At 36.2% G+C, this 72,089-nt stretch overlaps 3 protein-coding genes across 5 annotated transcripts; 1 reads left to right on the forward strand and 2 right to left on the reverse strand.

Moving 5' to 3' along the window:
* Nucleotides 1-13,179: 13,179 nt before the first annotated feature.
* rcan1b (regulator of calcineurin 1b) lies at nt 13,180-31,555 on the reverse strand. Of its 2 annotated transcripts, none has more exons than XM_084106753.1 (4): nt 31,158-31,555; nt 19,771-19,944; nt 16,082-16,241; nt 13,180-14,922 (listed from the first exon to the last, which is right to left on the reverse strand). In XM_084106753.1, the coding sequence occupies exons 1-4, from the start codon at nt 31,275-31,277 to the stop codon at nt 14,750-14,752; spliced, it is 627 nt and encodes a 208-aa protein (XP_083962879.1). In that variant the 5' UTR covers nt 31,278-31,555; the 3' UTR covers nt 13,180-14,749. The 2 variants fall into 2 exon arrangements, with proteins under 2 accessions (XP_083962879.1, XP_083962880.1); XM_084106754.1 differs by lacking the exon at nt 31,158-31,555 and adding an exon at nt 21,654-22,253.
* A 1,676-nt stretch (nt 31,556-33,231) lies between these two features.
* Nucleotides 33,232-45,281, forward strand: LOC311078325 (chloride intracellular channel protein 4). Of its 2 annotated transcripts, none has more exons than XM_084107077.1 (6): nt 33,232-35,587; nt 40,496-40,605; nt 42,093-42,218; nt 42,300-42,406; nt 42,497-42,678; nt 44,138-45,281. In XM_084107077.1, exons 1-6 carry the CDS (start codon nt 33,344-33,346, stop codon nt 44,297-44,299), a joined length of 2,931 nt encoding a protein of 976 aa, XP_083963203.1. In that variant the 5' UTR covers nt 33,232-33,343; the 3' UTR covers nt 44,300-45,281. The 2 variants fall into 2 exon arrangements, with proteins under 2 accessions (XP_083963203.1, XP_083963204.1); XM_084107078.1 differs by lacking the exon at nt 33,232-35,587 and adding an exon at nt 39,032-39,183.
* A 143-nt stretch (nt 45,282-45,424) lies between these two features.
* urp2 (urotensin II-related peptide) lies at nt 45,425-50,607 on the reverse strand. Its single transcript, XM_084107079.1, has 5 exons — nt 50,335-50,607; nt 46,999-47,457; nt 46,151-46,191; nt 45,909-46,065; nt 45,425-45,823 (listed from the first exon to the last, which is right to left on the reverse strand). Exons 1-5 carry the CDS (start codon nt 50,456-50,458, stop codon nt 45,792-45,794), a joined length of 813 nt encoding a protein of 270 aa, XP_083963205.1. The 5' UTR covers nt 50,459-50,607; the 3' UTR covers nt 45,425-45,791.
* Between the last annotated feature and the right edge of the window lie 21,482 nt (nt 50,608-72,089).

The following is a 72,089-nucleotide window of genomic DNA, read 5'->3' on the forward strand; positions in this document are numbered from 1 at the left end:
CACACAAGTGCCCCGCTCCCTCCAAAGTGCCCAATTCAAGGGCTCTGCCGTCTGCCCTTTTAAGAGAGTAGGGCATAGGTAAAGCTCACGAGCAATAAGCACGTCCCAGCCGTCCGTCCGTCACTTATTGGGTTCCCCGGAAACATTTCCGTTGTGTTCTGTCCTATTTGCAGCGCGTTTCTGTATTTGTTTGTGTTGTGAACTTTTGCAGCGCGTTTCTGTATTTGGTTGTGTTGTGAGTATTTGGAGCACACATGTGTTGTGAAACTGATGAAGATGTTTTCTTAATTTGCGGGTGTTTTTTCTATTTGCATGTGTTTTCTTCAGTTGCAGCGCGTTGAGCTCTCTCGGCCACCGTAGAAACGTCCATGAGCATCTAAAAGTGAAACTCTTCCTGAGTCTCTCCGTAAGGCTGCACTCGCTACTACAGTTATTTCTGAGATTTGGATGAGTGAGATTCGCTTGTTTTGTATCTGAAGCTCGTGTAAAGGATCAGCCTCTTCTGAACGGAGGCGGGGAAAAGCAGCTCATTTGCATTTAAAGGGACACACACAAAAACGGCGCGTTTTTACTCACGCCAAAAAAGTGGCAAATTTGACAAGCTATAATAAAATATCTGGGTGGTATTTTGAGCTGAAAAAATAAAAAAACTGGATGCTTTGAACGTTCAGAGAACATTCAGACATAACTTCATATCTTAACTTGAACATGCTTGGAACTTTTTTTTTTTTTTTTTAGCTGGGTTAGTTGGATTATTTCAAAACCTTTGACTTATTTCAACAAGCAAGCATCCAGAATCCAGCGATGCCCTAGAAAGCATCCAGAACACACTAGCTTGGTTTCAGCTTTACCACAACAGACCTGTGACCCGCTTTCAAGTTTGTGACCTGCTTGAAAGCCACTGTAATAGATCACCTGTATTTGTGTTTGCACCTGCATCTCTCTCTCTCTCTCTCTCTCTCTCTCTCTCTCTCTCTGAATGAGAGTATAGATTGGTGCTGGATGTGTCTGCGAGCTCAAGGGTGATCATTAAAAGCACACACCTCTTCAATCTAGAGGTGTGTGGAGTGTGAATGATAGATCCGACTATAATGTCCTGTGTGGCAGGAGCTGGTGTGTGTTGAACAGCAGGAGGGTTTTATAGAGTGGATCTATGAGCATGAGAGGGTAGAAACGTGACGAGAAACATATGACAAATGATATTCACAACACTGTTCTGCTTCATAACATGATGTATTTTGAGTGCAACTGGATATTTAAGACACACACACACACACACACACACACACACACACAAAGTAGGTTGGGACTTTTATTCAAGAGGAACTGACAGGATCATGCAAAGACTCTCTAATTGACCAGTGGTTGAATATTATAATAGTTTATATAACATTATACAATATTATACAAATTAACATTAACATAAATTAATAAAAGATGTAAAAATGCATTGGCTTATTTTGCTTAGTTCCTGATATCCGATGCACATAGTTAACGTTTCATTTTGATATATTTATTGTAATTACATTTAAAATGAATTGTCCGAATTTGTATTTTTTTAACATTAAATTTAACATACTAAAATTGAATTTAACATATTTAATTTTAATATCTAAACACTGCTTGTATATTAAATTAAATTTAAAATATTTAATTTTAACTTGACTATCTGAATGTGCACCTGCTCTGTTCAAAGCACTTATTTTGGGCTCTGTTTGTCGTGCGCACACAGGCCAACGTCTGCGTCTCTATGACCCATTTTGGTTCAGTGGAATTCCGAGACTCATTGCCCTTCCCAATCCCAACAGAGCACAGGTGCGGATCAGAACACGCTCCACAAACACTGATCATCAGGGGGGAATCACAGTCCCTCGGTGCGCTCGATGTGTTCATGACACACGTGCAACACAGAAACATCACAGAAAACAACGTGTGGAAGTCTTGAAAGATGTTCTATAATCAGAGCATTATCATGCAAGAAGACTGACATGAGTGAATGTTGATTATTCTAAACTTTATATATAAGAAAAAAAAATTATTTTCTTACTCAGTATTTTTTCTAGTACAAATATCGTAAACATTCTTAAATCAAGATACACTGTAGACAATATCTACATTTAAAAATGTTAATAGAATTATAAATTATATTAAACTGACTTAAAATGAGTTGAATCACTGTAAACAATATCTAAATTTAAAAAATGTTAATAGAATTATAAATTATATTAAACTGACTTATAACGAGTTGAATCACTGTAAACAATATCTAAATTTAAAAAATGTTAATAGAATTATAAATTATATTAAACTGACTTATAACGAGTTGAATCACTGTAGACAATATCTAAATTTAAAAATGCTAATAGAATTATAAATTATATTAAACTGACTTATAACGAGTTGAATCACTGTAGACAATATCTAAATTTAAAAATGCTAATAGAATTATAAATTATATTAAACTGACTTATAACGAGTTGAATCACTGTAGACAATATCTAAATTTAAAAATGTTAATAGAATTATAAATTATATTAAACTGACTTGTTGAATCACTGTAAACAATATCTAAATTTAAAAATGTTAATAGAATTATAAATTATATTAAACTGACTTATAACGAGTTGAATCACTGTAAACATTATCTAAATTTAAAAATGTTAATAGAATTATAAATTATAATAAACTGACTTAAAACGAGTTGAATCTTGTAAAACAATTGCTTAACTTGTTTTGATGAGTTAAAGTAAAAACATGTTGTCATGACTTATTGATCATATCAGATAAGATATGAGATACGTAAGATATTCTGGAGATAAGTCTTGTTTTCTGAAAAATGAATCAAAATTGAGTTTTTGCTGAAACTCCCCTGTTTTCCCTTTTATTATTATATCTTCACCGTTTATTATTATTTTATTTCAAGCATGAACTCAATTTACTTCACTTAAAAAATCAAGACTTAATATTTTAAGTAATTTTGCTTCTCAAGAAAATATATCTTGACGTAAGAACGTTTGGATATTTGTATTGGGAAAACTAAACAGAAATACCAAGTAAGAAAATAATATTTTTGCAGTGCATAATCGAGGCACGGAATTTCAAAAGTGTGATATAATTCCGTATTACCAGTTTTCTTGTAATGTGGTTTCCTGAAATTTCAGATCATTTCCATATTGTCTACACAAAAAGGGCCTATTTTTGCACCAATACAACTGAGAAACAAATACATCCCATGGGCAAAATAAATGTATATCAAAAGCATCATTCAGGGACAGAAGGATCTGCCATGGACCTGTGAGTGTTTTATTTAGGGTACATCAGTTTTTGACTACATTATCAAGCTCACTTCAAAGGCTTCAGGTGAAATGTTGGAGCCCCTTCCGGTTTCAGTACACAGCTGAAAGCTCTGTAAAATCACATTATGCAAAGTATAAAGAGGCCTTTTCTCATTATAAAGCATAAAACAGCACACATATATGTATACTGAGTCTGGCTTTGATCATGGTGATCCGATCGATTGCAAAAATCACACAAATACACACATTTACATTTTTGTTTTTGCATTATGGTCCATCAAACTCCCTGTAGCTTCAAAAACTAGTGAACTGCATAAGCAGTGAATTTCATCCATCACACACACATTACATCACTTCTGACTTATCCAAATAATAGTCAGTAAAATATTTCACTTCTGGTATTGAACAACATATTGACAATCAACATTTATCAATGTGATGACAAGCCGTCAATGCATGTGGTGCGCCTAAAAACAAGGGTTCTTACAAGGCAGCATATGGTTCCAGCCTGCCTTCACTGGTGCTCTTCGGTCACTTTTGACCGAAACATTTTCATCCAAAATGGTATGAAACTTGCAAGGTTTTGGCACTTGTAAACACACACACACACACACAAAAATCATGGACATGATTTGGACAGGTTAAATGGTCCTGAAAAAAAAAAAAAAAAAGTCACTCTTGTGCTCCTTGCGGTCAAAAATGAGCGCATTGGAAATGAATGGGAAACGATTTTCTTCTAGTGGAAGCGTTTGGTACTGCGGCCAAACTAAATAATTTTTTGAGATATCCAGCTCAAATTTTGCAAAACATGTTTTTGAAAATTTAGATTTCATATAAAAATTGAAAATAGTATTTTTGCACATTTTTCATAACAATAAATGTAAAATTCTGTAACTTTTTTTAAGTTCACTTTTTAAAATATTTAAAACTTTTTTTTCCCATCAGCAATAATCTGCCAAGTGTTATCTTTAAAAAGAGATCAAACTTCAGTCTGTTGCTTTAAAGCATTCAAGATTTACCACAGTTTAAGATGGAAATTTAATGTTCAGGTCTATGCTCAAAAAGTGAATAAATGGATTATAAATACAGCGTAAATATAATTTAGTACCATAAAATCCCCTTAAAAATAGAAAATATTAAATAAAAAACATTATCGAACTAAAATATAAGTTAATTTCATTGAATTAAAAAATTTCGGTCATTTTTTTCAGACCGACATGCGAAGAGCACCAGAGGGTTTACTTAAAGGAACACACCGACTTTTTGGGACTTTATCTTATTCACCGTATCCCCCCGAGTTAGATAAGTCCATACACACCCTTCTCATCTCCATGCGTGCCGTAACTCTGTCTGACGCACACACCGCTAGCCTAGCTTAGCACAAAGACTGGAGGTAAACGGCTCCAGCTAGCATACTAATCCCAATAAGTGACAAAATAACACCAACATTTTCCTATTTACATGTTATGATTTGTAAAGTCACAGCGTGTACAAATAACAAGGTCACATGAGACACAGCCATCTTCTAACATACTGGGAACTATATTCTCAAAAGGCGAAGCACTGCTACTTCTGCGGAGTGATTTACTCCAACTCTGACCGAACTCTCTGCTCGCTGTGACTATACAAATCACAACATGTAAATAGGAAAATTTTGGCGTTATTTTGTCACTTATTGGAAGCAGTATGCTAGCTGGAGCTGTTTACCTCCAGTCTTTGTGCTAAGCTAGGCTAGCGGTGGGTGCGTCAGACAGAGTTACGGCACGCACGGAGATGAGAAGGGTGTGTATGGACTTACCTAACTCTGGGGGATACGGTGAATAAGATAAAGTCCCAAAAAGTCGGCGTGTTCCTTTAAGAACAACCCTAAAATGCCGTCTAGATAATGGAAAAGAGCTTGAAAGTGAATGTCCGGTTTGCTATGAGAACTTTATTGGGTTTGAACCTGTCAAAACGAAGACCTCCAATCTCCCATTGCTCACCCTGACAAAACAAAAACAGCTCAGCTGCGCAAACTGGCAGATGTTGTTTTGCAAAGACTCCAAAACGGCCCCGGTTTCCCGGAATCCAGTGTTATTTTACCCAGCATGCCGAGCGCTCGCAGGTGCCTGTGGAGTGAAGGAGGAGAGGAAGGTCACAAACGGAGACATTCTGAATCTGCACACACCTTATCTTATCTGCTGTATGTTTGTTCAGATGGACTGATAAACACTTCCTCCCACACACACACACACACACACTCCTACTGATATTCATTAGCGCTTCACTTTATGAGTCCAGCTGCTGAGCGCTCGAGGCCATCGATCATCATCTCAATGCGTTTTAAACTTCCTCAACTAGGCCTATTTCGAAAACACCAAATGCAGATTGATCGATCTCTAAACTAAGCTTTCATTATAAAGAAACTGGGTTTTTGAATGCTGGTTGCTACTGAGTTGCATAGCAAATGTGCTTCAGTTTTCAAAAGGATGCAAGTGTGTTTTTGGGTCAGGAAGCGAACAGGGAATGTTCTGGCAAGGTTATGAGCAAACGTTCTTCCACATTAAACGAAAGTTATTTGGTCATTAATAATGTTCTCAAAATGCAGTTCTCAAACATTTAAACATCATTCATGGAATGTTTTTTAGACTGTAATTATACATTTAAGTACTGAGTAATATTAATTAACTACATGAACTAGGGTTTGGATTAGGGTTAGTTGAATGTAGTTATTCATTAAAGTAACTACGGTTACACGTTATGCATTAAAGTAACTACGGTTACACTTTATTTTAAGGTGTCATTGTTACAGTGTAATTATGCATTTAAATACAGAGTAAAAATAATCAACAAAATGTACTTACTATAGGGTTAGAGTTAGGATTGGGGATTGGTTGAGGGTTAGTTGCATGTAATTATGCATAATTAGCAAAACGTTCAAGTTTTCTTAGGCAGGATTGTGCAGCTTGAGAAGTTATTTTTGCAGATCTCTGGCTGACTGAACTGGTTCTTCCCGTTGCATTCAGGTGAAAAGAAACTTCTGAACATAAGTTGCCATTACCACACTAGACCACGCTTTTACCTGGTTATTGCATTATAACAATTTGCTTTCAGGACAACTTTACTCTCATTTTCTCCCAAATGGATTGAGGATTTGTCACATGGCTTCCAGCACACTCTCTGTGCGACTTCATGTTGGTTTTTCTCAGAAGTGACGTCCTTCATCCCCATCTGTTGATGTCTGGACAGTTTTGGCCACTTACACGTCAAGCTTAGCTTTAGCGTTAGCTTTTTGCTTCTCTGAGCAGACACAAAACAAGGAAGGACTTTCAGTTGAGTTAATAGACATTATTTTCCTGTTTATCACTGTAAAGCTGCTTTGACACTAAAGTGCTTTATAAAGGTGATGTGACTTTAAGATCTTTTTACAGCTCAGATCACTGATCTTCGTAACAGACTGATCTGCGGTTTTAGGCCTAAAACATACTTTGCGCAAGTATGTGAACTCAAACAACAAGTCTGTGCAACTCAACTGGAGTTTTAATGATTTTAACCTATTTAAAGGAAACTTATTCACAATACACATTGTTTCAAAGAATCTTTACAGGAAATCATGATGCTAATGTTTATAATATCTCACTATCTTCATGCGTTGGTCGCGTAGAGCCGGTTTACATTTTGCGACAATACAAGTGATCAGTTGAGATTTGCTATTTCATATATATAGCTTTACGTGTATGCAGATAAAGTCGGAGCAACTTTATATAAGAGCTGGGCGATTATATAATTATTTTGTGACAAAATAAAAAATCAGGTGGCAAGCGGCATGGAATTAAAATTAATCCTATTTTCTAAATGCATCACTGAGAACAATTCATCTGAACTGTAAAAAAAATGATCAATGACAACATATGTTTTTACATTTCTTTAACATTGTTCAGCGATTTTTTTACAGGTTATACAAGATTGAACTCATTTTTAAGTCAGTTAAATGTAATTTAAGTTGAAATAACATCCAAGTTGATTGTAGCCTACTTAAAATTTAAGGCAGCATTTATTTATTTTTTTACAGTGTGTGCATACGTTTAATTTTTTTAAGATCAAAATGTAATATCCAGACCATCTTGTGAAAAAGCACACCACAATATGCAAGACAAGATATGTTGCTACTTCCGTTTCAATGAGGTTTACAACCGCTTTACATGAATGCAGTTTGTACAGCAGGAGGACAGCATGCATGCAATGCATCGGCCATGCATTAAAGTCTTCTTAGTATGTTTTTGGTCTGAAACCTCACAAAGTTTTATTTTATTTAATGCACAAGTCAGAAACAACTAAACATTATATATTGGGAAGAAATCCAATTAGATATGCTTTAATTTACACTGTGCAATTCAACAGAATGAGAAATATTTGTTTTGCCTGTACATCTGTATCCATTGGGTAAAGGAATTTACATTTTTGAAACATTGGAGTCCCCAGGGTCTGTCGCAGGGGTTAAAGTGGCCAGTGTTTCCAGCTGAGCGTCTACGTGTGCAAATACATTCACCATCTAAACAACTGACGTCAAATTCACATGCAAATGACAGCCTATATATTTATGTGTGTAAACATACAGGCCTACTCACAACCTCAAGCCCATAAACGTTTCACAACTAACTATAATGCTGTAGTGCCACCTATAGGGCTTCACTCTGCTCTACGCTTTCCTCATAACACTGCAGACAAAAGCAGATTATCATCATTCACACATTAAGCACCAACGAGACGCCATTAAACACTGCTGGAATTCATTTGCAAGTAAAACCCTGAATAAATGTAGTAAGGCCTGTTCCTCTCTGCCACATGCACTCGCTCCACCTCACAGAAGATCTATTGTGTTGAGACACAAGCACTGGAGGAGGACTGAATTAAACCAGAGTAGGTGGACGGTCTTCATCATGACACAGCTTAAGGGGGTGGATGTTTCACAGTTTATGCATTTGTGTTCACATGTGAACGTGACATTTTAGACCCGTGCAGGTTTGTGGGTGTTTCTGGCTTCAGTCGACACAAAGACAATAACTGATGATATCGTTTATAACACATGGCCGGACTAAATCCAAACCAGTGAAGAATCAAGGGCCTGATGTTGGTAAATGGAAACCAACATTTGCATGTCCAAAATCTTTTTTCCAAGCACTGACATCATGGAAATTCAGAAACGTGAAAGGTCACATTAACCGTCTAATTAATACAACGCATATTTCTGTGTGCAAACACATGACAGATAGAGAGAGAGAGAGATATGTAAGCTCCACAGCTATTATCTATATATTTACATAAATACTCACAAAAAGCCCTTTCACAGTCAACTGTAATGTTGTTGCGCCCTCTAAAGGGTACTTTGCATTTGCTATAAAAATGACATTAATACTGACATTTGAATGTTTTCCAAAAATGCATTGTGCATAAACCATTACACCAATATAATATAATATAATATAATATAATATAATATAATATAATATAATATAATATAATATAATTTTATTTTATATTATTGCACATAAAGATCAAGTAAATATACTTATTGATATATAGGCTAATCATTATATTTAATTATATATTTATTAATATATATAAGTTTAATGAAACATAATCCTTCTATAATATTCATCAGATTTCTAGAACAGTTCTGTCTGTGCCTTTAAAGGAGAGTTGTTGCGTGACCTGGATGCGTTGCGGGATTGGTCATGTGGGGAAATGCGACCATTGAGGGGAAAAATGTTGTTGGCTAATATTATTCAGTATGAAACAAAGTTTATTCTTCTAGGGGGCGCTATATGGCACAAAACCACTGAACTGCATTGAAATCTCAGGACGCATTTTTGATAATTTGAGCCTAGAAAGAACAGTATTACAAACATATACTAATTCCAAAATATAAAATATATAACAATATAAAAAATCGCAATTTTAAATTAAAATGATTAAGGCAAATTAGGTAAATTCTCACAGCGCTGAGAAAAGTACCATATATCACGTGACAAATATTTCTTCAGCAATTTGACCATCAACTTAAAAATAGCCTATTAAGTGAGTAACTGAACATCATTACATTATTTTTTTATATATTTGGACATTTAGCACTTAAATTAACACGTAATTACATTAAAGATGATTGTGAATACATGTAGGTAAGTTCAAACGCGTGTATGCTAAGCTATCAGGCTAATCGGGTATCTGTATGTTATGCTAGCACTTAGCTGCTAAGCTAACAGACTCCGCCTCCTTCAGAAACCGGTTTCATGCTAGTTTCCGTTCCACGCATTATTTCGGGTTGAGTGATTCTCGACACGCCTCCAGAGGTCATTTTACTGTCCCATGTGAAGATTACAAGCAGCAGCTCGAGATCTGTTCAGTGTTTACCTTCATTCTACAAAATAAGTCATCATGATCAACTGGCGGGTAAGACGCATGCAGTTATTATGATATAGCCTAACTTATATAAAACCAATATCATGCCAACGTTTTCTAGTTGACAATACCTCGTTACTAATACAGTATTTACACTAACAATAGTAGCATGGTGTACCATAATATCTAATTATATAACATGAGAATGATACACATACGTGTTTGTGTGTGTATATATATATATATGTGTGTGTGTGTGTGTGTGTATAGTGTGTGTGTGTGTGTGTGTGTATATATAGAATATATAGTACTATGGTCCATGTGTAAAGGAATGTTATTGCCACATTAAGCATTCAGAAAGCTGATATTGTGTTCCAGTATGATGGTGCATGTCTTCAAGCTCCAGTGCTTTTGCTCCGGGCACTAAATGATCCTCCAGTGTTAATGTGTGTAAGCAGCTGCTCTTGTCATGCAGAAACTCCAGACACTTCTATAACCTTCTGTGACTGAACGGGACTGGACGTCTCATCTGGGAAGTCACACAATGCTTTATATAGGCCTGTTAAAATAGTTCCAGTAGTCCAAGAATTACCATGGTAATCAGAGTATTGCAAAACCTTTGTCTTTAAAAAGGACGAATGGGATGGAATTTTTTTATTAAGGATCATTGAAGAAATTGATCAACAATATTTAATAATACTTGTGAACAAACTACAAAATTAAAATGATTTTTATTTCACCTCTGTTCACTTCATAGTAATTTTGTCATGAAAGTAAACAAAGGAATATGATTTACAACTAAAAAAAAAAATTTTTGTCCAAAAAAAACAAAAAAACATTGATCACTTATATTTTGTTTGTTTTTTAGTTAAAGTTTGAGCAATGTTATGTGCTTCTGCATCAAACAAAGTATTTTCTTACACAATTTATTTTTCAATGAAATTGTATTATTGACTTAATATGATTTTATAGTCATAATAACAATAACTTCTAGTAACTATACGATGTGTAAATTTAAATTCAAGTCATTCCGTTTTATTTATCTGTCTATCTATCTATCTATCTATCTATCTATCTATATATCTATCTGTCTGTCTGTCTGTCTAATGAATGTTAAAGTGGTTTCTTGTACGTTCTCATCCTGATGTGTGTGTAACTGTGTGTTCTCAGGCTCTGGACAATGTTCCTCTACTCCTCTACATCCTGGCGGCGAAGACTCTGCTGTTGTGTTTGCTGTTTGCTGGAGCGAAGATCTATCAGAGTAAGAAAGCAGACGCTGCTCTGAAACAGCAGATGGAGATGAAGAGGAAACTCGCACAGCAAACACAGGAGCTCATCGAAAACAAGAAGGACGACTGACGTGTGGAGAAAAGCAGGTGAATAAACGACAGTGATCGTCAAGCGTGAGCGCAGTGAATCAGTGTGTGTTTAACGCTGTCTCTGTCGCAGGAGTGACGTCTTCTGTCGTGTGGATCCAGATGTTCCTCGACTCCACAACATGGACCGCTGCAAAAATCTTGTTTTTTTATACAAAGTTTTTATTTATTACCTCTGACGTTTGTAAATAAAGTTTTTGTATGTATATCCGTCTTTGCTGTGTGTTGTTTAAATAGCTCAGAATATGAGAATACAATAAAAAGCTGTAAATGCAAACAGCTCATAATGAGTGAACATGTAATAAACCAGGTGAAGGACTTCATGATGGTTTTCCTGTACGCACTTGATAAACATGTTTCTCAGTGTCACCAGCAGGTGGCGCTCTTCAGATCCTGCAGTGAAATGAGTGTGAGCTGCAACAGAAATATGAGCAGGACAAGGTTACATCGACCTGTTCACTAATACACTCACTGCTTTCTGGAAAACACCCGCTATAAACACACTTAATGAAGAACAAACGGAGTTAAACATGCTTGAGGTCCGAAACATCTCTGTTTATAGAACATAATATGTCAATTTAAAATGTAGAAATCTGGATATTTTGCCCCAAAGTATAATTAGAAAATAAAAAATATATATCTGTCTATAGATCTATCTATCCATCCATCTTTCTTTCTATCGTTCTGTCTATCTATCTGTCCGTCCGTCTATCTATCTTTCTATCTATCGTTCTATGTCTATCCGTCCGTCCGTCCGTCCATCCATCCATCCATCCATCCATCCATCCATCCATCCATCCATCCATCCATCCATCCATCCATCTATCTATCTATCTATCTATCTATCTATCTATCGTTATATGTCTATCTATCCATCCATCCATCCATCCATCGTTCTATGTCTATCCGTCCGTCCATCCATCCATCCATCTTTCTATCTATCGTTCTGTCTATCTGTCCGTCTATCTATCTATCCATCCATCCATCCATCCATCCATCCATCGTTCTATGTCTATCCATCCATCTATCTATCCATCTATCTATCCATCCATCCATCCATCCATCCATCGTTCTATGTCTATCTATCCGTCCGTCCATCCATCCATCCATCCATCCATCCGTCCATCCATCCATCCATCCATCCATCCATCCATCTATCCATCTATATATTTATCTATCTATCTATCGTTCTATGTCTATCCATCCATCCATCCATCCATCCGTCTATGAATATGAAACATATTAACATAATTACCATATAATGACTATATTTGCTGTACAGAGCAAAATTCTTGAGACTTATATTTATCTTTACACATGATCAAATATCTTTGGTTGTGGGTGAAATAACAGGCAGACACAGTATCTGCTCTTGAATTATAAGATAATTAAACTTAGTAACTCCAGAAAGTTTACAGAATCCCTGCCTGGTGTGTTTTTCTGTCCTGACGTCATTCAAAAGCCATTTTAATTATGAATCAGATCATTCTTAAGCTGCTGATCCTGCATTATCATGCAGAAAACAAGCGACAGGAGATTCGCTTGGTTCATGTCAACATTATGCTTAAAGAAATGAGAAATCCCATTCAGAAGACTCTTCAATCAGCAGTTATGTTGTATTTGCATACTATATTTGATTAGTCTTTAGACTTTGACAAATGCAAGACTGTACACACATCTAAATATCTATCAGCTTCTGTATGAGTGTCAAAGATTGGTTCGTATGACAGAAATAAACATCAGATTCCGTTCTTTGGTCAAGATAGTTTTATTAAAGGTTAATGCCTCCTCCCTTCATTTTCTTTCTACCTAATGAATACGATTTTGATGTTGTTGTTGTTGATAGAAATCCTGAAGCTTTTTATTTTATTTTATTTTTTTAAGATATTGGCTACATTCAAACACATCAAATATACACAGTATGTTATAGTTGCTTAAAATCACTGGATGACAGAACGTCTCCTACAGTAATGGAAAAGAGGACAACATCTCCAAAGACAGTAGAGCACAACAGAGCGGTTCAGAGAGCGCAACAGAAAGATCACATTCATTTTCTCCATTGGGGCTTTTATGAAAATGTTTCTATAAAACCACAAAGCAGTGGATATAATGTTTTTTTTTTTTTTTTTATCATTCAATTTATAAGCTAAATTCTGCACTAGATGAACAGAGATTCACCAATCAGAGAAGTCGCTGTTATTATTGAAATGGGAATCATAACAAAACTGGTTCAAATCAACTGCTCACTCCCATGATGCACTGCAAATGACTTACTAGACTCAAAACAACTTATAAAATGATCATCTAATAAATGATTTATACTTGCAGCCAATTTAATATTTTATTTTACTTTATTTTTATAGTCAATATTCTATTTTATTTATGCATGCAGGTAATGATCTATATTTAATATTTTATTTTACTTTTTTATAGTCAGTATTGTATTTTATTATTATTTTATTTATGCATGCAGCCAATGATTTATAGTCAATATTGTATTTTATTTTTATTTTATTTATGCATGCAGCCAATGATTTATAGTCAATATTTTATTTTATTATTATTTTATTTATGCATGAAGCCAATGATTTATAGTCAATATTTTATTTCATTATTATTTTATTTATGCATGCAGCCAATTATTTATAGTCAATATTTTATTTTACTTTAAATAATTGGCTGCATGTATGAATAAAGTACAAATAATATAATGATGACTATAAACCATTGGAAGCATGTACAAATAGATAATTTTTTTAATTAATAATGACTCTGGATTCTTTTTTATTTTTATTCATTTTGATGCATTTGTGTCATTCATACAGAGCTCCTAAAGGAACATAATATGATATATATTTATTTATTTGTTTTGTGTTATTTGCGAGTGAACACAAAGTTTGTGAGATAACGCAAAAGCATTGACATAAAGTCTCATATTTTCTTCCTCCTCCGTACATTCACACTGATTCATGGGTTGAGTAGTTCATTCCCTCGTAACAGAATTTAAGTGCACAGATTAATACAAGAGTTTTGTTTTTTTTTAACCAATGTTCAAATACCTTTTGGCTTCAGATCAGATTGTGTGATTGATGGAGAAAATGAATGAGAAAAAATACTCACTTTACCAAGGCGGAAAAAAGTATGCGTTCACAGTTGCGCTCTATATACAAAGACAAGTACTTCATGTTGTTGTCGGTTTACCACATTATAAGGCTCTATTTTTAAAGTGCATAATACTTGGAGGAGCTCGCGAAGAACTTCAGCAACAATAATAATGACTTTTCAAAGACTGTACGAGTGCTTAACTGACTAAACGCAGAGATGATACATGATAATGGCGACGAGTACATGTTAGTGGCCCCCGGATGATACACACACCTCACACACGTTTGTTTGTGCTACACGTCTCGCATTTCTCCGTCGCTTTTCTCTCGGTTTATTAAAATACACACAAATACACATTGTGACGTCAAGCAAATAATGACATTCATAAGACGAGAGAAACTCTCCCAGGTCCCTGACTCCATCAGAGATGGATGTTAAGAAATGAAACGCGAGATTATGAGGATGGTCGACTTCCTCGCTAACTAGGAAGAGGATTTGACGCTCGCCACCGTCCCCGGTGGTAAGGATGACAAACTGCATGACTGCATGTTTCCTAGTTATTCCTGTGTTGGTCGTGAAGATGAAGCGGGACGCTCACTGGTTAACGGACGGGACATAGTCTGGGCGACGGGTCTGGATGATCTTGGGTCGATCGCGTTTGCCGGTCTCTGCCGTTTCCTCCTCGTCCTCGGAGCTGTCGTCCTCACACACGTGTACGATGACGCTGGGCGTGTTGGTGGTTCCAGTGTGAAGCTCGTACTGCTCACCTGCAAATACATGTAAGCGTCATGTTATAAAAGTGTCCTGTTTTGCACATGTTCATCCTTCTTTAGTGTTTGAGCATGAAAAAGCTCCAGTTCTTCTCTATATGAGTGTCAGTGTTTCTGAACTCCTGAAACGCCTCCATTGTAGTCTTGAGTTTCTTCCGGGAACGAACACGTCACAATATTCCTCATTTAAATAATTAATGCGCAGAATAAAGGGGCGGGGCCTGGTTGAGTTAGTTAGTAGTGTGTTAAACTGGCGGTTATGGAAAGGGGCGGGGCATTTCCCAAACACACTCGAAGCGCTCGACCAATCACAACACACTGATCCAGCCGACCAATCAGAGCACAGTGTGCTTTTCAGAAGGAGGGGCTTCATAGAGACAGGAAGTAAACAGAGCGTTACTGACAGACTGGGAAGAGAGGAGCCGCAACAATGGAGAATATGAGGAAGATAATCAACATTCAAGCAGGAAAACCTGTTCTAGTAGAGACTGAAACAACACCAAGAGTTTGTAAAAGGGCAGAATAGGTCGTATTTAAGAAAATACAGTAAAAATAATTTCTTCCATTAAGTATTATTGTGGATTAGCAAAATTGTAGCAACTTAATATAGATTATTTAATATTTTTGAAAGAAGTGTCTTCTGTTCAACAAGGCTGCATTTATTTGATCGAAAATACAGTAAAAATAGTGTAATATTATTCCAATGTAAAACAGCTGTTGTCTATGTGAATATATAGTTAAGTGTAATTTATTCCTGTGATCAAAGCTGAATTTTCAGCATCATTACTCCAGTCTTCAGTGTCACATGATCCTTCAGAAATCACTCTAATATGATGATTTGCTTCTCAGGAAATATTTATGATTATTATCAATGTTGAAATCAGTTGCACTGCTTTTGTGAAAACTGTGACATATTGTATTTTTCAGGATTCTTTGATGAATAGAACCACATTTATTTGTCATTTTAAATGTTTATAAATGTTACATTATAAATGTCTTTACTGTCACTTTTGATCACTTCAATGCATCCTTGCTGAATAAAAGTATTAATTTATTGAATGGAAGTGCATATGCCGCATATGTTGTTGATAAATATAGTGCAGCGCTCATATACAGTATACAAGTATAGCGTGTAAAAGAGGTAACTGGGTTATACCTGGTCCTAGTTTAGACACAGCACACAGCAGGTCGTAGTTGAGGACGGGCATGGCGTCCTGCGATTGAGCCCAGCCTACAGGGGGCGACGCTGGCGGGGAGATCAGGAACTGCTTCTCGGGTTTCGGAGGCTCCAGGCGAGGGCTGCCGATGTGCACCGACTGGAAGAAGAAGAAGCTTTATTGTTCTTCAATTTTTAAATCAAATATTTTCTTTGTGTGTGTATATAAATATACAAGCCTGCTGTTTTCTTCTTTTTCTTAACCTGAATTAATGTATGGTTGTATATGAATATATGTATCTATATTATTTATACTATATTACTATATTTACGTTATTGTTACTTTCTGTCAGACCTAAGATGAACCAAATAAAAGCAAAAAAATAAATAAAAAATAAATCTTTATTGTCATTGTATGCATACAGTAGTACACATCAACAAAATGGACTTAGCAGCTCTAAAAAAAGATGCATGAAACAATAAGTAATGCTAAATAACTAGTAGAATAAAGTAAACAATATAAATATAATTTAAACAATACACAGTATAAACAGTAGCCTAGTGCAAGAGTACTTTAAAAACAACATCAGTATTATAGATACATGCATGATTGTAAACACTGTTCATAGTAAAACAGATAAAACCGTGTATTCTGATGGTAACAAACATTAATGCAGCAGCACTATAATAAATAATAATGTTCACTGTTATGTGTCGTAATATGTATGTAAAAGGATGCATTAGCAGATATGCGGATGATTAGTTGCATTGTGAGTTACGTGACTGATTTAGAGCGTTCACAGCTCTAGGGAAAAAAGCTGTTCTTAAATCTGGTTGTGCGAGATTGAATGGCTCTCTAACATCTACCTGATGGTAGCAGTTAAAGAAAAACAAGAGAACGAGAGAAAGAAAAGGAGAAAGCTAAAAAATATTTGCATTTACATGTATGCATTTATCCATAGCGAATTACATTGCATTTTATCAGATCATGCATTTCGTGAGAATTGTGTTACTGTTTGAGCTACAGGAATCCGCAACGCTAAACCAGGTTAGCAGGGCGTCTCTATGCATTCTGTCCTATTTGCATAAGGTGATCAGATTTTTTAAATGGAAAACAGTGGGCAAAATACAATTGAAGTCTCAATTTTTATTGAATGGAAGCAATACATTTTTTACCCATTATTATTCATTATTATTATAATATTATTAAAACTAATAATTAGCATGATGTCTGTGTTTTAAAAAAAATCACACTATGAAAACTATAAAAATCACACTATAGTAAATAGTAACCAACATTTATAAAAAAAAAAATATAATAATAATAATAATAATAATAATAATAATAATAATAATTATTATTATTATTATTATTATTATTATTTTTATATATATATATATATATATATATATATATATATATATATATATATATATATATATATATATATATATATAGCTAAATAGGCTTTTATTTTGTATTTTAGGGTAATTTTAGGTAATAAAGTTAATGCTTTCTGCAAATGCAATTGTGCAATTATTCATACATATTTAGTTGTACTTTCACCCATGTGGTAATAGTTAAGATAATCTTTGTTCATAAGACTTTATAATTAATAAAAACCTCACTAAACAAAAAATACCATGCTATTCTTTGGAGTACCATGCTAATACGATAGAGTGGCACGATTCTGAATAAATAGAAAATCATGTTTTTTTGGGGTTTCAAATAGAGATCACGATTCTGAACAGACAACTAAACAACATAATGTAATTTACTAGATGTTCAGGCAAAATGTTAAATGCTGCCATCTGATTAAAAATGTAATTATTTGAAATAGTTATTTTAAAAAAATCTTTGAGTGAATGATTCAATGACTCACTCAAAGTAATAAAAAATAAAAAATCCACTTGTTTCATTACTGAATGAATCAGCATTTCTAAATGAATCTCTTGAATGAATGATTCAATGACTGGTAACACTTTATTTTACAGTGTCCTTGTAACATATGTTACATGTACTTACCATAGTAATAACAGTAAATTATGCATAATTGCATGTAACTAACCCTCAACCAAATCCTAATCCTACCCTAACCCTACAGTAAGTACATGTTGTTAATTAATATTACTCAGTATTTAAATATATAATTACACTGTAACAATGACACCTTAAAATAAAGTGTAACCTAAATTTTTAACAGTAACTTGTCGCCACCTACTGGTGTAATGATGTAATCGATACAATCTTCATTTGAAGCATCAAGCTACTTTTAAAAGGTGATTCGCTAACGTAGACATCAGTGTTAATATGTGAACTTCTGTGATAATATGAAAATCTGTAAAACAGAAATAACGATACTGTGTGGTTTGTGAAGTAAGGAATAATTGACGACAGGCCGTTGAATTATTAGAAAAATAATGCACACCCGAGGTGGTAATGCGGTCACGACGCGAAGCGGAGTGGCCGTTCACCTCGGGTGTGCATTATTTTTCTAATAATTCAATGGCCTGAAGTCAATTATTCCGCTTATACTACAGTTACCACACCTCGAAACATTGTTCAGATTATGTATTTCAAGACGTTTGTAAAGTTTTTGTCATTAAAATGCTCTTGTATGTAGGACTAATTTCTTACGCATCTAATCCCATGCCTCTGTTGCTAATTACAAAACGTCATATTAGAGTTAGTAACGGAGGTTTGAGCCACTGATAGCAGACTAATGCTGGACACACGACTAGCTGACACATTCTCTGACTGTTTTCTTCGACGGCAGCAGATTTTAAACACCGACTTTGAACACAGACTGAATGCGCTGAACACGCGGTTGGACATGATCAGTCATACGTATCAAATTGCATTCATAACCGGCCTTAAAGTGTGTCCCCGGCTTTATGCAGTTATTAATGCAGTTATTAGAGAGAGATGTTGCAATAATGAGACAGAAAAGCATGTGCGTCAATATTATTATTTATTTATTAATTCAATTTGTTTTAATTAATTCGTTCATTCTTTTTTTTTTCTTCTATTATTGACAGATGACAGTAGACTAGCCAAATAAATGAAACACAAAGCCCTTTTAACAAGTAGGCCAATCAATAATTATTTATTTGTTATATTATCTGCAATAAAAATCCGTGCTGCAGGACTATCAATTTATCCATTGATTATAGATAGGACAGTATACTTTATTTATTAAAATTAAACTGCATGTTTCCATTGATTGTGAAGCTAGACATTGAAAATTGCAGATCAAGCGCATGGGGCTAAATGCTTTTTCTTGTTGTGAATTGTATCCTATTTTCCGTTATTACAGTTGACTACGCGAAGTGATATGGAACTGTAATGCGGTCAAGACCTGCCTGGAACTACTTTAGCCGTGCGTTTCCCTGAAAATAATGCACACCTTAGAACGTTTGTCAACCAATCAGATTCAAGCATTCAACAGCCCTGTAGTATAAGCTGTTTTAAACCTTTACATGACGACTGCTCTCTCTGGATCAGCGCCAACGCAGACCTTAATATTCTGGTGTGATTTTGTCAAAGGTTTAATAGACACACGTGGGTGTTTGAATCCAGATAGAGTTCAGAATCCAGATACAGTACTATGGTATAAAAATAAGGCACCATGGAAATACTCTGTCACAATCTCCATACCACCGTATAACTTCTTTGTAATGGTTATTACCTGAGCGAAATACAGACGCATCTCCTTTCCGTTGAAGTCACTCTTATGGAGTTTGACTCGGGCCTCGGCTGCCGCTAAAGCGTTGGTGAAGTTGATCCGAACCCGTCTGAAGCTCCTGAAGAACTGGAACGATGTGTCTGGATCAAACGCACGGAACAACGCCTCAAACTGCTCCTGATGATGCAAAACGAGACGGGGGGGAAAAGTGTCAAATAACTGGACTGAGATGAACAAGACAATCATAAACAACGCAATTTCCTCAAGGAAAAACATTGCAAGAGGGTCGCCAACATCATGTATGGAAGGAAAACAAAGAACCTATGCGACCCAATCATGAAAACGAGTATGGCACTGCTGAAACATGCAAGAAATACATGCATTTCAAGATTTAATGAGTAGTGTTTCTGTCATCACACCAAATACTGGATTTTTCTGCTAGCTACCGCTTGCAGGATGTTTTTCTCTTTTCTTTGTATTATATAATGTGAGCAAAACACCTGCCTGCAAACACTCGATGTGAGGACTGTTTATTTATTGGTCTCACAAAATGATTTAGAAAGAAATTCATCCCAGCTGTAGTTTTATGAATGAGGTCCAACTACTGTTCAAAATTTGGGGTCGGTAAGATTTTAAGGTAACACTTTATTTTACAGTGTCCTTGTTACATGTAACATATGTACTTACCATAGTAATAACAGTAAATTATGCATAATTACATGCAACTAACTCTCAACCAAACCCTAATCCTAACCTAACCCTATAGTAAGTATATGTAGTTGCTTAATATTACTCAGTACTTAAATATATAATTACACTGTAACAATGACACCTTAAAATAAAGTGTAACCGATTTTAAAAATATTTTTGAAGTCTATATTATGAAGAAGTCTCTTCTGCTCACCAAGGCTATATTTGTTTGATTTAAAAATACTGTCAAATAGTGAAATATTATTACAACTTAAAACAGCTGTTTTCTATGTGAATATACAGTAAAGTGTAATTTATATCCTGTGATCAAAGCTGAATTTTCAGCATCATTACTCCAGTCTTCAGTGTCACATGATCCTTCAGAAATCATTCTGATATGATGATTTGATGCTCGAGAAACATTTATGATTATTATCAATGTTGAAAACAGTTGTGATGCTTCATATTGTTTTGTTTTTTTCAGGATTAATATTAAATTATTAATATAAATATTACAATTAAATTCAAAAGAACAGATTTTGTCAAGTAAGTTTTATTGGATTTTTTTTACAATCTTACAGATGTCTCTTTACCAATAATACAAAAATAATAATAATAATTAATAAAAAAAAATAAAAAAAAGAATATAAACAAACCATCCCATACCCGACCTGTTTACATTGACTTGAAAAGGTATGATGAAGGAATGTTAAAACACTACATTAACAAAAGATGCATTAATCCACAAGGTTTCCATCTAGATAACAGCTAAAAGGGTGCCAGATTTGGTCAAACTGCTCATATTTTCCCTTCAAACAGTATCTGATTTGTCAAAAGAACAGATTTTAATTGAAATAGAATCTTTTACATCATATGCATCAATTTAATGCAAATTATACTAACCCCAAACTCAAAAAATCGAATATGTCAACAAAACAGTCCGTTTCAAGCTTCAAGCCTCTAATCCCTTTGTTTATCGAACCCAAACAGGCCATCAGAAACAGGAGAGCTGGAACAATAAGAACTGCAGGAGCAGCAGATTAACACGACCAGGCTAGTTTAAGGATCGAAAGAAACCAATTATGTAAGCTTGTGGGAGACCGAATATAAAAACAAAAACATGATGCAACAAATGCAAAATTAGCAGCAGAACCTGAAAGAGAAATGCAACCTAACAGTTTCGATCAGACTCTTACCCGAACCTGTGGCCGACTGAACGTCTCATGGTCCACCGATGTGGCCACCAGGCACAAGTTGTTGCACTTTGTAGTTTTAAGATGCATGATTCAGTTTCAGAAGAATGTGCAGATTGCATGTGCGGATGATCACCTGCCTGCCTCTACCGGGGGATTTCCAACGTAAGACGTTCAGAGTCTGTTCCCGATGAAATCTCTCCAGAGAAAAGCCACTCCGCCACACGTGCCAGCAGAAGTTTCTAAAAGTGCTGCGAGGTCACGGCTTTACTCGCAGGTTTATCTAATGCTGCTTATAGTCCAGCTGATACTGTTGAGGACCGCCTCTCTCTCTCTCTCTCCTTCAGCTCCTCCTTTCATTCTCTCTCTGTCTGTCAGTCTCTCATTCCTTGTTGCTGACTAATCCTAATGAGGAACTGGAAACTCATGACATCACTCAGTCCAGTATCCTCATTCTCTCCCTTCAGCATGTTTCCATGTGGCAATCCCACCGTCTCTCACCTTTCCATCCCAACATCTCTATGTCGTTTAACTACTTTCTAACATCATTCTTTTACATTGTGACAACAAAGCACAAAGACTCACTTGTTTTGTCTTGTCTCCAAAAAGCAGAATGTGCCCAGACTGCACCTGATACCAAAACTATTACACAATAATCAGACTATTAACCCACGGATAAAGAAATAAAACCAAAATCGCGATATTTATTAGAGCGATTACCAAACGCAACATGCGCCAACCATCTTCCCATACTCGTAATGAGAAGCACTTATGAACAAAAAAAAGTTTTTTTGCAATTTTATGCGATTAACATTTGACAATGAATTAATTAAAGTATGTATTGCAATTTTATAGTTATTTACTATTTTGATACATTATTTAAAAAATAAAACCTTAAATATTATATTTTTACTTTACAGTAAAATATCCCAATAGTAATATTTTTATTATGTTTTTATTTATTTTTATTTTATTTTTTTATCTAGTAATTATTATTTAATATTATTTTAAAGCCATATTAATATATAATCACAAAACTTCATCAAAATTCTACAAACAAGCAAACCTGGAACTTTTTAAAACCACATATAAATCACAAACTTTATCAGAAAAATCTAAATTAAGATTTATTTTTTCTCAAATCGTGCAGCCCTTAGACATTTTTAATAACTTTTACAGAAAAAAAGACTTGTTAAATTAGTTAACTGTAAGTAACCTTACCATTAGGAATGCACCGATATGAAAATTTTGTCCAATACCGATAACCGATAATTCTTTATATTTGAATTGATTATATTGGCCGATAAATCTAAATCCAAATTTTTATATAATTTTTGAGAGCCTGATTACAAAAACCATCTTGCAGGCACTTAAAAATAAATCAAACATATACAGTACAGTAGCCTATTTGAACCAGGGTACGTTTTAAAATAAATGTTACACTACTATGGCCATGTTGGCCAACTTTCCTTATCAAAAAAATAACAACAATTCCTTATAAATAAATAAAACAATGCCTAATTGGGATTACTGGTTAATAAGTTTGATTCATTCCTATTTCCTAATGACTGATTAATTCTGTGAACTGACCACCTAGAAACCACCCAAAACACCCTAGCAACCACATACATTTTGATTCATAACAACTTGCTTATGATCCATTGTGTAAACTGGTTCAATTGATTAATTTTTAACTGACTCAAAGATTCGCTCACAAATCAGACATCACTATGACTTTTGAACAACTTTCCACAGAACTTTCCATGAATTATAACACTGATTTTTCCAACACAGTTTTAAAATTCCCCAACATTTCCAGGTTTTCAATGACCGTGGGAACCACTTACACCAAACAGCAACAAAAAAACAAGCTGACTGTGGCGAACTCACTCTTGTTTGTGTGTGTAAATGTGTTGATGGTAAAGACTGCATGGTTAGACAGTAACCCACAAGTCTCACTTGTTTAAAGATTACACTGATCACCCGTTCGTGTACATGCACTGCGTGTGTGTTATGGAAGGACGGTGCATATCTGACTCAATGGAAAAATGGAAATATGAAACCAAAATAAGGTGATGGAAAAAATGCAAAGGCAAGCAGACACTAGATGGGTGTTATGCAAAGACAAGTGGAGGTGAGACAGCAGATAGTTGTGGTACACATAAGCCACCAGAAGATATTTATATCCAGCTGCACAAAAGCGCATGATGATGTAACATATGAGTGATTTACATATTATCTACAGTAGCCCCATAAATGTATATGGACACTTAAGCTACTTCAAATGTCAGTGCTTTAAATAACACAATTTTAACGCAGCGTTCTGTTTATAATACCAGTGCAATACTTATTCTCATGCTCATTTATTTGTCTTGAGAAAGCCAACATATTGATATTCTATTTAAAACCACCCAGATTACCTTAGCAACACTCTAGCAACCACCCAGAACACTGTCGCAACTGCATAGCAACACCCTAGCAACATCCAGAACACCCAGCAACTGCATAGCAGCCTACTAGGCTAGCAATCACTCAGAACACCTTAGTGCAAAGTAACCACCTAGCAACCACCAGAAAACCCAGTAACTGCATAGCAACCTCCTAGCAACCACCCATAAGATCCAGCAATGGCAGAGTAACCACCAGAACACCAAGCAACACCCTAGCAATCACCCAGAACACCCAAGCAACTGCATAGTAACCACGTAGCAACCATTTGGAAGACATAGTAACTGCATAGCAACCTCCTAGCAACACCCCAGAACACCCAGCAACTGCATAGCAACACCTAGCAATCACCCAGAACACCCAGCAACTACATAGTAACCACCTAGCGACCATCACCAGAACACCCAGCAACATCCTAGCAATCACCAGAACACCCATCAACTGCATAGAAACCTTATATAAGTACTAGTACTTTTATACCAAAGATACTTTTGCAGCCAGGTCAGCATCTGTTTTGCAGGCTTCTGTTTCTCTCAGTTCTCCCCATTCTGAAAAAGCCGGTCCGATATTTACTCGAGTCTGACATCTTGCTCGGTCAAACCTCCCGTTTCCTCTTTCGTTGGTCCTCCGACAAAGATTTCCTAGCTTTCTGCATCTTTTTTACAGCCTCAGCCATAACTCAATCTATCGTTGCCCTTTGCTTATAGCTAGCCGGTGCTTGAATGGGGGCGTGTACGTGTGCAGTGCCGTCAAGCAATTCGTTACATCGCGAGACCTGATATCACGCGATACTTCCTGACGCCGACCCGCCGGCCCAAAGTTGCAAGTGAGTTTTTTCCGCTCTTGGGCACCAGGGGGGTGCGAAACCACCACCATTCAACTCGAAATAAGTAATATAACCATTCCACTGACTCCAAAGCTGTTCAGTTAAGGTTAAAAAGTACCTAGAGCACCTTTAAATGTGTAAATACATTCTGTGTACTGTAAGTACAGCCTGTCCGGCTTTTCATGCATCAACTGAAGAAGTATTTCATGTCACATGTGGCCATAGTGTGAACGCACCATCTGTGCATTAGCTTTAAAGCTCAAACATACAGTCACCTGCTCTGAATGGAGGCCGAGAGGGCAAAATGCAGAACAAAGGTTTACAGTGCAGCACTGGAGGAAAAGACACCGAGCGCTCATGCATACGGGACCGAGTCAATCCCGGGACAAAAGCTGAGTCACATGTGCGCTCAGCCATAGTGCAGAACAGCTTAAACATTTGCCCATGCTTTCTCACAGCAGAGAGGCATTCTCACTTGAGCAGTGTTTTGCTGGCTCTTTAATAATGATTAAGATGATTTAAATGAGTTAGGTAGTGTTTAGAGCTGGTGGTCAAACATCAGCCAGGCAGACATTTCCACTACAGACACTGAAGCAGGGATAAAGTCACCTCAAATGTCTAAAACTTAACCATAACATACACACTAGCCTACTAGGCTAGCAATCAAGCAGAACACCCTAGAAAATGCAGAGTAACCACCTAACAACCAGGCAACTGCATAGCAACCTCCTAGCAACCACCCATAACAACCAGCAACTGCAGAGTAACCACAACCACCAGAACACCCAGCAACACCATAGCAATCACCCAGAACACCCAAGCAACTGCATAGTAACCACCTAGCAACCATTCAGAACACCCAGCAACTGCATAGCAACCTCCTAGCAACACCCCAGAACACCCAGCAACTACATAGTAACCACCTAGCAATCACCAGAACACCCAGCAACTGCATAGCAACCTCCTAGAAACCACCCATAACACCCTAGCAACTACATAGGTACCACCTAGCAACCACCAGAACACCCAGCAACACCATAGAAATCACCCAGAACACCCAAGCAACTGCATAGTAACCACCTAGTAACCATTCAGAACACCCAGCAACTGCATAGCAACCTCTAGCAACAGCCCAGAACACCCAGCAACACCCCAGGACACCCAGCAGCTACATAGCAACCTCCTAGAAATCACCCATAACACCCAAGCAACTGCATAGGTACCACCTAGCAACCACCGGAACGCCCAGCAACACACTGGCAATCACCCATAACTAAAAAATACTTTTATTCATTACTTCAGAATTCTGATGTATTAATGATTTCTGATGGATCATGTGACACTGAAGACTGGAGTAATGATGCTGAAAATTCTGCTTTGATCACGGGATATAAATTACATTTTACAATATATTCACATAGAAAACAGTTCTTCTAAATTGTAATAATATTTCAAATTTTTTACTGTATTTTTGATTAAAATGCAGCTTTGGTGAGCAGAAGAGACTTCTTTAAAAACATTTTTTAAAAATCTTACCGACCCCAAAGTTTTAAACAGTAGTGTAGCTTATTCAACCATCTATATGTCTCTAATAACAAATGATAATTCACCCAAAAATGAAAATTCTGTCATAACTGTCTCTTCATCATGTCATTCCAAACTCATGTGAACACAAAAGAACAACATAAAATACGGCAACACAGCCCTCAGATGATCAAATGATAAATTCTCTGTTCATCACACAAAATGATCATGTCAAGTCAAGTCACCTTCATTTTTATAGCATTTTATGCAATAGAAATGGTTTCAAAGCAGCTTCCCGATAATAAACAGTAAAGTAACAGAATTATGATGCAAACTGCATCAAATATGGATGAGACAGATTCTGCTGTAAAGCAGCCGTAACAAGATAATAACGATCATGTCACTTCAGAAGACTTATGGATTCATTTCACACTGTCTTTATGTCTTTCTTTGGTGCTCTGCAGAAGAGAGAAATCCATACGAGTTTGGAAAGATATGATGGTGAGTAAATGGTGACAATTTTAATTTCTGCATGAATGATGCTTTTAAGGGCAGACCTACACCGCCGATAGAAAATGGCCATTCACCATTACACAGTTTCTTTTCACTTGTGTTGTAGTTAAGGAGATAAACACAGTGCAAAATGTCGAAACATGTACAAAAAAAGTAAAATTTGTATAATCACTGTTTTTGTTGAAAAATGACCAGCTCGCTCTTAAATGCGAGTATAATCATGTGATTATCTGTATGTTTTCAAAGTCTGAAAAAGAAAACACATTTAGCTGGAGATTTCATCATTTCTCTCAATAATCATTTAAAGGGTAACTCTTGCCAAAATACAACCTAGGCTCTTTTTGTTAATCTACCCGAGTCAAGCTTTCGTTTAAAAGCATAATTAGAATGGAAACGCCACTTTTAAGTTTGACCGTATTTTCGTTTTAGGTTAAAATGACTTGTGAATGGGAGTGAATGGGGCACTACTATGATAGCATCAAAAATCACTATTTTTAAACACTAAGAAGGCTCGACACAACATGAAACTGTGCTGGAAGTGTCACCAGAGGCTCTACACATGAACTCCAGCATTGAGAACAGTGTTTGTGTTCACAGAGTTTACTAAAAAGAAAGATTTTGAACAACTCACTGTCTCTGTGTAAGCAATAATTGACGACGGGTCGTTGAATTATTAGAAAAAATATATATATATACAGAGAGAGAGAGAGAGAGAGAGAGAGAGAGAGAGAGAGAGAGAGAGAGAGAGAGAGAGAGAGAGAGAGAGAGAGAGAGAGAGAGAGAGAGAGAGAGAGAGAGAGAGAAAGAAAGAAAGAAAGAAAGAAAGAAAGAAAGAAAGAGAGAGAGAGAGAGAGAGAGAGAGAGAGAGAGAGAGAGAGAGAGAGAGAGAGTGTATGAAATACCTGAATCTGTGTGTCTCTCAACAGTGTTCGGCAGCAGCCTCTCTTCAAATAGCGAAACTGTAAGTTTATCTGCTTCAAGAACAGCGGCGTTATTACCTCACTAGTGAGAAATTCATGTGGCTTTTAAGTTGTAAAACTATTTTGCTGATAAAATTGTCAGTGCAGCGCTGACAACACGTTTCTGTGCGAGTGTGTGTCCGTACTGTGTGTGTGTGTTTGAGCGGGAGAAAGAGAGCTTTTCATACATCATAAAACGTAATTTTGTGGCAAAAAACATGGAAATATTTTGCCGTTTTTTCTTATTGTTTACTATTTTTATTTGTTTTGTCAGTCACGTTGTGTGTTTTAGTTCTGTGGGCTGTAAGAATCTTTGAAATAACTGAAATCGTTCGGCGCAGTGATATGGAGCTGTAATGCGGTAGCCTGGATGCCAGCCGAACTTCGCCCCGCCCACAACATTTTTAGGTCGGGAAGTTCAGTATGGACTTGATCCGTTGTGGAGCAACTATGCTCGAACCAGAGCTGTTCTTTGGACCAATCAAATTGTCAGGGCGGGCTTTATACGATGATGGACAGATGATCAACAGTAACATAATCATCCACGTCACCAAAGAACGCTTGGGTTGAATTCATTTACAACAAAGATGGCTGCCGCTGGAGAATTGAGATTTCACACTTACAAATAAGTCAGATAGAACAAATGCATATTTGGCGTGCTGTCCGAGGAGAGGCTCCGGCTCGGTATTCGGCCCGAACCCAGAGTACTCCCCCCGTATTCCAGGCTGTGGAAGAACAAGCTGAGAGTGAGTGGAGGGATGCTGGAAACTGTCAAGGAATGTTAGGCGAGTCGACAGAGTGAATATATATATGCTTTTTTCTCATGCTGATAGGGTAGACATGGTAATTGTTTGATGACAAGTTGATTGGATTGATTATCTGAATGTGCTCCTCCCAAACTTTGTTTATGAAACATCATGTGTAGATTCTGCCATCGCGTCTGTTATAGAAGATATCGACAGTGCATTCATTTTAAAAGAGGAACAGAGAACCGCGATCAAGGCATTTGTCGATCGGAAAGATGAATGAAGAACATACGTCACTTACTCCGTTGCTCTGATTGGTTGTAGGTCTATCCAATTGAGTGCAGAGGCATTTTCTTTCCTGGTTCGGTTGAAACACGCCCCATAATCACAGCCCAATGGAGCAGATCAGACTCACATTCTGACTATGATGACGTCAGGCTAGTAAAGCGGTCAAGACCTGCCTGAACTACTTTAGCCGCGCGTTTCCCTGAAAATAATGGCACACCTTAGAATGTTCGTCAACCAATCAGAGTCCAGCATTTACCAGGCCTGTAGTATAAGTGCTAATAAATCTGTGTGCTGTTTTTAGATAAATAAATAAAAATGCACACTGAAATGCTTGATCCTAGAACAATGGTGAATCATAAATCTCAAATGTATTTTAAGGCCAACCATTTCAATCTAAGTTTACAGATAAAAACAATTAACTTTTGAAAAAGTATCATAGATATTCAAGCATGCTAAAATGAAAATATTTTTTGCAAAATATTATAGTCATTTCTGCATAATAAACCAAGAGCAATGTCTTTTAACATTTAACACACTTTCACATCAGATTTTTATTACTCTGTCTTATGGAAAAGTGCAGATTGTGTATTTATAATTTAGTAAGTCTGACAGACACTTGGCCTTCTTAGCTAACATTTTCCATTGTTCTTATGGGATAGTTCCTGCTAAAAATAGATCTCTTTGGAAATTATATTACATAATGAGCCTCAATTTAAGCAATACTGGGATGAAAGTCATGCAAGACAGAGAAAAACTATTGCTTTATAAGTGGCTTCAAGGGATAAATATGCGCTAAGACAGCGATCGACCTTCGACCTCAGTGTCAGTGGAAAAATAAAAAAGCTACAAAGGTTTATTTTATTTTCCATGTGGGCAGCTGCGGTCAATGATCTTTCTAAGAGTTTGGTTCCTCATTGAATGTCCTTTTGTAGCAGTAAAGCAGGTGTGGTGCTAAAATAAACCAAGGCTTTGTGGAAGCTTCAAACACCCTGACCAAAGAGAGACACCAACGGGTAATACAGTCATATTATTAGAAAGGGAAAATGAGGGAGACGATGAAAAATGGACCATGTTGGTTAACAAATCACAGCATTAAGAAAGATTTGCCTTTGCAAATCATTAGTTTCAATTATAATGCATTTACATCATTCTGATCAGCAGGCATCGCCAGAGTTTGGCGTTTCTTGTGCTTCAAAACAGTGAATAATTTTGCAAAGCAATAGGTTCGATTGATTCAAAGTTTTGAAAAGCGTTGTTTCTCCCATTACTACTTGGGATGGGTTCTTATGATTTGGGCCAAAAAATAAGCAACCAAACAAAACACCACAGCAACCGCATAGCAACCATTTAAAAACACCAGATTGGCATTGGCTTGGCAACCCCTCGAAACGCAGCCAAACATGATGGCAGGGAGTTTTTGGCAGGTTTTCTAAAGAAAATGTAAAAACCTAGTTTGAATCACTGCTCTATTATGTACAGAACACCCCTTTTATGAACATAGGCTATTATAAATGTATTATAAATCAAAATTAATTCAGAGTGGCTTATATAGTGGCACCAGGGTCTCACATGGCTATCTATGTAGAAGATATGTGATGGAGCAAACCAAGGATTTACAAGTGGACAAGTGAAATCACAATATATTTCTGTTAAAGGTAAGGTCGATAATAAACTGACAAGGCCCACAATCAGATCTGAAGCGTTTCTGCAGGCCATGGACTCATTCAAATGAATGTAGCTTACATCTGTGCTGTCTAACAAAATAAATATTGTGGTACTATGTAATATGTCCCAAAAATACTATGGTTGTACCATAGTTCAATGTCCAAAAGAACAGGGTACTTTTTGGTGCATTTTAGCAAATACACCCCATTCCCAAGGTAAATGTCCAAAACATTGTATTACCATGGTTCTTATGCAAAAACCATTATACTGTCATGATACAATGTCCAAAAAACAACAACAACATGGCAGTGCCATGATCAAGAAAACAAGGTAGAACCATGGTACATATCCACAAAGCAATGTAGTACCATAGTACTTTTTTTAGTGCACCGCTCATGTCCCACAAGTCACACTTCAGTAAATACAGTATGAATTATTTTAGGAGCAACAATTTATGGCTTTCACTTCCGCGACATCAGGTCCCGCTGCGATAAACCGGGTATTAATCGGGGTAAAAGCAAAGCGCGTGCACGCCTACCTTTAAATGCTGCTCACTAAAAAGCTCTTCGCACACTTTGCACGCGATAAGCGCGTTGGGTTGTTCGTTTAGCTGGACTTCAGAAGTCGCCGCCCCTCCACCGCTCTCGGACTGCTGCATGTTCGGTGCCTTTGATCTCAAACGCGGTGCCTTTGATCACAAACGTGCCCGCGCTCAGCTCATGGCGCCATGCTCTGCGTCTTTCTCGTCTCCAAAGCAGCGCAAACCGTCAAATTGACACACACACACTACTGTACATGCAGTGCTAGTGCATGCATAGTGCTACTACCATAACCGTGATGTATTCCTGAACCGAAAATGACGTCTACACTTGCGACAGACTGCACTGGGGGCCAAAACAGCTGATATGACGTCATGGTTTCCGCTTACGCACGAGCGCTGTGCATGGAGCATTGGGGTTGATGCAAGTATTATTTGTGAAAAAGCACTAGATTGTTCAAAATGTAACCAGGAACACGGGAGACACTGAAGACACGGTTAGGTTTGTGTAATGTGTGCAGTGCGTGCATTTTAAATGTGATTATGACAAAGATTATCTCTGTAAAATGGTGTTTGAGTGCCCTCTTTTGGTCAGATTTGTTGCAATGCAGGCACATGGCAAAGCTGTGGACATTGAATGCATTGCACACTGCTTTAAATTCAGTATTCTGATACTCAAATTACACTAAAAATGTCAGAATGTCATTGCAAGTACGAAGATATTAAAGACTGCAAAAACACACTTTACATGCAAAACAACTCAGTGTTGTGTGACTGATTTTATTTTGTGGTTCGTGGAACATGTTCATAGTTAATGTGCTGAACTACACCTGTGGACCTGTGTGAACTTAATTTATCAACCGTGCCACCTTACCTAAATCACTGTGACGCCCTGCTATTTTTTAACAAAATTGTATATTTCCCGTGTTTTTTGCACGTTTTAACAGAAATACTTAACTTCTCTTAATAAATAACAGACTACATTAATGTATAAAATTAATATATGGAGAGATTCCATCTTTGTATTCATCCATCTATCCACTTTAGCATACTTTTTTTAAAGGTAGCCTACTATACTGTACATATTAATGAAATTATACTTTAAAAGAATATATTTAAGTGCAAACTACATAATGTTTTTGGACACTTAATTGCATGTTATTTGCAAGTAAATAACAATGTAAAAAGTTATTTAAAAGCATTACAAATGATTATTAAAACATAATGATTTAAAATGGACTTTAAAGCAAAACTTTGGATACACTTTATTTTAAGGTGTCATTATTAATTAATTTATTAATTCTTTATTCCAGACTCTTAGGTCCATATCACAAAGTAAAAGAAACAGAAAGAAAAGAATAACATACACACATAAATTTACATATCACAAACATTATTTAAGAACATACAAGCTTGAATTCCAGTGCTTCCAGAACCAGGAGGAATACCTTGGATCACTTAATGTAACCATTTTAGACCATTATGACAGAGTAATTATATTTTTAAGCCATGAGTTATTTTATTGAACAACATGTACTTATTGTACTACAGGGTTAGGGGTAGGATTAGGATTTGGTTGAGGGCTAGTTGCATGTAATACATTACTGTAATTACTATGGTAAGTACATGTAACATATGTAACAAGGTCACTGTGAAATAAAGTGTTACCAAAACTTCTAATTTGACATTATTAGAAAATGCACTTTTTGCACATTGTCATTAAAGTGTATTTTCTCCAAGCACACTTAAATGGCCTTTTATTTTATCAATATTAAATGAACCCAAGTGCAACTACAGTTTTTAAAATAATTATGCTTTTAAGATTCAATATATTTGCTGATATGTTTTTAGATGTATATATTTCAGTTAATTTTAATTCTACTTCAATAAGATGGAGGATGGAGAATTACAATTAATTTTAAATAAGTGCCCTACCCTTAAACCGATCATCTTGAGCTGACCAGGCTCCCATTGGAGCGGATTTGAGTGGGCAGGCAAGTCATGTGGGGATCAGAATCCGAAATTTATCATAATCCTCCAGAGGAAAAGGGGGAGAGAGAGTAATTCCTAGTTACCGCTACAGAACGTAGCCTGGAGAGGTAGACACAAGAGCTTTAGTGTGTTAGCTATACAACAAGTTCTACACAGTTATAGCAAACTCTAAACACTCGTCTAGCTATTGAATTATGGCCCAGGCCAAATGTGATATGAGTATCAGCATGGAGATTTCTAACGGAGCCGTTATCCACTGTCCTGTAGGATCATGCATGGAGATGCAAGATCTGCGGACTGGGGAGGAAGAGGAGGAGGAAGATGAGGTTGAACTAGCTGAAGAGGTGGATGAGGATATGGACGATGCTGGAGACAACAACGTAATGCCTTCAACAGATGTGATCGTCCATAAAACAGAGCAAGAGGATTTTATGGAAGACCTGGAGCACCAAGAGCATGCAATTCTGCAAAATGAAGAGGTAAAATATGGAAAGATGGAGGACGAAGTGGACATAACAAGGCCTGAGCTACCAGTTGAACTCTCAATTACAGCGCAAACACAAGTTTTGAAACTTCAAAACGAAGCTGAAGTGCGTGCAAGAGCGTTCAAAGAAGTGGACATGGACCGAGCAGATGACAAGTTGGAAACGCTGTACGAAGATGAAAAGGAAAGCGATGAACAACAAGTGCTGACTTTGAGCGCAAGGAAGATGGAGACACAGGACCTGCTCCTCTCTGAGGTAAGACAGCTCACTTGTTGCCTTCTCGAGAAAATAGAAATCAAGTACAGAAATTATGTGGATGAAGAGCCATGGATGGTTTCTACCAGTGAAGCAGGTTCAAAAGAAAACTTTCAGAGTCTTGAGGAAGAGGAAGAACCAGAAACATTTGATAACACTGGCGAAGAACAGTCTCTGACCGAGGTGCCTTTATTTGAGGACTGCAAAGCAATTGGCGAGCCAGTGCACAATAATGCCATAGCCAAAAATAATGATGAAGAAACATCCACCATTAACAAAGCAGCGATTGCAACAGAGCAACCACCTCAAACTGATCTGTTTAGTGGAACCGTAGAGGAGATGGCCCAGCATTCAGACCAGTTGGTGGAAAGCATCGTGCAACAATGTGAAAGATTAGAGTGGCTGCAACAAGTGGTGGGAGACACAGATCCAGAGAACTGTGAGAGAATAGTGGCGGATACCCAATCACCCATTGTCAATGGACCTGAGGAGACTAGAGGAGATAAAGAAATGGATAAAGAGGTAGAGGGCATTGAAAGGATTCAAAGAGGTGTGGAGATTACCAAGGAGGAGGAGCATTCTGCAGAGGAGGGAAGCTGTACAGAAGTAGAACAGCCACCTGATGCTCCTGAGATTGGAGAAGAGGGGGTGTGCAAGGAGAAGGAACAGCGAAGACAAGTCAACGAAGAAGTGCCAATACCTATAGAAGAGGGGGCATGTGAGGAGAAGGAACAACCAAGAGAAGTAAACGAAGAAGTGCCAATACCTATAGAAGAGGGGGCATGTGAGGAGAAGGAACAACCAAGAGAAGTAAACGAAGAAGTGCCAATACCTATAGAAGAGGGGGCATGTAAGAAGCAAGAACAGCTTGGCAATGACAAATGCGAGGTTGCAGAGGGAGGTGACGCTGCAAAGGAACAGCCAAGACAAGTCAAGGAAGAAGTGCCAATACCTATAGAAGAGGGGGCAAGTAAGAAGCAAGAACAGCTTGGCAATGACAAATGCGAGGTTGCAGAGGGAGGTGATTCTGCAAAGGAACAGCCAAGACAATTCAAGGAAGAAATGCCAATACTTGTAGAAGGGGGGGCGTGTAAGGAGAAGGAACAGCGAAGACAACTCAACGAAGAAGTGCCAATACCTATAGAAGAGGGGGCATGTGAGAAGGAACAGCGAAAACAAGTCATAGAAGAAATGCCAATACTTATAGAAGGGGGGGTGTGTAAGGAGAAGGAACAGCTTGGCAATGACAAACAGGAGATCGTAGAGGGAGGTGACGCTGCAAAGGAACAGCCAAGACAAGTCAAGGAAGAAGTGCCTACAACAGTAGAAGAGGGGGCGGGGAAGTGGCTAGAAGAGCTTAAGGCTGTCATTGAAGATGAGCCTCGAAGGAAAGCCCAGGGGGGGCGAAAAGAGACCAAACCTGCCTGGTTGAAGTCCAACGAGAACTCAAATGCCCCTTTCCAAGAGCCACCGAGGCCTCTCGGCAGTCAGATCAGAACCATGAGCGGGGGCAGCGAAAGAGAGCTGAATATCAAGGCCAAAGGTCAAGAGGTCACCATGGCGAATGGGTTCCCTGGGATCCCACCTGACGTAGTTCAACAAGAAGAGGTAAAAACTCTGGGAAAGCCGACGAGGATGGCGACTCCAGCTCAACGGGATGGCGATCCTCTTGACCAGCAGATCTCCCTCTATGTGAAGGTATTCTATTGTTATTTATAGCCAGATAATGGTCAAGATGTCCATTTGCATATTGCAGTTTTAGAAGGGAAATGAGTCACATGGGTTTTCTTTGTCCTCAAAATTTACTTTGATATCTACAGGTTCTGCTCAAAAACGTTGTCGTTTTGACCATATTATGATCTGCTGTAGTTAATATGCAATCTGGAAACTATCAGAAGCTTTAATACCAAGATACCAAATATTTTAGTGTTTTTGGGAAGTATGATTATTGTGGTACATTTTACAGGGAAGGCAGAATTTAACATGCATATAACCTGTCAAAATTCAAGTTTGATTTGTGAAATAATGATTTGAGCCTTATTTTAAAAATGACAATGATAAGGCTGTCTTGTTAGCCATGCTAGCATACAGTTTCCTACAATGACAGCATGTCCTTCTGCTCAGCAGATGGTGTTACTATCGCCAACACTAATTGCATTAGTGTCTTTGCTCTACTGGTCAGTTGGTCTGCTGTCATCCCGCTTCTAGAAAACCACAATGTAATTCCCAGTCCTAGGCAATGTTACTTCCACAAATTAAGCAGGTACACCAACTTCATCACTGCTTGGTGACCTGCTAAAACCAGCATGAAAGTGTCTAAAACATACCTTATACTGGTAACCGGTCACAAGTTGGTTTTAAAAACAGTAAACTGGTTCATATGACATAAACATCCATGTACAATATAATGTAAGTCATATATTAAGATTTAATGTTCAAGAACTAAGTCTTATTTAGGTGTAGCCTGACCTTTCCAACCACAATTGCAGCCCTGTTTGTGATTTATAAATAGTTGTTGCTGGTGATATAATGCACTTAGTTAATTGAGTTATTCCCAGCGGGGTGTTGAGCTGATGGATTGATCGGTGAGCTAAAAATGAATCGTACACAATAGACACAACTTGATTCTAGAACATTCCAATAGAAAGTGCCATATAAAGTATCATATCACAAACAATTAGGAAAGAGCTGGCTATAGGTATCACTTTTGCAATAATCTTACTAATCTGCTGTGTTGACTATAGTGCAACATAGATGTGTATTGACTACAGCAACAGTATGTATGTATTTATTTATAATTATTTTTACAGTGAGTGTTTTGTAACCAGTTAAAAATACAACAATAGTATTTTTTTCTATTCTATTCTATTCTATTCTATTCTATTTTTCTATGGACTTGTCTGAAAGATTCGTAACAAAGTGTATAGCCAGTTTTGTAACCAAGCAAAATAGTAATAGTATTAGTATTAGTAGTATAGTATAGTATAGTACTATTACTACAGTAATAGTATTTTATTTTATTAAAAAAAAATTCTATTCATGGAATTGTCTGAAACGTTCGGAACAAAGCGCACAGCCAAATTCTTGTTATATGAAGGAGGCTGAGCAGCGGGACGTTAAGCCTGGTAAAAATGTCCTTAAATCCCACCCGTATGTTTCTGCAAGCAAACAGTAACAAAGACGCCCTTTGTGCGGGTTGCAGTGGAACACAGTAAAAAGTGCAACTCCCACAGACTTTCTGTACATTTCAGATCACAAAAGTATCATTTTGTGTCTCATCATCAGTTTTTTGTATGTTGTCGTGGATTTGCTTTGGTAAACAGGATCTAAGTGATGATATGCTCAGTTATTATGCCTGATACTGTGCCTGTTATTCAGTGATAAACAGCTGATTCTTATTTTTTATGGGTTCGAGTGATGTGCTGCTCTTATATTGAACAGTGAAAGATGTGTTTGTATTTGAATACCTGTTGCCTCTATGAGAAGCTGAGGTGTAGTGGGTTAATCTCCCAGCATTCCTCTACACACTAATCTGATTTAGATGTTTGTTGGTCTGAGTCGGCTGTGAGAAGGATCTGAGATTCTGACTGAGTGTTTGGGGGGGTGGGGGGGTGGGGTGGAGTGGCTCCGTCCAGTCATAATATGATTCCAGCATGTGCAAAACTCACCATCATGATGCTAGTGTTGCATGTGGTTGTCAGGATGTTCCTAATGGTTGCTAGGGTGTTCTGATTTAGGACTTTGCTGTGCGGTAGCTATAGGGTATTCTGGATTGTTACTATGGTGTTCTGGATAATTGTCAGGGTTCTCTGTTTTTTTAGCATTAGGCTATGCGATTGTTAGGGTGTTCTGAGTGGTGTTTAGCATTAGCACGTTGCTATGGGGTTGCTAGGGTATTCTGGATTGTTGCTATGGTGTTCTGGATGATTGTTAGGGTTCTCTGATTGTTTTTTTTTAACATTTTGCTATGCGATTGCTAGAGTGTTCTGAATGGTTTTTAGAATGTTGCGTGATGTTTAGCACGTTGCTATGGTGTTGCTAGGGTATTCTGGATTGTTACTAGGGTATTCTGGATTGTTACTAGGGCGTTCTGGATAATTGCTAGGGTTCTCTGGTTTTTAGCATTTTGCAATGCGATTGTTAGGGTATTCTGAATGGTTTTTAGAATGTTGCTAGGGAGTTCTGAGTGGTGCTTAGCAATAGAACGTTGCTATGGTGTTGCTAGGGTATTCTGGATTGTTACTAGGGTGTTCTGGATAATTGCTAGGGTTCTCTGGTTTTTAGCATTTTGCTATGCGATTGTTAGGGTATTCTGAATGGTTTTTAGAATGTTGCTAGGGTGTTCTGAGTGGTGCTTAGCAATAGAACGTTGCTATGGGGTTGCTAGGGTATTCTGGATTATTGCTAGGGTGTTCTGAATGGTGTTTACGATGTTGCTATTGGTTTGCTAGGGTATTCTGGATTGCTTTCCATGGTGCTCTGGTTAATTTGCTATGCGGTTGCTAGGGTGTTATTAATGGTTGCTAGGGTGTGTTTTTTTAGCATGTTGCTATGCGGTTGCTAGGGTGTTCCTAATGGTGTTTAACATGTTACCTGCTATTTGGTATTCTAGATGGTTGCTAGGCAGCTGTTTATTGGCCCATAAATGTGACATTAATTATAATAATTTAATTGCAGTCCAGTTACTGGTGTGCTTTTATTCAAAGTCAGGTTTTCGAGTGTCTCTAAAGAAGCCGCACTGCCCTCTACTGGCGTTATGTGGGTCTGTTTTACCCTCAGGTCCTCATCCATCCCTCATCACAGCTTATCTTCAGGTGGCCAGATCTCACATAATCATTCCACAACCTCCAGACTCATGAATACAGTGACACAGTAGTAACTGATCCCCAAGGCCCTTTAGAACACATACAACATGGAAATGTATATAGTTTATTTCTAGATCACTGTGCAATGTTAGATTGTACACTGGAAATCATAATAGCGATTCCCAACTCTGCAAAACTCTTTCATAACGCACATCTCATGAACGACGTCTCTATCGCTGATAACAATGAACAAACGTCTCAGTGTCTCAGTGTCCTGCATGTTTGACCGTGTTCTCCAGCCCAAACACCCACAGAACACCAAATGTAATCAGTCATTCTGGAAAGACTTTTCCATGCCTTCAGAGAATTTGCTTCGAGAAACCATTCTGCATTCGATATTATGAGACATGTGAAAGCATTTACACCATGGCTTGGTTTGATGTAGCAGCTAAAAAATTGGGATTTCCTAGCATTGAGCTGTTTGTCAAGGTAAGACGTTCTCACATTAAACCTTTGAAGAAATAAAACATTTGTTCTTGTGGGATGACACAATATCTGCATCGTTTTGTATTGTGTTCCATTATAAAATTAATGAAAGACTCTTTTGTGCGGTTGAATTTTACGCTTTATTCAACTGTGGCCTTTTTTGTGTGCTATCAATTAGAGCTTTGCTTATATTAAAGCATTTTCAGGCAAAATTAAACATTTATTGGGCCAATCACATAATTAACTATTTGTCTGAACAAGCTGCCTGCTGACAAGTGAAATCAGTTATACTTTATTTCAATAGTGCACTTTGGACGTTCTACTAACTATAAGTAACTTTACATGTCAACTAACTCTCATTAGTATACTACTAGACTGTTAGGTTAGGGTTTGGGTTAGTAGAATAAGTTTCTTATTGTCAGTAGAATATCTGTTGAGGAGCATCACAATAAAGAGTTAGCAGATATTAAGCAGACAGTCTACTATGATTGATAGTTGATAGCTGCAAAGTTACTTACAGAAGTTAGTAAAATCACAGACTGTCACAGAGTTGCTGAAATGAATCGTATTTCACCGTATGAATGTGAAACGCCAATATTTTCACTCTAGTGTTAGTGTTGACTCTACATCTTGTGATGTTGTTTGTTCTGCAGCTGAACAGTTTAAGCTTAAGCTTATTTACCCCTTTTTCGTAATTTATTGTGGCGCTCAATGAGGACGAAAGCTCCCTTAAAGGGATAGTTTTTTTTGTTGTTTTTTTTGTTGTTTTTGTTTTTTGGAGTAATTAACCACTTAAACTTACATTTGCCTATTTAAATAATTTTGGTCAGTTCTTTATATGTCCATTTAATTCTGCACTCTAAAAAATGCTGGGTTGTTTCAACCCAACTTTGGGTCAAATATGGACAAACCCCAACGTTGGGTTAAAAATGTAATTTAAAAATGTAACCCAACGGTTAAGTTTGTCCATATTTGACCCGAAGTTGGGTTGAAACAACCTAGCATTTTTTTAGAGTGTGTATCATTCTGAAGTTCGTACATCTTGTAGCGACAAACATATTTCACAAATTAACCTGTTCATTTCTGGAATTCACATTATCTACATAAATCTGCAACATATTAAACATCGTTAGTTATCTTAGAGCAACGTATTACCTTGAAATCATCATTTTGCCATTGTGTGCAATGTCTTCACGTGTCAGGAAACTTTTGCAGTGCGCAGAGAAAATGAAATCAAAAGCGACAGTTCAAACCCATTGTTACTCCACACTCCTGATGTGGTTAAAGGACTGACGGCATGTTGTGTGTGTCCCAGGCCGGCAGTGATGGAGAGAGTCTCGGGAACTGTCCCTTCTCTCAGAGACTCTTCATGATCCTCTGGCTGAAAGGAGTCATCTTCAACGTCACCACTGTGGACCTCAAGAGGTGAAGCACAACATTCACAGAGACAGATTCAGACAACACAGATTTCCCATTAGGACAAGTATGATTCCCAACAGGATAAAATGCGCCTGGAGATCATGCAAAAGATACTCTGATTTAACTAAATCATATAGAAATTGTCTATACATTGGGATCTTATTTAATCATTTAATCATTAAGATCCGTTTGCTTCCAAATAATGATTGGAAGTTCCATTGGAATCTAAGATTTTTGATAAATTTTAGTATTATATATATGTTATAATACTAAAATTTATCAAAAATCTTAGATTCCAATGGAACTTCCAATCATTATTAAATAACCCTGATTGATTGATATATATATATATATATATATATATGTATATATATATATATATATATATATATATATATATATATATGTATATATATATATATATATATATATATATGTATATGTATTTATATATATGTATATATATACACACATATATATATATATATATATATATATAAATACATATACACATATATATATACAATATATATATTGGCTTTTATTTTTATATTTTCAGTTTTAATATTCATTTTAGAAATACATTTGGGTCCGTTTGACCAGGAAGAGTTACATCAAAATAAAAGAAAAAAAATATAAAAATAAAATCCATGTTTTTTAGTATGAAAATGAAACATTAGATATGTGTTAAGATATGTGTAATTTTTCCCTAGATTTTTTTTAAATAAAATAATTTCAGATATATAACCATTTAAACTTGTTACGCCTCCTGCTTTCGTGTCTGTTTTGACCCGTAAGTGAACTGTGGCTTTACACATGAAATTATGCAGTTTTTTTTTTTTTTTTTACATCTATAAGTTGTATTTTACAGAAGTAACTTGAGAAAAATCAATTTAATTCTTATATATTACATTGTTCTTATAAATTTCATATAATAATTCAAAATAAAAATTCTCATAAATATTGATAAAAAAATTATCTTGCATTGGTTTTTACTGTAGTTCATTTAACATTTCAAAGAATTTCTCAATTTTTTTTATTTTAAAGAAGTAGTAGCATGGTAAAAACATGGTAACATTCAAAACCTTTGCACATTCACTCATTAATGGGAGGTTACTGATCAGATACAATGTGGTTTTAGTTGGAAAATATTAAGTTATGACTGTTTTATAAGCTTACGTTCTACCGAGATCAAACAAACCCCAAATTGCAACAGGTGTATACAGTATTTTTAATGCATTACAAGGGTTAAGTTTTAGTAATTTTGTTATGTGCTTTTGTCATTTTTCTTAATTTAGTTTTTTTTTTAACATTTCCATTTAGCTTTAATTTATTTTCATTTGGTTTTAGTTTTAGTGATTTTGGTACCTCAACTTATTTTATTTCAGTTTCTAATTACAAATTAGGTTTTAGACCCTTATTTTATTTTATATTTCAATTAACAATTTTTAATAGTTATACTTTACTTTAGTTTGTTGATCCGCGTCTCACAGGAAGCCTGCAGATCTACAGGATCTCGCTCCAGGAACCAACCCTCCATTCATGACCTTCAACGGAGAGGTTCTGGTGGACGTCAACAAGATCGAGGAGTTCCTCGAGGAACGATTGGTCCCACCACGGTACTTTCTATACCGGTTCACTTCCCATTTCTTTCTTACTTGCCTAAGATACTTAAACTAATTATTTTATTTTTTTTGTAGATACCCAAAGTTGTCAGCAAAGCATCCAGAATCCAACACAGCAGGAATAGATGTATTTGCCAAGTTTTCTGCCTACATCAAGAACCCTCGTAAAGAAGCTAATGAGGGTGAGTTTAATGGCTTTTAGTACACAGATAGTCCTGGTTGTGACTCTTTTCCTCTGTAATAGTGTTTTATTTGGAGTTTTATGTATTCAGGTCTGGAGAAAGCTCTTCTGAAGTCCCTGAAGAGGTTGGATGAGTATTTGCAGACGCCGCTGCCCGAGGAGATTGATGCCAACAGCGCAGATGATCCCGAAGCGTCCACACGAGGATTCCTGGACGGACCGGACCTCACGCTGGCCGACTGTAACCTGCTTCCCAAACTACACATCATGAAGGTGCTTCTTTCCTTTTCTTCAGGCTCCTCCCTTTTTTCATTAACAAAATGTTCCCTTTCCTGAAAGCCCAATATTTGTTTAAAATATTCTAATTAATCTCATTTAAATCTTAATTTGAATCGCTGTGAAAAGTTGAATTGATAAATGTACATGAATGCATACATTTGAAATGTCGTCATATTTAGAGTGTACCCCTTTTGCTTTATTAATGACATGCAGAATAATATATATTATATATACTGTATATAGTTGCAGAGCTATTAGATACACAGACTCGCTGCTGATGCATAAATACACATACATATACAGTAAATCCCATAGCAGATCTAGGCAGGTGGAGCTGGGGGAGGTAGAGGGGTTCAGGACTAGATTACAGAAAACAATGAACCAGACTATTTAAATTTTGAGCAAGCAATCTCATTGGCTGCAGGATCAGCAGAGACCAATCAGCTTGTGCCGTGAAGTAATGATGTGATTGCTTGCAGATTGCATGTAAAGGACTGATCAGTCTGCGCCGTCTAGAGTTTAATGGCTAAACTAACACACACACACACATACAGTCAAACTAAAATTTATTCAGACACCTTCAACACTTCTCACATTATCACAGTTTATTCGCTATAGTTTAGAAAATGGTAATTATGAACTCAGCTGATATTTCACTGGTTTTGTCCATCCTTCTGTTAGACTGTCTCACACATGAATTATGTTGAATATCTGTCAGCTGTTAAATTTAACTACACAATTAGATAATACCAGTTTAGCTCAACCAATCACCAAGCAATGCTTCATTTTGTTCATTCTGTGTGTAAAAAGAGCATTAGCAATTAAAGACAACACACTTCAGCAAAACATGATCAGCTCAAGTGTCCGAATCATTTTTGGTCCCAAATTTTTATAAATGTTACTGGGAGTCCCTGTATGAAGAATTATTAGGTATAAATATGTCATAGTTTACTTTATTTTGCTCTCCTCACTTACATAAATGAACTATAGTGTCCTGCACCACTGTAAAAAAAAAGTTGCTGCCTTAAATTTTTAAGTACAATCAACTTGGATGTTTAAGTAATTTCAACTTAAATTACATTAAACTGACTTAAAAAAATTAATCTTGTATAACTTGAAAATTGCTTAACTTATTTTGATGAGTTAAAGCAATGTAAAAACATATGTTGTCATAACTTATTGATAATATACATTTTTACAGTGTACTAAAAAAAATATAAAAAAATATATCTGGTGTCTAAATAATTTTTGGTTTGACTGTATATATATATATATATATATATATATATATATATATATATATATGTATGTATATATATATATATATATATATATACATATAACTTCTGGACCACACTGCAATTATATATTTTTTTACTCAGTAATTTAAAATGCATTTTGCTGGATTTCATATGGCCAATCAGTTTAATCACCTGCATACTCTTGTTTGTAGATTGTTGCCAGGAAATACAGAGGTTTTGAGATTCCTGCTGAGATGACCGGAGTTTTGCGATATCTGAATAACGCCTACCAGAGAGAAGAGTTCATGAACACCTGCCCTGCCGACCGGGAGATCCAGTTCGCTTACCTGGACGTCGCCAAAAAGATCAAATAGTTCAGGATGACCAGACAAGTAGTGGTAACTCAAAATTCTCTTGTGAGCAACGTCATAGTGTGTGTGTGTGCGTGTGTGTGTGTGTGTGTGTGTGTGTGTGTGTGTGTGTGTGTGTGAATGCACTCACTGGTGGAGCTGCATTAATACTATGGTGTATTGATCCTAAATCGGTAGAATGGCATCAGTTCTCCTTAAATCATTGGCAGGACCAGAAAAATAGTATAATACCAGACGAAGAGATAAAATGTTCAGTCTGTTAGTACACTTAACTACTTCATATGTATCTTTTCTGTCTCTAAAAAATGTTGGGTTCTTTTAACCCAATTTTGGGTCAAATATGGACAAACCCAAACATTGGGTTAAAAATGTAATTTAAAAATGTAACCCAACGGCTGGGTTTGTTCATATCTGACCTAGATTTGGGTTGAAACAACCCAGCATTTGTTAGAGCATTTTTTTCCCCCGGATGATATAGATAGACTAGATATGGTATATTCATAATGTTCACCATGGCCTTGACCAAAATCGATCTCATAATAATTTTTAAGCTATGGATCTTTATTTTATTAAATTTTTTGCATATATGTTGTTTATTTCTGAATTTTTACTTGTGATTCTTCGTGTCAGGCCAGAATATTTACACATACATTTTATATCTACATTTTATATTTAAAATAATAATAATAATAATAATATGGAAAATCATGTTCGTTATTTACAATATCACCATGTATGGTTAATGAAACCCTCCTTTTATATATATCATCACACAAGGCTTTATTCCACAGCTTGATGGACTTTTTTAAATGAATGACATTTCTAGGTAATTGTTTTGTCTTTCCACGCTTACGCTGAAGCTGCTTCATTTATATTTGATTGTTTTTATCAATGCATAGAATTTTGTTAAAACATTCTATTTATGCATCTTTGTAACCTTGCATGAACGCCTTATGACGCCTCATATTAAACGAATCAGAATTCATCAAGTCTTCATGGTTTTTAATTTTCGAAGGTTGTGTGAAGATCTTGATCCGTCAGTCGCATTGATCAGACAAAACAAGCCGAAGAACACGATGAAAAGACTCAATGAAGCCGGTGGTCTCCGAGTTTCATAGTGACCTCTAACTTTGAGAACTTGTGCAAATACTAATACAGTGAGGCCAATCTCAACAAAGATCACATGTCCACTGTCGTATTTGTCATTTTGCAATGATCACCGAGAGAGATATCTGTAGAAAAATAAAGTTCTCTTTATTATCACAGTATTTTTGCATGCTTTTTCATTTTTATTGGAGCTTGCAACAAACAACGAAGATGTTGCAGATCGAAGGTTAACAGGATTTCGTGCACAAAATCAAGGGTACACACGTCACAGGGGGTCAGAGGGGTCAGTCATGTTATTGATGGTCCATTGAGAAGAGTTTAAGCATCTATGTTTGAGAACAGGATTTGTTGCTTGGCATTTCGAAGGTTGGTGAAATGAGGGTGAAGCTCAGTTCTGAGAGCAGTACTTCCAGAAGCACACTGTGTTCGGAGAAAGATAAATAGTAGTTAATGTATGGGTGTAACATGACATTTTGTTATCCAAACCAGCTGGTCTGCATCGTACCTCTTTTGTTGGGTTTCTTAGCTGATGGATTCGACTTTTTCGAGGCTTTTCCGTTGAGTTTGGGATCCATCTGGTCAGTGCTAGCCTTGGGTGAGATCCCACCGCTGTCTATAGTGGTCGCTGTGGTGGACTTCAGGTGTCCATCTGTCACTACCTGCTGGTTATAAAATATTATTTGTATCATAAAGCTCAAATTGAACTTTAGTGTATATGCTTATGATTGGTTTGGGAACTGAACTTACTATTTTGTTCTTTTTCCCGGTACCTCGCCCATTGCTATTTCCTTCACAAAAAGAAGGGGAAAAAAGCCAAGATTTTATATATAAATATATATAATTATTTTTTTACAAAAAGTTACGTTTTTTTTTTTTTTGAAAAGTCTCTTATGCTAACCAAGGCTACATTTATTTGATTTAAAATACAGTAAAATTGTGAATAGTGTGAAAAAAAGGGGGAAAAAAGCCAAGATTTTATATATAAATAGTTGTAAAGTTTTTTTTTTTTTTTTTGAAAAGTCTCTTCTGCTAACCAAGGCTACGTTTATTTGATTTAAAATACAGTAAAATTGTGAATAGTGTGAAAAAAATAAAAAATAAAGGGGGAAAAAGCCAAAATTTTATATATAAATAGTTGTAAAGTTTTTTTTTTTTTTTTTTTTTTTACAAAAAGTTACGATTTAAAAAAAAAAAAGGTTTTGTGAAAAGTCTCTTCTGCTAACCAAGGCTACATTTATTTGATTTAAAATACAGTAAAATTGTGAAATATTAAAATATTTTTTTTTTCTATGTGAATATAGTAAAGTGTAATTTATATCCAGTGATCAAAGCTGAATTTTCAGTATCATTACTCCAGTCATCAGTGTCACATGATCCTTCAGAAATCATTCTAATATGATGATTCGCTGTTCAAGAAACATGTTGAAAACAGCTTCATATTTTTGTGGAAACATATTTTTAGGATAATTTGATCAATAGAAAGTTCAAAAGAACAGCGTTTATTTGGAATAGAAATATTCTGTCACTTTTGATCAATTTGATTATGCATCCTGGTTGAATAAAATAATTTTCTTAAATATAAAAATCAAGCACACCTCTGGTCATGATGGTGATTCGGTGGCTCAGTGTGCTGTTCACTAACTTGTGAAGCTCCTCAAGTGCACTCAACATCTTCACCAGCTCCTCTCGAGCATCTGTGACGGGATCAGACTGGGATTGTTTGTCGGACAGCCTGAACAGTCGGTTCTTCTCCGTTATCCTCTGGGAATCGGGAGAACTGGTTGTGCGGTCTGTCCTCAGAGATCCATCACTCGGCTGAATCTCCTCGTGTCCATCAGAAAGGAGTGTTAGTGTCTTTAACAGATTATTGACACCTGTGTTAGGGTTTAAGGTTTTGTCTCTGACATTTGGGCTACTCGTCGCTGTGATTATTTCGTCTAATGCTCTCGTTGCTACAGTCTTTCCATCTCCATCGGGAAATGTCGTCATTGGTCGGGTCCTCAGTAGCTTCGCTCGTGCTGGATTTATTTCATCCACGCCGGTTCTCCTTGGATCTGGAGGGAAATACAAACAAGTCGGCATGAAACAGAAATTGCGATAGTCTTTTCTTCCCTACACTTTTCTTCATACATACAAAGAACATTTTTATGATTAAAAAAAAAATGTTTTCCATTATAATGGAAAGTTCTGAAGTTTCTTCATGGAATGCCATTATTTTTAAGAGTGTGTTGTGATGTATAGGCCTATCCGAGTGAAACGGCTTCACAAACAAGAACAAATGTGGGCGGGGCTTAATTTTGTCCAAGGGGAATTGATTGGTGGTCTGCTATTGGTGGATCTCATGTGAGTGACAGGTTGCTCCGCCCTCGTCATCAGAAAAGAAAAGAGATGTCGCTGCAAGATGGAGGTGAAGATACTCTGAGTGCAGATGAGTTAAAAATAATAATAATGTTGTGCACGGATTAATTATAAATACTGCAATATTCTATAAAAAATAAGAATTGGACTGCTTTATTGCTCAGTGGAATGCAACTCAATTAGTTTCAGCTACAGAAAAGTGTTTGCATGTCTCTAAAATCCCAGTTTACGGTTGGTACCAGAATGATGCATCCTTCTGTTCTCTGAAAGGGTTTGTCTCATAAGTCCTGTTGACACAGAATTGTTCCCATACCCATAGAAACAAGTCAATGGGAAATGCCAATGCACTGAAACACCCTGAGAACCTTGAAAAGAGGGACATTCCGAACATCAAACATCCCTTCTTTTCTCGGCTTGGACAAACACACACGACATAACAGATGATAAATGCTTTTTGTCCGGGGAACTTTCTAACCCGTCCTTCATCATCATTCTGATCTTAGAGGTGGACGCTGACAAATGGCTTGTTCACACTCATGTACAAACACATGTGGAGCTGCATCCATGTTGACCGAAGTCTTGGGGAAGTCGGAGAGTTGCTTGGACGACCGTTTCGGTGACGTCGTAGGTGCGCATTTTGGACATTTGTAAACTCTGAACTTGCCATCACTCCATTAAAAACACTTCGAAGGAGCTCCAGATAAAATAAGAGTGGTGTTATCCCCTTAATCCAAAGTAATCGTGACCATTGTTACGGTGAAAAAGTGCATATGGTAATAAATTAGCATGACCTATCAGTGCATACATGCACTTACTGATTTATGAATACTTTTTGTGCACGTACATTCAATAACTTTGAGATTTATTGTTGCATGGTGAAGATCCAGGTCAACGAATTCTGTAAGAACATTAACCTAAATGTGATCCACTGGGACCGAATGACCTAATTCAAGCTTTACATAACCCTGCTCGAAACTCCCGAGCCAATTTTAGCAGGAGGACGAGTCCAGAACCTGAATGTGGAACGACAGATTTAAGGTTTGCACACACTGGAAGTGCGGACAGCACAAGACCAACAGAGGACCACAAGAGCCGGCGCCACTGGACTGATTGTCTTGGTCCAGCGCCATCTCTGAGTCTGTAGACTTGACGACAGGAAAACTAACATCCACGGAGACATCGAGAAGAAACACCACAGGTGAACAGGGTGGACATGTTCACTGAAAAAAATGATTCGTTGAATTTAATCCATTTTTTTATCGTAAGTGGTTGCACACAATTGATTTTAGCGACATTTAAACAAATGCATTAAGTTGAACTAAAATTGATCAAGTTCAACTTAATGCATTTGTTTAAATGTAGCTAAAATCAATTGTGTGCAACCACTTACGATAATTTTTTTTATTAAATTCAATGAATCATTTTTACGTTCCCCAGCTGATGGATCACAGACAACTGTTTTCTTAAATGTTGAATATGCAATAAAGAATTATCCAATTAAATGTGCACTGATTTGCATAAACGTCCAGAACCGAAACCTGAACATTCCATTCAATTTTCATGTTTGATTTTGTTTGGAGTTAAATATTTTTTGGACATCTCTTTTTATCACTTAATAAATCAGAAAACATTTTTTTTTTTTTTTTTTTTAAGTTTTAGGGAATAAAAAGTTCTGGTCAGAAGTATAAATCAGGTGAGTGTTATATGAACAAACCTTATGTAAAGCTGCTGAAGTGGAGATTTCTGGAGGGAAAAACTCACGGCCTTTAAAGATATTTATTGTAACTGAAATCTACAGATGCAAATAGATCAAGTGCAATAAGATACACACTTAAATGTATGGAAAAAAAAACCACCTCAAAATTGACCAGTGCATAAATAACAATAGTTTTACTATGTAGCGTCTTGCCTTAATGTCTCAGATGTCTCTCCTAGACAAAAAAAATAAATAAATATATATATATATATATATAGATAGATAGATTTAAAAGAAGAGTCTTTTATCTCTCAGATGTTTTTATGAGAAAAAGACCTTAGTAATCTCTCACGTGAGTTTCAGAAGACGTCTAATAAATGGCACTAACTGTGCGAAGATGTGGACATGCAATCAAAAGTCAAAGATTTCTCATCAAATTTTCCCAATATCAAAATATTCCGAGCTGATATCCACATTGACTATGTTTATATATGACAACTATTGATTCCTTTGCTTCTGTTTTTATTTCTCCAAATGCATCTGAGACAAGTTGATTCTTGAAACATGTATAATTCGTTAAGACTTTTGCATTTGTGAGTGTTTGCAAAGTTGGGACCACAAGGTTATAAATCAGCGTTCCTGAAGCTCAAACACAGAGCATAATGCCGAGGTCAAGAGTTCATTTCCCAGGAGATTGTATTCTGCTGAATGCACCAGGATATTATAAACATTTCCCTCATGATTTTCCAAAAAGCTGCTTTAGAATGACGTGCTGTGCAAATAAATTTGACTTGACTTAAAATGCATGAACTAATCAAATGTATACATTGAATGCATTGGGGAAAGAAGCATGTGAGCTGGTTTTGACCCGTCTTACCTCCATCAGTTGGTTCTTCAACAGCGTCTGGTTCTCCAGGCTTCACCGGAGCAGCATCCAAGACCGAAGCGACAGTCAGCAGAGCGACTGCGGTCAACACTTTCAACATGTCCACCTTATACATCTCAATGACCTGAAGGTGAGACGGTCCAGCTACCGATGAAATCTAAACGAATGCGATCTCTGGGTGGATTCATACACCTGCCGCGCTCTTTTACACTGATGCGCCTCTAAGATGAGAAGGCTTGTCAAGTGTGCTGTACTTTACAGTATTTTCTCTACCGTCACCCCACATCCACCGGGGCTTTTAAATCGAGACACCCACGCTGACACCGACCAATCAGGCCGCTCCTCCCTCCAGGCGTTGTGTGACATTTGGGGTTGTGTTTGGTTTCGGGGTCTCCATTGTGCCGGTGGCGGCAGGCATGGGCCCTTCTGCGTCAGAGGCCCTTTTTACTCCGGCCCCTGTGCAAACACATTAAGAAGTGCCTTATCACTGCTTACACAGCAGCGCACCCGATGACTTTATCCACTCCTCATCAGGGTCAAAAGGGCCATCCCGGATCGGGACGACGTTTGATGTGTGGGCCAATGCAAATAGCCTTCATGCATATGAGAAGAAATTAGCATGAGCTGAAGTGCGTTTGATGACTATGATGCATTGGTGCATTTAAACTAATTATAAACTAGTCATATAAAGAATTTTTTTTTATGTGATTTTATGGTATGTGTTTTTTTTTTATATACAGTATATATAGAAGTATATTTTATAACTAAGGAGCGTTTTGACATGTCAATCATGAATATTTATAAATAACATATTTAGGATGAAATCTGTATTAGTTTTCTCTCTTGACACTAGATCTGTTACATTTATATAAAAATAATTTTAATTAAACAGCATAATTTACCTGTGTCCATGAGTTTTGATGAACTTATTTACAGTACTTTAGTGTTATTTGTGTATATTATTATAGTGTTTATTAATATTTTCAAATTAACTTTTAATTTTACTTCAGGTTTTAGTGATTTTGTCATGTGCTTTTGACAGTTTTATTAGTAAAAAAAAAAAATAGAGAGAGCTTTAATTTTTATTTAAGTTTTAGTTATTTTAGTACTTCAGCTTAAACTTCAGTTGCCACATTTCTAATTTTCATTTAAGTATTCATCTAGTATTTATATAATATTATATATAATATAATAACTTCAATTAGTTTTACTTAACAATAACAATACTGCAGTATAAGTGAAATGTAATTTTAAATAATATGATAATTAGCCGTTTTTAGTCGAGCATAGCAAGAAGAAACTGTATCTAAATTGTATATATATATATATATAGAAATTAGATACATTTTGTTCTTGCTATGCTCGACTTGTAAAGCATGAAAAACTGCTAATTATCATATTATAAAAGAAAGAAAGAAAGAAAAAAAAAATATATATATATATTGACTCACATGGTGTTTTGGATGGTTGCTAGGGTGTTTCTAGGCTGTTCTGGATAGTTGCTAGGCAGTTGCTAGGGTGTTCTGGGTGGTTTCTTACTGGCCCAAGTGAAAAGAGTGAACCTTCAAATAAATTAAATTATGGCCTCTAGACTAATTTTTTTTTTTTTTTTGCATTTATGCCCATTTTATAGTCCGCCTCATGAATTGAGAAATCATTCATATCTAGAATATGTGCAATATGAGTGCAATAACAGTGCCATCTCTAATAAATCAAATTACTCTAGGATATGCAAATAATAAAATCTGTAACGTTTGCTCGCTCCTGAACTTCTGGAAAGTTTTGGGTGAGAAAATGAATGTGTTCCTGCTGTGTAAAGTTAATGACACAGGAAGTGTCTGCTTCTGTTTGCTCTGAGCCGTGATGTCAGGAGCGCGGGACGGGAATGCGCTCGGGACAGACGGACGGGACTCACTGCGAGACTGTTGCTGGGAAGAGAGAAGCTAACCTGAGAGCATCCAGTAATTCATTACCCTTTAGGGCCTGAATACATGTGATGAGAGCCCGTCTGTGAGTAAGCTTCAAAACTTAAGCACTCGAAAGAACACGTTTGCCTGATGTGGACGAGAAAGTAGCCTTTTCTTATTTGTTTGTATAGCGGTTTTGGCAGGGTTCGAATTATGATTTCATCTTTGTGGGGGTCTCTTTAAAAAAAGAAAGAAAAAAAAAGTAGCCTATGAGCAGGCGCGGTAGCTTAATAATGTAATATAAAAATATAAAAATTTGTAAATATAATACAAATTTAATAAAAAAGCGTTGGTAACACAATTCAATTTAAATAGTACGTTTGGTTTAATTTGTTGAGAATTTTCACGTGAGTGAAATAGATCCGACAGATTTGACCGTTCTATATCAGGCAGAGACACGTTTGTGTGCATTTTGTTTTGTAATTTTACTGGAACGAATAGAGAGTCTCCACAACGGATTGAAGCGCGCCCGAGTGAAGACTGTGCGTGAGCCACAAACAAACACAGTCTCCGCGCCAATGATCGCAGCGGCACTTTTATCACTTGATTTAAGCATAAGGATGTACCGTAGTGTGATGACGATCCGAGATCCCGCGAGATCCATGTGTTTGGCACCTTGTCCTATCTTTTAAGTCATGCTACAGTAGTCTGAAGGAAAAAGTGCTTTATTTGTAATTTAAAATAATAGTGCTGATGATTTTTAGAGACCCCCACAGGTGTATGATTTTACTGCTTTCATGGGAGCTCATCCTCTCTCTATGGGAGCTCAGCTCCCACTGGCTCCCACGTAATTCGAACCATGGGTTTTGGAGTCAAAACCAGAACAAAACCCAAGAGCCAGAACCAGCATTTTTGCAGCATTCATGTTCCTCGCTGAGAGCAACAGAATTCTTGCTTTGCAACATAAAACCAAAAATGTTTCATTGTATTATAGCAGTTTTATACCTCGAACCAGATTTTTTTCAGATGGCTTTTAAATTGATATTTGTTCCTGTCAGCTCTTGCTGAAATCTTTCACTAGAGGTCAGTGTTGGATTTCATTTAGCATGTTCTGTATCTGATGACAATTTCAGAGATAGAAACAATGTACTCTGTTTAATCGTGATTATAAATTGATGTTTTTCCTGCAGTATTTCAGACTACTAAACATTTTAAACTGAAAACACATCTGTTTACTTGTCCATTCATACTGTGTTGCATTATTTTAATTCTGTGTATGTCATTATTATTCATTCGAGTCCATTTTAATATTTACTTTCTATATGGCATTGATTTATTTATATGTCTTTTGTTCTTTTAAGTCGTAATCTTAAAATATTGTAAATTTGACCTTTAACCTTTTTCATTTCTAATCAAAAGTTTGTTTGTTTTTTAAACAAATGATTCTTTATGATTCAGCAAGGATGCATTAAATTGACCAAAAGTGACATTTTATAATGTTACAAAAGACTCATTTTAAAATAAATGCTGTTCTTTTGAACTTTCTATTCGTCACAGAATCATGAAAAATAATATGCATCACAGTTTCAACAGAAATATGAAGCAGCACAACTGTTTTCAACATTGATAATAATCATAAATGTTTCTTGAGCATCAAATCATCATATTAGAGTGATTTCTGAAGGATCATGTGACACTGAAGACTGTATGTAATGAGTAATGATGCTGAAAATTCAGCTTTGATCACAGGATATAAATTACACTTTACTATATATATATATTCACATAGAAAATAGCTATTTTAAATTGTAATAATATTTCACAATATTACTGTTTTTACAGTATTTTCTGATCACATAAATGCAGCCTTGGTGAGCAGAAGAGACTTCCTTAATATCACCGCCCCCAAACCTTTGAACGCTAGTGTATATGTAAATATCACATTCTTAAATGATTAAGAAAGAAAAATGGACAATATCTGAATATGAAATATTTCCATTAAGACTTTAGTAACAAGCACACACAGTCTGTCCACAACAGATTTTAGCACCTAAATGGCATGATGAAGAGGATGAAAGTGTGAGCAGAGAGGAGATGAAGACGTGAGGCTGGACAGAGGAGGGAAGGGAAGGTCAGGCCGCAGAAAAGAGCGATTTGTTTTCAGTGAAACTCGAGCGCACACCCCCACTTACCGCCGGCGCAGGCTAGCGGAATCAATTACCACTTGTCAGGATGAAACCAAAGCCATGCAACACAATAAGGGCACGACCTAAGAATTTCTGTGTGAGCTGCTGTGTGTGTGATTGTGATTTTGTTGGTGACTTTTGATTTGTTTGTTTGTACAGAGCAAGGCCCAGGCCCAAATATCAATATAAATGCATTTTATTTTTAATATTCGATCAATATTTTGGCTTCTTTTTCTATTGTTATAAGTCCGTGTTATATAAATAAAAAGGTTCAGAAAGGTTTTTGGGTATGGAAGTACCTTGGAGAACCATGTAAATTATGGAATTAAAGTAAATTTAAAACTGTAATTTAGGGGGGAAATTACATTCTAAACCAGTAAATCCAACATCCTTTTCTGATGAATTAACAAGGCCATGCTCATACTAAAATCTGTGTTTTTGACATCCACCATAACAACACTGCTGGTAAAGAGAAAAACCACATGATGAATCAAAGTTCGTCACACGTAGCTTTTCCACAAGCTGAGGGAAATACAATACATAGAAGGTACATTGTCATACACACAAATACAAAACACCAATGACATTAAAATAATGCAATAAACATTAATTTAACAACATTAGATGGAACATAAAACCCTGATATGCATGACTGATAACAAAAATATTTTTCTTAGAAAACGTTATTTCTGAATGTTATCTGAACGTTCAAAACATCAATTTTTGGAATGTTTTAAAAATGTTGTTTCTTTAATGTAACTTTAAGGTAACATTCCATTTGATCATTTTGCAAACATTGTGCGAATGTTACTAAACATTGTGCGAATGTAACTGAAATAATTAGTAACAGTTTAAAAAAAATGTCAGACGAACATCCAACTAAGACTTCAGATAAATCATTCCATGAACGATGTGTAAATGTTTTTGTGCTAATGAACATCATTAGTCAAGTCACCTTCATATAGCGCTTTATAGCCTACAATACAGATTTTTTCAAACTAGCTTCGTAATGTACAGTTCTGTATGCAGTAACACTTTCCTTCCACAAAATACGACATACCTCTAGTTTTGTTACAGGATACTGGGGATTTTTGTTTGTCAGCTATACAGGAAGACCAACAGCCCAATACATTCATAGAATATGTGACACTGGACCACAAAACCAGTCACATGGGTCAATTTTTTTACATTGAGATGTATGCATCACCTAAAAGCTGAATAAATAAGCTTTCCATTGACGTATATGGTTTGTTAGGATAGGATAATATTTGGCTGAGATACAACTATTGAAAATCTGGAATCTGAGGGTGCAAAAAAATCTAAAATTTGAGAAAATCTCCTTTAAAGTTGTTCATTTATGTTGGCGATTGTGCTGCATTCACTCACAAAAATACATGTTTTATATATTTACGGTATGAAATTTTCAAAATATCTTCATGGAACATGATCTTTACTTAATATCCTAATGATTTTTGGCATAAAAGAAAAATCTATAATTTTGACCCATACAATGTATTGTTGGCTATTGCCACAAATATACCCGTGACTGGTGACGTGATCCAGGGTCACATATAGTCAGAAAGGACAGATTGATGGTCTTACTTTAAGACCAGATAACTTTGAACGAACATTATTTTAAAGCCACTGGAAGAATGTTTGTTCATAACTTTGTCAGAACGTTACCCAATATTCCCATCTTCTGCACATTAACTGAATTCAGTTTTAATGTGGCATATTGCCCGGCAACTGGCATTATTATTTGCAGAAAGAATTGTGTATTGTTAATTAGCATTATTGCTAAAAAAAATTATAATTTATTAAACATAGGCGTATTTTATCAAATTGCCATTTGCCGCTGTTTTCTTGTGATTTTAGCACAGTTAGGGTTTGCATCAAATATCATACATATTATCTACTTATTTTTTATTGGCCTTCTTTTCTTATAGACGTAAGCACAATTCTCTGGTTGTTTCTGGTGTGTTGAATCAAGTGTGTGTGTGTGTGTGGCAGAGGGCCGCCGTCAGCTGTCACTCTACACCTCACGGACGCTGTGGCTCACCAGAGGCCAGTGTGGTTCAGGGAAGGTTTGGAAACGTCTGAAACCTCTAACCACAGGAGCAGGCCGGCCACCCAAGCCGACAGACTGTGGGCGAGAGCCAATCTCTGCTGCGCTGGTGCCACCCGCCGCTGTGCCACAGACGGGCCCGAAGACACTTACCGCAAAACATCATTGAGTTACAGCCGACAGACCGCTGGAGGTGCTGGAGCAAACATGCCACAGTTAAATATCAATACATATTCTGTGTGTTTTTGGCTGTATTGCTATATCGTTTTGTATGGATACTGTGTGTAACAAATCTGTTTATGTATTGATTTTGTTGTTTAAAACAACTGGTAAATTTTTTATATGTCTTTAAGCTCACCAAGGTTGCATGTATTTGGTAAAATATACAGTAAAACAGTAATATTGTGAAAGTGAGGGTATAAATAAAGGGACTAATCAACATAATGTGGAACAGGTGCGAAACTCAAATCAGAAACCATGGCAACTGATAATGACCAGGAACTCAGGAACAAAACAAAACATGAACAAAACAAATCCAAACTAAAACACAATTACACTACACACAACACTTATAGATGCAAAGCTGAATTTTCAGCATCATTACTCCAGTCTTCAGTGACTTATTTGCTAATCAAGAAACATTTATTGTTATTATCAACGTTGAAAACGGTTGTGCTGCTTCATGTTTTTGTGGAAATATATTTTTGGAAATTTCTATTCTTTGATGAAAAGAAAGTTCAAAAGAACAGCATTTACTGAAAATATATATATTTTTTGTGGAGTTATGTCTTTACTATCACTTTTGATTATTTTAATGTGCCCTTACTGAATAAAATATGAATTTCTTAAAAATAGATAGATAGATAGATAGATAGATAGAAAGATAGATAGATAGATAGATAGATAGATAGATAGATAGATAGATAGATAGATAGATAGATAGATAGATAGATAGATAGATTTCTCTAGTTTTTGGCTAGAGAAACAGTATACTAACTTTAATATAAAATAACATATAAATCACATGGTGCAACTTGCCCCAACCTGACATTAAAAAAAGTTCAAATGTACTTTAGCTGACGCTTGTCTTCACAGAAATGTTTAGCTATGTGTTAAAAATAAAGGTAATATTTTAATAATCTGAAGAACCCTTTTCACTATAAAGAAAAAATGGAAAGTTCCATGGAAGTTAAAAGTTCAGAACCACCGATGCCAGTCAAGAACCTTTATATTTAAGAGTGTAGAGAGTATCTGTAATTGGACTAAACCTTACTGAGATTGAGACATCTAGAACATGGTCACTCCTTTATAACTCAGAATGACAGCTTGATCTACAATACAGCACTGTATAAATATCACAGAGACCACAATGTGACAGACACGAGTCTTTGGACTGAAGCATGACAGCTCAGAGAAGAGATGTGAGGGGAACGGTAACAGATAGGATGAGAAACGAAAGGAAAGAGCCGTTTCCATGGGCTGAGAGCGTGTGGAAGTGTCCTGAAGGAAATTGAGGCCGACGCTGCGACTGATTGGTTACTATTAGGAGACACTAATGGGTGTGACATTGATAAGGACTGTAACCCGATCGCATGTTTTTAGTGCTAACTTCTGCACTCCCGTCCAGCCATCAATCATTATTGCACGCCGAGCGAACTCCCTCGGCTCGCTAAATATTTAATCAGCTTTAAAAAAGATTACGGGCCAAAAAGGAGAGAAACTGATCACGGCCTTTCCTTTTTCTCCCTCTAAGTCTTCTGCTCTTTACAGTGTCTGTTTGTATTTCTGACAAAAAATTACACTATCATAAAAAAAGTGCCAAAATTATATCTTTAGGGGCCTAACAGCTGTTAGTTTGTATTAATATTAATTATAGTATTAATAACAGCTATTAACTGTTAATTTAGTAAGTGGTAACTTGCGATTGTTATATGAAAGAGCTTTTTAAACCTGATTTAACTAAGAAAAAATGGTTTTGTTGGTATAAATGAATGTATTGAATTGCAAATAATAATAGAAAAATTCAGTGTATCATTAAGATACTGTATTATTTTGAATTATTCTTTAGTTTTCTGTTTTAATTTTAATTGTAGTTAAAGTTTAAGCAATTTTGTTTTGTGTTTTGCCATTTTCATTAGTTTTTTTGTCTATAGTTTTTTTTAAATATCTTTTGTTGTAGATCAACTTAAAACTTAATGAAAATGACAACTAGCAAACTTGTCTAAAATAATTTTATTTCATTTTTGTCCCCCTGACTTAACCCATAAAAGTTGGTTTTGTTGGTATAAATAATATATTTAGGTCGATTCAGTGATACTAAATAAATATTTTTTAATTATACTATTATACATGATTTGGAATAAGTTTTTATTTTTCTGTTTTCATTTTAATTTTAGTTCAAAGTTTTAATCATTTTGTTGTGTGTTTTTGTCACTAGTTTTGTTTTTAAATATGTCTATATCATTTTAATGAATTTGTATTTTTAGTACACCAACTTCAACTAAATAAAAATGAGAAATGTTGCTTTTGATTTTTTTTTATTTCATTTTATTTTAAAGTCAGCTTTAGTTACCTATAATAACCCTGATTGGGCCGAATAACTTTGTACCTTATCTACCCTAATAGGTGCATATTATACCCTAATTATGCACCCCATATGAACTTACAATATAAAGATTTCTTTGTGAATGACATTCATTATTCATTGCTCTTTATCATTTTGCTGTATGCATTTGGCAGATGCTTTTATCCAATGTGGCTTACAGTGCATGTATACATTTATTTGGGAATGGAACCCATGCTTACTGTAGCTTTGCATTGCTTGCATGTCAAAGCATATTACAATAACATTTTGCTACTTCGGTGATTTTTTTGTTACTTAATCCCACATTTCTCCCACACATGTTTGAATGACTTCCTCCGAAACGGATGCAGTAGTTTAATGCATAATATTTAATCGTATCCACACATGTTCAGCGCTCACAGCTGTCATCGGCCCTCCGTCCCGGGCCACTGACACATTCCCAAAGTCACCGGACACCTGAGCCCGTGCTGCTTCCACCAGAGCCATAATTAAAGTATAAGTTACTGCATACAGCACGGTGTCCGGTGACCAGAGCAGAGACCCGATACCTGAGGCTCTGGTTCTACAGCACCGGCTCCCCATTAGCAGGTATGAATTATACATTCAGTACCATGGTACTTATAGCACAGAGAGAGGGAGGGGAAAGCGAGAAGGACGACAAGAGAGAAACAAGTGATAAAAGAGAGTGAATGATCAGTGAGAGACAGGTGGACATTGAATCAAGGAAGGTTGTTGGAATGAAACACTGCAGAGAGAGAGAGAGAGAGAGAGAGGGAGGGAGGGGGGGGGCATTAACCTTGGCTCAAAGTGCATGATGTCATAATGATGTGTTTTATCTCTGAGTAGCATCATTTAAATTTTCCCATCAAAACTGTGTAGTGTTTTGCTGTTATTTTCCACATCTTCTGGCTGATGCATTTACGCCAGTGTTCCAGTCATTCATGATGATTTTAATAAATAAAAAAAGTTTTTTTAAAGATTGCACTCACAAAGAGCACTGTCTCGATTAAATATTTAAGAGGTGATAATAAATAGAAATAAAAAATTGCATAATTGCTTTAGAAATTGTCTTTTTAAATAGATTTTATTAATTTCTATGGCTTTTAAAGATTTTATTATTTCCCTTTTTAGGTCTGGAAATCACAATCAAAATTACTGTATTATTACAATTTAAAATTTAAAAGTGTTTTCTGTATGTAAATACATTTTAAAATGTAATTTATTCCTGTGATGCAAAGCTGAATTTTCAGCATCCATTACTCCAGTCTTCAGCCGCAGCGTCACATTTTCTTAAAAATTTTCTAACAGATTTTATTAATTTCTGCGACTTTTAAAGGCTGTTTTAGGTCTGGAAATAACAATTTAAGCATCTTTAAACGCACACATAGATAATAATAATAATAATAATAGTTTAACCATTAGGTGTACATTAGAAGCATTTCAATCGTATTTTCAAACTTTTTTGGCGCCAAATTGCAGCTATAGCGGACGGACCACAGGAAGCGCTCGAGCGTTTCCCGTTACAGGCGACTGACACTGTCGACAAAACGGTATTTATAAATTATTTATTAAGTTATTGTAGTTTTTTTTTATAATTTAAAATTATTTTGTTTAAAAACGTTCGAGAGGTTCGGCTAACGTTGACATCTGGATGAACTAAGTCAAACTGCAGTTGTGCGAAACGAACCTCAACACACTGTGCCTCAAAAATATACATTATTTAAAAATAAAAAAAGACACGATATTATTCACACACTGACTGCAAAACTTAACATATACAATTCGCATGCTTTATACACAGAAAACTGACCCACCACAATCAGCGGATGATTGTATCGCTCCTCACAGGGAAGAAATGAGCTGAAGAAACCTGATCCGGGGCAGAAAACCTCCTCCGAAGAGCATCCACCAAACGAGGCCCGGGAGTCACTTTTCAAGGCATGTTATATCTAGATTTAATGGAAATACAGGCTTTCCTTTAGCCCAAACAGGAACCGTGGTGTTTAGAAAAGAGGAGGCATAGTCCTCACAGGTTTTTTTTTCTAAAGATCAAATGTAAATTCATGTCCCAGTTACACTTTATGTTGTCACAGGAAAAAAAACAAATACAATTATATTTTGTAGGCTATTTTTACATTAACAATGTAAGTCATTTTCTGTTTATTAAAACCAAGTATAAATCTCATCAAGTTAGTGGTTTAAGGATTTTTAAATTTATTCCAAAATAACTAAAGACAGTAAATATGTAAACTATATATAGACCTATTATTTGTGAACTGATCGTTCTTTTCAATAGTCAACTAATTTACACTGGTTACTAAACCCCAAATAGTCTTCATGTGTTCAGGCCATTTCAAGTTTGATTTTGACTTGACAAAGCAGTGATATCTAAGTGATAGCTGTTTACTTTTTAATTAGTCTAGTTCACATATATTGCAATCATTCAGACTGACAAGCACGAAAACAAGAGGCGGGATTTATCGTGTAAACCAATCACAGCGCGATAGAGGCATTGCCTCCTCTCACGTGACTTTGCCCCCTTCATTGATTCTCAATTACCCCCGTCAAACCCAGCACACGCTTTAGGGGGTCTGTTAAAACTCAATGGGCTCAGGGGAGGCAAGATAGTCGCGGCGTCCCGCTGTAACTTTACCTACTGGTGTCACTGTTACTTTAGAAAATTTTTATTTATACACTTTTTAATGTCACATTGTGTCATTTTTGCATTGTTTTATTTTTGTATTATAGATTTTTTTCTCTTTTCCCTATTTTTTTTTTTTTTTTTGAGGAGGCACTGCCTCACTTGCCTCCTTAGAGGAAACGCCTAATAAATAATAAATTGTGTGCCTTGAATGCAATGTAAGTTGTTTTGGATAAAAGTGTCTGCCAAATGCATAATGTACGTTATATCAAATTTGCCTCCGGCGTGTCTCCGGAAATTCTTTACGAGAAATAATCAGACTCAATTTTTAAATTTTATGAAGAAAAAGATGGAAAAAGCGAAAAGAGTATTTTTTTTGGTGTGTGTGTGTTGATATGCAGTTGGGTGTCAGACTTTGGCATCTGCTGTAAACAAGAGAAACAGCTGAGATATCCACTGACCGGTCTTTGGTTCAGGGGTCAGTGGGTTGGTCACGAGTCAAACTCCGGGGTGGGTTTTGACAGTGACGGCCGATACACTTCATCTGTGATTACAGGACTTTTCCATCTCATGGAACTGCTGCAACTCCCACAATATTGATCCTCTAATAAAAGTCAACATGGAGAAGCAGAAAGATGCAGAATGAAATTACTGCCATCTCTTTTCTTACCTTCTCTCTCTGTCTTTCAGCTTTAGTTCCTTTGCTCCTCCTCCATTTCTCCGGGTTTGGCCCAGCGGATGAGATCCGTCTTTGACAGATGTGGCGACTGGGACAGAAGTGAAGTAGATGAAGACGGATTCTGACGTGTGTGTTCTGGGTGAGGAGATGCTGAAGAAACGGCAGAAGCATTGCTGCACAAGAGTCTGAAAGAATGCAATGATATTATTTATATATATTTCTTGTCATCATCATAATCATATCTATCTTCAAATATTGAATAAAATATTGCACTCATAAAGTGTAAAGATGGAAATAATTTTCGTTTCAATTAATAATCATCTTTTTGCAGACAGATGGTGTAGTTACAACATCTACCAGCAGGGGCGAACTGTGCAGCCAAACCTGTAATATTCCTTTAACTAGGAGGAAAACATTATCCTCCAGGAAGTGACATCATCATTTTAGAGGGAAAACAGACAGCACAAATATTAGTAAGTATTTCCAATGGGTTTGGTGGATTCTGTGATGTTTTGTGGTGTTGCGAGTTGGTTTGTCACCGTAAAACATCCCGTGCAATCAAATTATCCACATTCATTTCGATAATATTAACATTTCAAAAGCTGGTTCAGCAAATATCAAAATGAAGTTCACAGTCTCATGAAAACTAGGAATCACTTACTTTAGCTCTTTATTTCCATCACTCTTGCAATTGCGTCAATAATCAGTATTTAAATAAAGTTGGTAAAACGTATTTGGATCATGAATATTATGCATTTTTCTTGGAGTTCTACTATTTGACTTGTCATGAGAACAACTTTTTAATTGTTTTCAAGCCATGAAGGTCTACAGTGTTGTTGATATAATTCCCTGCTTTATGGTTTTCTTGCTATGTAATAACATAATGTTGTCGTGCATGTTGGCTGTACTACATTTAAATGTGTTTCCATTTCCCATTATTCGCATTAACTCTTTTTCGTTTCGTTTTCTAAGTCAAAAACCACCAAAAACGTTTTTGCGAATTTCCGAAATTCGTTGTTTCTGATGCGATACTTTAAAATGCGCATAAAAACAGGGTGATGGAAACACAGCTATTGACTTAAGTGAATTTTGCAGGCAAAACGTTTTCAAATATTAATTATTCAAAATAGCTATATACTCAAATTTATTTACTATACATTTTAAATTATGCGAAGTTACACTTTTTTTTTTCCTTTTTTACATCCTTGATTTTCTTTGTGGCTACAGTGAGACCTTTGTACATTTGACTTTCGGCATAAAGCCTATTTAGATTATTAACAACAGGTCAAAACAACACACTGACTGAGATATTGTATAAAAACACATTTAGTTATTTCACAGAAGTAAAAGCACACTCTGGGTCTGATAATTGTACTGTAAGAGTTAGATATTTATACCTGTGGCCACAATAACACATAGCCAGAACGTATGATCTTACTTTCAGATATTTTTTTACCCTGAAATGTATATGATGAAATAAATGTATAGGCTCAGTCACTTGGAAAGTAGGCTACATAATTATATGAGAGCCATTAAATGCAATTAAATGCTCAATTATTTAAATCTGTTAACTCTCATTTCCAATCAAAGTAAAACTCACTCTGCACGCTCCAAAGACTCTTTCATGCAGTAAAACAAGTTTTACTTGTAGAGTATCACTCAATCATTTTCTCCTACAATAAGACTGTTGTTTGCTTCTAGGTCATGCTTTCATTTTCTTACTTGAATGCACTTTGAAATCTGTTTAATAAAGAAAACACTGTCGCCACCGTGATTTATGGCTTGATTTGAAGGGTCAGCGTGACATCAGAGACTACCCATAAGTCCATTTCCAGAAACATTATGCAGTCTAGAACCTGATGGAGATATGATGTCACTGGAATAAACCAGAAACTGTAGATTTTAATGAAATATTTAAAAATAAATGTTTCATCATGAGGAAAATGTTTTTGCTTTATACATTATGTTGATCAAATGTTTTCTACTGGATATCATTGTCTTTGCATTTATGTCTTTGAACAAATTAATTTGCATAATTTAATTACTATGCACAAATACAAAACAATTAATGATACAATTAAACATTTGAGTTATTGATGTTAATGATGTAAATGGCTCATGCAATCATCCAAACATTGAAACTTTGAGTTGGGGGCGGGGCTACATGTTTGTCTGACCAATCAGCAGGAGGGGGAGTGTTATAGAAACCTGTTTGGAAAGAGTCCATTAATGTTGCAGAAATAAAACACTGCACCTTTAAAAAGAACATAAGGAAACAAGGACTTTGTATAATTTATCAAATTAAACTGAGCATTTCTTTCCCACTATCAGCCCTTGGGGAGAGAAGTCTTTAATGTTTGCAGTCTGTTTGATATCCCACTTCTGTTCCTTTCCGCAGCATCTCGTGTGGAGCGTTGACTAGCTAGTTAATTGAGAGCCTCCCGGGACTCCTGCTAGTATGAGAAGAACCAAAGGAAATGGGATTGTTGTCTTGGGAACAGCAGAGGAGATGGGAAGAGCCCAGGGGAGAAGCATTGAAGAGCGGAGGCCAGGCAGGCCATGACAGGTAAACAACAACGGTCCCCCTCTCCCAGACTCTCTTGGGCCGATCCTGTCCAGGAACTATTGGGGTGAAACTAAGGAAGGGGCAAATGGGATGTTTTAAATGTGGAGCTGAAAGGGCAATGCAGTGGAACCTGGTAAACAGACTGTGAATGTCTTCCAAATCCATTTTTTTCCCAATGTTTTTCCCTTTTTAAACACTTAAACTGTTTTTATTTTCTTTTTAGGCAAGGCACCACAGGCTGATAGGGTAAAAATGTAGCTAATAGATCACCATACATTCCCCAGGTGATGCATAATAGATAACTGTTTTGAATTAAGTTATGTTTAATATGCAAATGAGACATTATCTAATTAAAATGTCATAAATGTGCATAAATGTCCAGAACAGAAATCTCAACATAAAGCCAGGTTAAAAATATTTTTTTATTTTATTGACATATTAGAGATTTTAAATATCTATTTTTATCACTCCGCCAATTAAAACAAATAAATAAATAGTCAACGGCCAGAAAAAAGAAAAAAAAAACTTTTTTTTTTAGGAATAAAATGTTAAATATATATACGATACGTATATCAGGTGAATGATAAATGAACAAATCTCTCTGTAAAAACCTTCAGAATATAAATATGAACAAAACTGGAAAATTTGGTGTGTGTAAAGCTGCTGAAGTGAAGATTTCTGACCTTTAAAGATGCAAATTGATAAAGTACACACTTACATTTTTATTTTGGGTGTTTACTTTCCACTAGTCTAAAAGAAGACCGGTTATAGAAGCAAAATAGACCAAAATTTCAATATTTTAATATAGCTATAATTTTATAAACAAGAGCTTTGTATGTTCTCATATTCTCTAATTGGAAAATGTGTGAATTTTATGCAAAGGAATAATTTGAGCCTTGGCCTCTCATTGCACAGGTCAATTAATAGGAAGTCAATGCAAGTCTACACAATATTTATGTAGAATTTTATTTTTCATTGTCATTTGCCTTGATTTCAAGGTGTCTCCGGTGTCTTCTGACCTCCACCAAGTGAAACGCTGAACCTTAACCCCCAGTAACAGAGATTCCCTGTTGGATTTGTGTTCCACAACAGGATGAATCCTTGTTACTGAGAGCAAGAGGTCAGATGTTCTGCTCGACCCGAAGACTACCACTCGCCGCCATTCTGAAAACAACACGAGAAAAGCAGAATTTACTAATTCCATTGGTATAAGTCAGGGTCGTGCATCATTAAAGCCTGTGTGTCGGTATGCGTCGGTCCCTTGTGACACATTCGATTGCATCTAACAAAGCGGGGTTAAACAGATTGAGTAAAGTGTCTGCCTCTCGTCGCCTGATTGTTTGACCTTAACTCCCGTTGTTCTCCCAACCCCCTGTGTTTCTGTGTTTGGGGAAGGAAACTTAAATCAGCAATTAACATAAATAATTAACTACTCCCTGGGATTAATAATTAATGTGTCGGAGGAGTGATTGTTCCCGCTTAAGATAGCGATAGCACCTCTAGAGCCCAGAGAAGCCCAAGACTTACGTTTGTTGGCACTTTCAACTTTTAGTTCGAGAACTCGTTCCCTTTTAGTGTGTTTTTTTTCTTTTTCTTGTTTTTTTTTTTTTGCCCAAAGGAGAGCGAATTCCCAAATGAGATCATCTGAGTTATTTTACTTTATTATTATTTATATACTATCATAATAATATTTTGGATGAGTGTTTATTTTTATTTTCATGTTTTCAGTTTTCATTTTAATTTAAGTTTTAGTAATTTGTCATTTTTATTAGTTTTTTTAAATATTTGTATTCACCTTTAATTTATATTTAATGCTATTTTAGTGCTTTTTTCACTTAGTTGCCAATGCAAGTTTTTCATCTAATATTCATCTAATTATTTCAGTAGTAATGTGACAAATATTTTTTTTTGACTTTTGCTAAAATGTCCTGCATCTATTTTTTTTTTGTGGTTGTTGCATGAAATATTATTTGCCTGTAGAGTTTCAATAACATTGTGATGCTCAGATTTCAATATGAACTTGTATATTTTCTTATCACGTTCTCCCAAGAGCATGTGGTGAGAGCTGATATCCACATTAATTTTATAGCACAATACTCTATTTTTATTCTCCCAGACAAAGTTAAAACTTAACTGGCAGCTTTTGGTGTCCATTTGCTCTCCATTTAATCTCAAGAGCAAAGCATTGAGAAGTTGAAGAGTCTCATTTACTTTTCTTTCGCTATAGCCTTGACACACACTTGAATTCTCGTCTTCTTGTCTGTAATTCTGTCTTTACACCTTTATCTGCTCTGATACGCCTTTCACTGTTTGTGTACTGTATCATGTTGCTGAGACCTGGCTCGTTAATTGCTCGGTAATTACAGTGCTTCTGTTGATCTGTTCATTTCACAGCGCTGCTACAAACCTTTTAGGCTGTCTGCTCACAGCTCAGACTCTATTGGATTTGGCTCATGTGCCCCGTCTAACGCTTTGAGAGCTGCGCTAATGTGCTGTCAGCCGTTCCACACACACTCCCTCTGTCGTGATGCGCTCTCCTGTCTGGACAACTGTTGCGTCTGCCAAATTTGACCAGGACCCAGACGAGGTGAGCACTGATCTGATCTAACATCACATATAGGCTGGAAGTGTTTACGGTAACAGATTGTGTTTCCTTCGACGTCCTTGCAACACAAATCCCATTAAAATCAACACATTCACAGCATTCTCAGGCTAAAGTGCCTGAGTAAAGTGCTAAGATACAGTTTTTATTTTCAGTTTTCATTTTAAAGTTTAAATTCCCCCCCAAAAAAGCATGATTTACCACTTAAATGATAATAAATGCATGTGTTATAGTTTAAGTATCTTGCTATTTTCTTAGATTCCATCATGAATTACCCATATTTAGTTAAGTCTTAAGATAGTTATAGTTTTTATTTTCCGTTTTTATTTTAATTTTAAAGTTTAAATTCTAAAAAAGTTTAATTTAAGATGATTTACCACTTAAATGATAATAAATGCATGTGTTATAGTTTAAGTATTTATGTACACAATGCTATTTTCTTAGATTCCCTCATGAATTCACCATATTTAGTTAAGTGTTAAGATACTGTTAAAGTTTTTATTTTCCGTTTTAATTTTAATTTTAAAGTTTAAATTCTAAAAAAGTTTAATTCAAGATGATTTACCACTTAAATGACAATAAATGCATGTGTTATAGTTTAAGTATCTTGCTAGTTTCTTCGATTCCCTCATGAATTCCCCATATTAAAGCCTCTTTTGAGGCCCATACTCACCTTCAGACATGCGGCAGAGACCGTTCTCAACTTCTGCTCTTCTTTAGGGCTTCGACACATGTAACTGAGCACCTGCTGGCATCATCCTATTCTTCAATGTTATCCACAGCCTCTGGACTCCAAACTCTGAACGCTGCTTATCTTTACAGCCACTAATACTGAGGAATCCACTGATGGGACCAGCCCATGTTAACCATTAACACCTCAACTTGCACCCTGTTTCATCCTGGTGAGATCCTAATGTAGTGTTGAATGCCACAATGCATTTAGCATGTCTAATTAGCACATGTTATTATCAATAAACTTAATTTCTTATTCCTGTGCAATGTAAACTAAGCAGCTGTTGCACATCTTGCTCTGCATCAAAAGTCTTTTAAAAAACAATATGCAAGTTTATGGTGTGATATGCAGGTCTTATCAATTTGCATGCCACACCTTTACAACATCCAACAAGCATTGGCAATTATTAGCAGATGTGTTCCTTAGTCTCCGTGATGTCATTAGACCAAGTGTTCGTGCACAACCTCTGCCTTGGTTTTCGCTGTAATCTCCTCTTGCAGAAAAGTTCAAAAGTCCGATTGATAATCTGTTATATTTGTAAAGATAAAAAAAAATGGACCAGAACAAACTGCCCTGGTTTTGCAAGCTTTGGCAAACAGGCTTGTTTTATACCTTACAACAATGTAAGTCTCTTGTGATTAATCATGGACTGTACCATTTAGTGTTTTGTTGGGTCTTTGTTTCATATTGCACAGCAGCATAATTTCCTTCAGCGAGACCTCAGCTCGATCTCGCTCCGTTACCAACCTCAATCAGGCTAATAAGCACTGGCCAATCCTGAACTCTTGGCTGTTATAATAAGGCAATTAAAGAGAGCTGGCAGACAGACACTTCCCACGATGCCGGGTCTCCCAAGACGGGTCCTGCCAATGCCAATCTCTAATAGGGCCCAAAGCACAGGCCTGGGAAGATGCAATTGGATTTGAAGCCAATCAATCATTCCAGCTATTGACCTATGATTGGATTTAGAAGACATGTCAGGGCCGCTTTGATTTTAGCTCGGGCCCAATGAAGCTGGATGTGAAGGTTTATTGTTTTGGACGGACAGAGAGCGGTGTGTGGGCTTTGACACGCTGCCAGAAGAGATGGATGCGTACAATGACTGCTGTATCCATCCATCAGAGTTAGAATCCGTCATCTCATCTTTCACAGGACTGCTGGACAACTTCATCCACTGCTTTTGGGGTCTGCACTTGATCTTGCGCCGTGGAGTTTCTCAATTGTCTCAGCATTTTTAAAACAGTTTTAGTTGGAGTTTTAGCTATGATTTTGCCAACTGAGACAATTTTTGGTAATCAGTATAAAGATGCATAGTGGACGGATCGATACCTGATTAAATGCTTGTGAGTGTGACTCCGATGTCCATATAATACACAACTATAGAAGCACAGTATGATTTGACAATAATGTGTACTATGAAGTACAAAAATAATAAACTAAAATATAATAAAAAACTATATAGACATTAAAAAAAATACAAAAACACAACAAAATTACTAGGGATGCACCGATATTCAAATTTTTGGTTGATACCGATAACCGATAATTTGGTATATTTGAATGCCAATAGCCTATATATTGGCCAATAAATCTAAATCCAAATTTTATATCATTTTTGAGAGCCTGATTACAAAAATAAAACTCTCACCATTAAATCTATGTCCCAAGAACACAATAATAATGTTCTCATTATAATTTTATGAAGGCTATATGACAGACTTGGGCTGCACTTGTTGCACTGAACTGTATTTTCCTTTTTCGAAAGTGATTTCAATCATATTTCTAGCAATTCAAAACCATCATGTTGAACAGTGCGCATCTGAAGTGTCTCAGCTGAAGGAAATAATCCATTATTTATCAGCTTAAATATATCGGCCAAATTTTCCTTTCAGGCCGATAACGATAACATTAGGTCGATACCGATAAAGTGACCGATGTATTGTGCATCCCTAAAATTACTTAAAAACATGAAAACAGATAAAATCCAAATATAAATCAGGCATGAAAAGCAGAAACAGAAAAGCTCTGACTGGGGTTTAAATTATTGAAATCTGGCAACCGTAAGTATGAACGCTCGTAAAACATGTGTTGTCTCCTCCTTTATTCGACAAAAATAAGTGGTTTTGGTCAAGTTTTTATTTTTTTTAAACACATTTCAGTCTTGTCTTTTTTTGTCAACGATATTGCATGTGTTGATATAGTCATAGTTATCGTTTAATGGCGTGGGTGTTGTCTCTCATCGCCTTGTTTTGGTCAGGGGAAAAAAGGTCATCAACGTACATTTTTTCGTTAACGAAATTAACACTGGTGACAATAAAATTTGTATTTTTTTATTTTTTTGACAAAATTTGAGACCCCCTTCAAAGTTTGCTTTTGAGGCTTTCAGGGGGTCTTATGGGTTAATCGGGGGTGTCGAGCCACCCCTGCCCCCCCCCCCCCCCCTTATTTCGCACGGAGAGATAGGAGAGAGTGATGCGCTGCAAAGGATCCAGTAGTGCTCAGGATCTCAAAAAACCGGCAGCTGAAGAGGAGAAGAGGGCAAGGCTGAGACATGCTGCTAAACAGAGAAAACGGGCCCTTGAGATTCTGGTTCGAAAAAGAAAAAATAATCTCATGCTGTGTGTTTTGTGTAAATACTTGCCTCCACACATTAAAATGGCCCCCATGTTATTATATTTTCTATTTGAAGTGCCATCTGAAATTTTCTTCTAGAATGATCATTTTTATAAAGCTTATATATTTAAGTTAAGTAATTTCACTTAAATGACAATTAATAGGTAATTTGCATTGCCATTTAAGTGAAATTATTGAACTTAAATATACGAGCTTGATAAAAATGATCAATCTAGAAGAAAATTCCAGATGGCACTTAGAGGCTTTTGCATCTGAACTCTTCATTTATTCTTTGTGCAGCACTTTGGTAACCTTGTTTTTTAAAATGTGCTATATATATAAAGTTGATTGGATTGGATTTTTTGCTGCCGTATCCTTCTCACCTTTTTTACCCCTGACCAGTTTTCATGCCTGATAAATAAATACTATTATAGTATATCAGTTATATTAAAATAACACTGGTCTATATGATATGCAACATAAATATCATGTTAATTAGCTTTCCTTTAAGTTATGATTGTAAAATGAAAGTTACCGTTTACTCTTTCATCCAGCGTTTTTTTCTTTCTAGCATTATTTCAGTTTTGTGTGTCAAAGAGGATCGCATCCAATTGATAAGACTAATGTGAAATAGCCTGTCAATCATGATCAAAGTCTTAGCTAATATGTATATGCAATCTGACATAAAACTGTTGTTGTTGCGCAGTCTGCCTTGGCTTGTGTGCAAGATCTCGTATCAAACAATCTGATAAGCAACAATCATAAAGGACAGAGAAAAAAATCATATCGCCCGGCTTTACAATGTAGTTGGAAAAAGTAGTGCACAAGTGTAGTGTGCAAGATATTTGTATATTGAAATATATAACTTTCTATTCAGCAAAAAAATCTGAAATGAAATATGAAGCAACTGTTTTCAACATTGATAATAATCAGAAATGTTTTTTTATTTCTGAAGGATCATGTGACACTGACGACTGGAGTAATGATGCTGAAATTCAGCTTTGATCTTACAGACCCCAAACTTTTGAACAGTTGTGTAATTGAAAAAGTGCCGTCTACTTTAGTGCATATATATCATCATTCATACGGCATTGTATATTTAAACAAACATAAATCACAAAGACTAATTTGTTTGAGGAAAACAACAAATTGCTCCAAGCTTTCGTAGAG

The sequence above is a fragment of the Abramis brama genome, assembly GCF_963993115.1.
Source record: "Abramis brama genome assembly, chromosome: 2".
Classification (NCBI taxonomy): Eukaryota; Metazoa; Chordata; class Actinopteri; order Cypriniformes; family Leuciscidae; genus Abramis; species Abramis brama.

Bases quoted from the DNA above. Each gene is read 5' to 3' on its own strand.
- rcan1b (XM_084106753.1), bottom strand. From the start codon at position 31,277: ATGCAGCAGTCCGAGAGCGGTGGAGGGGCGGCGACTTCTGAAGTCCAG. The intron at 19,945-31,157 runs GTAGGCGTGCAC...TTGCATCATCAG, and splicing joins TTAGTGAGCAGCATTTAAAG to GAGCAGTTTGAGGCGTTGTT. The intron at 14,923-16,081 runs GTATAACCCAGT...ATGTATTTGCAG, and splicing joins TGTGTCTAAACTAGGACCAG to GTGAGCAGTACGAGCTTCAC.
- LOC311078325 (XM_084107077.1), top strand. From the start codon at position 33,344: ATGGCCCAGGCCAAATGTGATATGAGTATCAGCATGGAGATTTCTAAC. The intron at 40,606-42,092 runs GTGAAGCACAAC...CGCGTCTCACAG, and splicing joins ACCACTGTGGACCTCAAGAG to GAAGCCTGCAGATCTACAGG. The intron at 42,679-44,137 runs GTGCTTCTTTCC...TCTTGTTTGTAG, and splicing joins CCAAACTACACATCATGAAG to ATTGTTGCCAGGAAATACAG.
- urp2 (XM_084107079.1), bottom strand. From the start codon at position 50,458: ATGTATAAGGTGGACATGTTGAAAGTGTTGACCGCAGTCGCTCTGCTG. The intron at 46,192-46,998 runs GTGTGCTTGATT...CTTTTTGTGAAG, and splicing joins AATCACCATCATGACCAGAG to GAAATAGCAATGGGCGAGGT. The intron at 45,824-45,908 runs GTACGATGCAGA...CTCCGAACACAG, and splicing joins TAAGAAACCCAACAAAAGAG to TGTGCTTCTGGAAGTACTGC.